The sequence below is a fragment of the Urtica dioica genome, chromosome 2 (genome assembly GCF_054948205.1).
Source record: "Urtica dioica subsp. dioica isolate 48M chromosome 2, U.dioica_male_clone48M_v1_H2, whole genome shotgun sequence".
NCBI classification, from domain to species: domain Eukaryota; kingdom Viridiplantae; phylum Streptophyta; class Magnoliopsida; order Rosales; family Urticaceae; genus Urtica; species Urtica dioica.
This window is the reverse complement of record NC_142757.1, coordinates 44,860,968-44,932,129: the sequence shown is the minus strand read 5'-3', so window position 1 is coordinate 44,932,129 and position 71,162 is coordinate 44,860,968. Positions and strand designations below refer to the sequence as shown.

The following is a 71,162-nucleotide window of genomic DNA, read 5'->3' as shown; positions in this document are numbered from 1 at the left end:
AGTTGATTGATTAGACATTTAATATAATTCAAAACTTTCACTCTTTCAATAATGAAAAGAATTCTTTCTGAGTTTTCCCCAAATTCTTTCTTCTTCTCCGATCAACTTCTCAGTTACAATACAGACCGTCAAACTCGTTCATCGACAAATAGAATAAGAGGATTACAAATGGAAGCTCTTCTAAATCAGATTTGAATGTTTTGCTTGATGTATATTCATTTCTTTTCTTTTTTTTTCTTTTCTTTTCTTTTTGCGTCTCTTCACTATAAGTAAGAGGAGTAAATATTTTTAAGTTGTCATTAAGGTCTTGAGAATGTAAGAAGAGAATTTTGAGAAAGAATAATGACAAATAAAATAGAAGAGGAAGAAGAACAAAAGAAAAAAAAAAAGAGTTTTTACAACTTTGTCCTCGTATATTTGTTTTACTTAAACCCGAAGAGAATGATCACTTGTGATACATTCTATGAGTTTGGTAGACGTTTGTGACACACATGTGCAAAAAGTTCAGAAGGAATATATTAATTTATTATTTACTTATTGTAGAGTGTAGACCAATCGCAAGAAGAAAAAAAATAGTGTAAGTGTTTATGAGTGTGCGAAATTCCCAAAATTAAGTATAATAGTAATTAATTGGTTGATAAATCCGTATTAATTTAACAATAAAAAATGTTTTAAGTCATGCATAAATCAAATTACCCGATTGAAAATTTGCGTAAAGAAATTAAATTGCGGTTGATCTGCATTCAAAAACACAAAACAACATAAAAAAAAGAGTAACTAATAAATTTAGGTAACTAGTCAGTTTAGACATTTGAGATTGTTATACAGCCAACGTTTTGTAAATATTTGGTAACCACAAACATGACGTGACATTCATGATTTGTCTTTTCATTGAAATAAAATAATGAGATATTCACGTCAAATTAAATGTGTAAATACGTGAATGTGATTATTTATCAAACGTTGGCTAAAGAGTAATTTCAAAGTGTAAATATGACTCTCTCTCTCTCTATATATATATAATGTATTTGTTTTTTTTTAAACAAAGTAACAAAACTTGAAGCACAAAAAATTTCAAAAAAGTATCCTAAGATCAAATGGTAGTCACATAGAGCTTGGAAACAACGTGAATAAACCCCCTCACATTTAATAAAATCTCTCTGTTGTCACCACTTTCGTGCTATATGTGCTTCACCACTTTTCTAAAGTCCGCCGTGTAAGCAACAATTATTTGTAGTAGCAGTTAACTTACAATTGATCACTACCCACAACCTTATTTGATGTATCACTAGCCTTGATGTTGCCCATCGTATTTAGGGCCGGCCCTAGCCTTAGACCACTCAGCAATGGTCTAACGCCTCAATTTTTTACTGAAAAAAGCTCACATATTTTTCTTCATTATATAAAAAAAGCCTCAATTTTTTTTTTTAAAAGCCTCAAAATTTTTAGAAAGGAAGTTACTATAGCCAAACCCAATTTCTTTATAAATAAAGTCTTAATTTTTTTCATTCTTCCCTAAAGTCACATAATAACTTCTGCCAACTCTGATCATACCCATCGAATATGATAACATCTATCACACCACTAGCCTTGACATTGCCCATACGCCATCGTCTTTGACGATTCCAACAACACCACCACAGATAACCACGCCCTCTGGACCACCATCTTCTCTGCTCCACGCTCTGGATTCCCACCATGCCTCGTACTCCAAACTATCGCTCCCCTTGTGTCGATGGCGTCTTGGAAAGTAAAAAAAGCGTGTCGTTCAACCCCGCGCCCTATGGAGGAGTGAGAATTACTTCTGGTGGCCGGGTTGTCAACACGGAGAGTGTACTAGTAGAGAGAGTCTCGCTTGAGCTTTCTTCTACGACGTTCATTTTAAAGAAAGTTAAAATATGTTTTTTTTCCCACGACATTGTCTCGTATTCATGTTAGTCGTGTCACTCTTTTTACATTTGTTTTTATTTATTATGATAATGCTCTCTCTATATATAAGGTTGTACAATACAACTAAGCACAATAATGCAAAGCTTCTCGCAACCTTATTATGTAATAGGGAAATGATTTGTGGCACAACTCACGATCCACAACGATCCACTCAGAGGTTGACACGTGTCCACCAACTTCCACGTGTCAACCTCTGAGTGGATCGTTTGTGGATCGTGAGTTGTGCCAAATAGCATTACTCTATGTAATAATGTACTTAAGTAACTGTTATGTAATAATGTACTTAAGTAACTGTTATTAGCGTATATATATAATATATTAGTCATTATTATTATTGTATTTAGGATTATTTCCCTTTTTGTTTATTTCCCTTTTTTGGTTGTATTAGGGTTATATATACTCAGACTATTCTATTCTGTAATTCATCAATTCAGACTTCCTCTTTTTCTCTGAATCCCTAAATCTTCATGGTATCAGAGCCATCTTCTCCATTCATGGCTTTTGTTAATTGATTGAAGAAAGTTAATATACCAAGGACGGTGTTCGCGGATCGAACTATGGTGCTCAAACATGTACGGGTCTACATGTTTGATTTGGTATTTTCGTCCGTATCGTTGGTATTTTCGCCTCATTTTCTTGATTTGTGGATGTCGTAATTGGTTGAGTGATTGTCCTGTTCATCGGTTCGGTGCTGTTTAGATGCGTTGTTGATTTCGTTTTCGGATTTCAATTTGGGGGTTTTTATCTGTTTGTTTGGATTTCGTTGTTTTTTGGAGTGTTTGGATTTGTGCTTTTTCGATATGACGGGTCGTAGAGATGATTCCCTTCAGGCAATTGGTGTTCAACTGGATGGCAAAAATTACTCATATTGGAGTTATGTTATGAGGAATTTTTTGCGTGGAAAATCGATGTGGAGTTATGTGACGGGTGTGCGTCGTAAGCCTACCGATGAGAAGGCTGAAGATTTTGCAACTTCGATTGATGTTTGGGAGTCTGACAACGCGAAAATTATCACGTGGATTAACAATTCTGTTACCCACTCGATCGGTGCTCAGTTGGCGAAGTACGAGACTGCGAAAGAGGTCTGGGGACATCTAGAGAGACTCTATACTCAGTCTAATTTTGCCAAACAGTATCTATTGGAGATGGATATTCGTGCACTTCGGCAAAACGGTTTGAGTATTCAAGAGTTCTATTCTGCCATGTCCTTATTGTGGGATCAGTTGGCATTGATTGAGTCGGCTGAATTGAGGGCAGTGGCGGCTTACATCTCTCGGCGTGAAGAGCAGCGATTGGTTCAGTTCCTGATGGCCTTTCGTGACGACTTTGAGGGATTGCATGGTGCGATTCTTCACCACAGTCCTCTTCCTTCTGTTGATTATGTGGTCAACGAGCTGCTGGCCGAAGAGGTTCGTCTCAAGTCCAAGATCGACAAGGAGAGTCCATCACCCGCGGTGCATGCTGTCTTTGCTGCCCCGTACCGTTCTCCTGCTGGTAGTACGTCCAGGTCATCACTCCCTCTGGATAAATACCTTCTGTAAAGAGAAGAGACATTGGAAGGCTCAGTGTCCGAAGTTAGGCAGGGACAGAGCACAGCCGCAGCAGCAGCAACAACAACGCCCAACCCAGCCTCAGTCTCGCCCGACGGCTCCGTGGGCACCCCGTCCAACGGCTCCGTGGGCACCTCGTGCACCAGCTCCGTGGGTACCTCGTCCGACACCTCCATGGACACCTCCGCCCACCAACGACGTTGCTGCCCCATCTGTGGACTCGTACATGTTTGAGCAGTTCCAGCAGTTCCGTGCCTCTCAGCCTCATGCCATGTCAGCCTCTTCCTCTAAAGGTTTGTCTTCATCGTCAGTCCCAGGTATACCATCCTCCATTTGGATACTTGATTCGGGTGCTTCTAACCATATGTCCCCTCATTTTTCATCTTTTGTGTCTTTGTCCCCTCACTCGTCCATACCCATTATGACCGCCGATGGCACCCCTATGCCATCAGAGGGTTTTGGTTCTGTTGTTACATCTCATATTTCCATTCCTGATGTCTACTATATTCCTAGTCTTGCTTTAAATCTTGTGTCTGTTAGTCAATTGACCGATTCTGGTTTCGTAGTCACTTTTTCTTCTTTATCTTGTTGTGTTCAGGATCCGCGATCTCAGATGGTGATTGGGACAGGCCATAAGCAGGGGGGACTCTATGTCTTGGATGAACTTAAAGTAACGGATGTGGCTGCCTCTAGTGTGGATTTATCTTCTTTTCGTTTTAGTCATTTGTTATCTGACTTTTATTTGTGGCATTCTCGTTTGGGTCATGTTTCAGCGTCTCGTTTGTGTTTTTTGGTTTCTACGGGAGTTTTAGGAAATTTGAGCTCCCAGGATATTTCTGATTGTAGTGGTTGTAAACTTGCAAAATTTTCAGCTTTACCTTTTCATAAAAGTGTTTCGTCTTCTCTTGCTCCGTTTGATCTTGTGCATTCTGATGTGTGGAGACCTGCTCCCGTGTCTACTAAGGGTGGTTCTAGATACTACGTTTCATTTGTTGATGATTTCACTCGTTACACTTGGGTTTATTTAATGAAGCGTAGATCTGATTTCTTGAGCATTTACCGTGATTTTAGAGCCCTCGTAAAAACACAACATTCTGATGTCATTAAATGTTTTCGTTGTGATTTAGGGGTGAATATACTTCTAACGATTTTTTCCAGTTACTTGCTTCCGATGGGACTATCCGTCAAACCTCATGTACTGACACGCCTCAACAAAACGGTGTAGCTGAAAGGAAACATCGTCACCTTGTTGAGACTACTCGCTCATTTCTCTTGTCTGCTGAGGTTCCTAGTATTTTTGGGGGGGGAAGCTATCCATACCGCTGCCTATGTCATAAACAGAATCCCAACCTCTCATAATTCAGGTTTGTCCCCTTTCGAAAAGTTGTTTGGAAAAGTCCATGATTATGCATGTTTGCGTGTTTTTGGTTCCACTTGTTTCGTTCTCCGACCACACATCGAGCGCGATAAATTGTCTCCTAAGTCTGCCTTGTGTGTCTTTTTGGGATATGGTGTTGGTCAAAAGGGATATCGTTGTTTTGATCCGGTCAGTCAGAAATTGTATGTCTCTCGTCATGTTGTGTTTTTAGAGCATATTCCTTTCTTCTCTGTTCCCGCTAGTTCTCATAACATGACTCAGAATGATCTTATTCGCATTGATCCTTTTGATATTGACACCGATGAGGTTGTACACACTGATACTTTGGTTCCTGAGACACACGCGCCTCTGACTCCTCCTGCTACGACTGCTCAGCCATCACTTGAGATTGTGGATCATCCTCATTTGCGTCAGTCCACCCGTCCTCGTAAGTCCACTAAACTTCCCGATTTTGCCTATTCTTCATACTCTACATCTTTTGTTTCCTTTCTCGTGTCTCTTCACTCTTTGTCTGAGCCTTTGTCCTATAGAGAGGCTGTTGTTGACCCCCTTTGGCAGACTGCTATGGCTGAGGAACTTACTGCTCTACATCAAACCCACACTTGGGACTTCGTACCTTTGCCGTCAGGGAAGCGGGCCATCGGTTCTCGTTGGGTCTATAAGATCAAGACCAAATCAGATGGGTCCGTGGAGCAGTACAAGGCCCGTCTTGTTGCTAAAGGCTATTCTCAGGAGTATGGTATGGATTACGAAGAGACTTTTGCACCAGTCGCAAAGACGACGACGATCCGCGCTCTGATCGCTGTGGCTTCCGTACATCGTTGGCAGATATCTCAGATGGATGTGAAGAATGCCTTCTTGTATGATGATCTTCACGAGGAGGTCTACATGACACCCCCTCCTGGTGTCGCGCATCAGCCCGGTCATGTGTGCAAGCTGCGCAAAGCCCTTTATGGTCTCAAACAAGCTCCCCGAGCTTGGTTTGAGAAGTTCTCCACTGTGATCACCTCCCTTGGTTTCATTTCTAGTCAGCACGACGCCGCTTTGTTCGTCAAGCATACAAGTACAGGTCGTATCCTCTTGTCCTTGTATGTTGATGACATGATTATTACCGGCGATGATTATGATGGGATTGAATCGTTGAAGTCTGACTTGGCTCGGTGCTTTGCTATGAAAGATCTGGGTTCGTTGCGTTACTTTCTGGGTATAGAGGTGGCTTTTTCTCCGAATGGCTACCTTTTATCTCAGTCAAAGTATATATCAGATCTCTTTGAGCGCGCTCGTCTCATTGACAACAGAATCGTTGATACTCCTCTTGAAACCAATGCACGCTACTCTCTATCTGATGGGTCTCATCTGCCCGATACCAGTCTATACCGCACGATGGTTGGAAGCTTGGTTTATCTCACGGTTACTCATCCTAATATTGCGCATGCTGTTCATATTGTCAGCCAGTTTGTCACTGCTCCTACCACAGTTCATTGGGCTGCTGTTCTGCGCATTCTCAGGTATCTTCGTGGTACTCAGTTTCAGAGTCTATTATTTCCCTCCTCGTCTTCATTGGAGTTGCGCGCTTACTCTGATGCTGATTGGCCTGGTGATCTTACGGATCACAAGTCCACCACTGGATTCTGTGTTTTCCTTGGAGATTCACTCATCTCTTGGAAGAGCAAGAAGCAGGATGTTATTTCTCGCTCTTCCACTGAAGCTGAGTATCGCGCTATGGCTACGACTACATGTGAGATTGTTTGGTTACGCTGGTTACTTGCTGATCTGGGTGCCACTCTTCGTCATCCTACGTCGTTATACTGTGATAATCAGAGTTCCATTCAGATTGCTCGTAACTCGGTCTTTCATGAGCGAACCAAACATATTGAGATTGATTGTCATTACACCCGCCATCATCTACAGCTTGGTACAATCACATTGCCATATGTTCCCTCTTCACTTCAGATTGCCGATTTATTCACGAATGCTCATTCCACTTCGCGCTTCCGCTTCTTAGTTGACAAACTCTCAATGCTTATTGTTGTAGCATCGTGAGTTTGAGGGGGGATATTAGCGTATATATATAATATATTAGTCATTATTATTATTATTGTATTTAGGATTATTTCCCTTTTTGTTTATTTTCCTTTTTTGGTTGTATTAGGGTTATATATACCTAGACTATTCTATTATGTAATTCATCAATTCAGACTTTCTCTTTTTCTCAAAATCCCTAAATCTTCAACTGTTACATGTGATTATCATAATTATAATTGATTTAAACCACTCAGGATTTGTGCTCACATAAATCCAGTTTAAAAAAAAAAAAGTAAAAAGAAAGCACATCAAATAACTAACATAAAAACAAGTTTCTTTTCTATATAGACGCGCGATCAAACCTGTTCAACTAATGGCTAAGTTTTTGTTTGTGAGATGCATAGAATCCGTTATTAATTTTTCAGAATTAGAGGTAAAATAAATGAGAAGCTAATGCTTACAAATCAGTTTTTGAAAACATGTAAATGCGAATGAAAATCGCAAAAAGAATGTCCCACAATAATTGCGGGGGCTAATGGAGGTCGAGGTGGCAGCATGGAGTCAGGGGGTCATGGACTCATCGTGTCGGCGAAGGTTTTGAGTGCTGACATTGAGCCAGTGTTAAATTCGCATACCATTTAAGTGACTAATAATCACGCTCCGTTCTTTAGGCGAAGGTTTCCAATGCCGACATTGGGTAAGTGTAAACGTGGCCTAATGGTAGCGGGACGGGACGGGATCCCCGCTACCGTTGGAGTCCCGTTACTGCTATTGGGGCGGGACGAAAGTCCCGTTAATGAGACTAACGGGACCGGGACTCCCGTTAGTCCCGGTATTTTTTTTTTTAATTTAACTAGCCGTTTTTTTTTTGCCCGTTGAAATAGAGCCGTTGGTGCCTATTCCGGGTATTTTTTTTTTTACCCATTCATTTCTAAAATCTATAAACCCCCCCCCCCCCCCCCCCCCCCCCCCCCCCCCCCCCCTAATTCATTCATTTTCTTCACACATTTCTATCAAACTCTCTCAAATTCTCTCAATCTCAATCTCAAATACTCTCAAAACACTCTCGATTTTAATCTCTAATACTCTTTACCACTTTCAATTTTTTATGGCATCCTCATCTCACAACCGAGGAGGTTGAAGGGGAAGAGCTTCCCGAGGTGAACGAATGCACCGTTTTGAAGAAAATTGGTTGCACTTGTCTCAAAAAGCCCCCAACCTAACCACCCAATACTATTTCGATCCAAATTATGTTGCTCCCACTTTCGACCATTCGGAATTCACCGAAATTCCAAACACCCAAGTGCCATACTACCCTCACAAAGTAAGTTTCTCTCAACTTGTCAAAACTCTACAAAAATCACACCACCACTTTCTCTCTCTTGAAAATAGAAACAAGTACAAATCGTTTACCAAAAACACAATATAACACGACTAATGTTGAGTGTCGAAGAACGCGCCGAGGGAAAACTCTCCGCGTCCCTCTAGATTCGCGTTTTCCTGTGGTTAGGTGAAAGTTCAAGGATTCGAAGACCCAACGAAGAACGTGAAGAACGTGAAAGATTCAAAGGCCCGGAGACTCGAAGATCCGAAGACCCGAACACTAGAAGATCCGAAGAACACGATGAACACGAAGAACGCGAACACATGAGAAGCACGAAGAACACGAAAGATCCCAAGATCCGGAAACTCAAGGACTCGAAAACCCGAAGATCCAAATAACACAAACACGACGAGAAGAGAAGAACTTCACCAAACCCAACCTACGTGCGGTCATAGGGTCCGGCCCTAGATTGAACCACAGACGGTTCTTAGTGCTAATCCAAAAACGCGATTAACATTTTGGCGCTAGAAGGACGGGTTTCCGAGAACAACCACGGGCTCTCCACCAGCAAACTCTTTTCCTCCGCGGAAAACTTTCAATACGACGAAGATTGATCCCAAAGCTTTCTCCATGGAAGCTTTCCACCACGACCTCCGGTCTTACCTCAAAGGTCTTTGCCTTGGTGACAGAGACTTTTTCCTAAACAAACTTCAAAGGCCCCGGAATGGATACGGCCGAGACGATTTAGCCGGGAACAAAGACAAAATACTCCATGTCGGGGGCGATCGAGACTCCCCGATAAGATACAAAAAAACATCCCGGAACGGATACGACCGAGACGATCCGATCGGACACAAAGAAAAAATACTCCAAGTCGGCGACGATTGAGACGTCCCGGTGAGATATGAAATCAAGACCCCGGAATGGATACGATCGAGACGATCTGCTCGGATACAAACAAAGAAACCATTGACAAAGTCCTCGGCTTGACTCCTTAATCAAGACCTGGAAACGAGGTTCACGACAGCGACCATTATATCTCAATGCCTCATTGGCTTCGCGACCATTGTCGCTCAAAGCCACCTTGGCTCCGACCCTTGTCGCTCAAATGTCTCTCTGGCTCGCGACCCTAGTCGCTCAATGCTTCCTTGGCAATTCGAAGATACGACCTCGGGTAGCTAAGGTGAGATCGGCCCCGAGTGGCATAATGACTCCGACCCGATATGGCTCGGGATAGTCCCATGAAGGGCGAAGCCCCGACCTCAAGGGGTACGAGCGAGCCTAGTCCAAAGAGGCACCGACCTTGACCGTAAGTGGTTGAGTCGTCATGCTACTCGGAGTTCGTTTCGCTTAAACTCATGGCGGTAAAGAGTCAATCCTAAGAGACCCTCACAAAATCTACATTGATGAGTGCAATGCCCCATACCACTAGTGACTCGAATCGGTCCCGAGCAAAGCCCGCCTTACGAGGCATGGTCTTCCAAGACCCTAATCTTTCGAGATCGAGCACAGCTACGAAAGGGACTTACTCAGCCACAAGAAGTTTGGGTCGTTGCACAACTCAACATAGGTTTTGCTTGGGTCCCTCAGTCTTCCAAAGCACAATCTTAGCCCCCGTGGCTCTGAAAATCCTGACCCCCGTGGTTTAGGGTCGCTCGATCCCCGTGATCGTGTCGCTTAAGGCTCTCGTGGCTCAGAAAATCCCGACCCCCGCGGTTTAGGGTCGCTCGATCCCCGTGATCATGTCGCTAACGCCCCTGGGGCTCCCAAAATCCCGACCACCGCGGTTTAGGATCGCTCGATCCCCGTGATCGTATCGCTTAATGCCCCCGTGGCTTCCAAAATCCCGACCCCCGCGGTTTAGGGTCGCTTGATCCCCATGATCATGTTGCTTAAGGCCCCGTGGCTCCCAAAATCCCGACCCCCGTGGTTTAGGGTCGCTCGATCCCCATGATTGTTTTGCTTAAGCCCACATGACTCCAAAACCCGCAGTTTAGGGTCGCTCGATCCCCGTGATCGTGTCGCGTAAGGCCCCCGTGGCTCCGAAAATCCCGACCCCCGCGGTTTAGGGTCGCTCGATCTCTGTAATCAAGTCTCTTAGCCCTCGAGGCATAATTTTCCGAGATCCATATCGCGCCGCCCCACGACATCACAAATGGAGAACCAAATAGTCCTACATCGACTACAAAGCCCTCGGGAAAATCAAAACAAATTTTTTGCACGACAAGTCGCACAAGAAACTGGGAGGTTAATGTTGCGTCAGATTTTCGCAAGGTAGAAACGACACCCCGAGAGCAAAAAATGACACATCAAGCCAGTGCATAAGGCCCAAGCCCACAAGCAAACTCACGTGCCGAGCTCCGAGTCAACACTCATAAAATTTCTTTCAAAAGAGACTCTCAAAGAATGTTTTCAATCTAGACTTCTTGAAAAATCTTCAAGACAAAGCCACAAAACTGACCACCCGGTCAGCCAAAAAAATGATCACCCGGTCGGCCAAAGAATATGACCACTCGGATGGCCAAAGAAAATGACCACCCAACAATATTCACTTGGACAAAACCCTTTGAATCTTTCATGTTCTTCGTGTTCGCGTTCTTCGTGTTCATCGTGTTCTTCGGATCTTCTAGTGCCCGGGTCTTCGGATCTTCGAGTCTCCGGGACTTTGAATCTTCCACGTTCTTCACGTTCTTCGTCGGGTCTTCGAATCCTTGCACTTTCACCTAACCACAAGAAAATGTGAATCTAGAGGGACGCGGAGGGTTCTCTCTTAGCGCATTCTCCGACGCTTAACATTAGTCGTGTTGTATTGTGTTTTTGGTAAACGATTTGTACTTGTCTGTATTTTCAAGAGAGAGAAAGTGGTGGTGTGATTTTTGTAGAGTTTTGACAAGTTGAGAGAAACTTACTTTGTGTTGTGAATGGGTGGGGCCACAAAAATGACCACCCAGTCGGCCAAAAAATATGACCACCCGGATGGCCAAAGAAAATGACCACTCGGCTATCTTCACTTGGTCAAAACCACCCGGTCGTCCTCACTCGGCCAAGACCACCCGGTCGGCCAAAGAATATGACCACCCGGATGGCCAAAGAAAATGACCACCCGGCCATCTTCATTTGATCAAAACCACCCGGTCGTCTTCACTCGGCCAAGACCACCCGGTCGTCTTCGCTCGATCAAGATCACCTGGTCATCTTCACTCGATCAAGTCCACCCAGTCGTCTACACTCGGCAAGGACCACCCGGTCGTCTTCACTCAGTCAAGACCACCCGGCCATCTCCACCAAACCAAGTACTTCTCACCAAACCCCTTGGCTCCTATAAATACCCCACTCATTCACAACACAAAGTAAGTTTCTCTCAACTTGTCAAAACTCCACAAAAATCACACCACCACTTTCTCTCTCTTTAAAATAGAAATAAGTACAAATCGTTTACCAAAAACACAATACAACACGACTAATGTTGAGCGTCGGAAAACGCGCCGAGGGAAAACCCTCCGCGTCCCTCTAGATTCACGTTTTCTTGTGGTTAAGTGAAAGTGCAAGGATTCGTAGACCCGATGAAGAACGCGAAGAATGTGGAAGATTCGAAGACCCGGAGACTCGAAGATCCGAAGACCCGGATACTAGAAGATCCGAAGAACACGATGAACACGAAGAATGCGAACACGTGAGAAACACGAAGAACATGGAAGATTCAAATGGTTGAAGACTCAAAGAAGCAAAGACTCAAGAACTCAACGAAGAACACTAAAGATCCCAAGATCCGGAAACTCAAGGACTCGAAAACTCGAAGATCTAAATAACACAAACACGACGAGAAGAGAAGAACTTCACCAAACCCAACCTACGTGCGGTCATAGGGTCCGGCCCTGGATCAAACCACGGACGGTTCTTAGTGCTAATCCAAAAACGCGATTAACAAAACCCATGACTCCGATAATCGTCTCTCAAAATCTTTTCTTCACTATGATTCGCCCAATAATAATGATGAAACACCTTCTTTATCGCCCTTTTCTCCGCGACCGTTTCTGATTCTTTTATCCTTCGCCACCGCCACCACATCCGCTTAATAAACCCACTCACTTTTATAAGCTTTCTCCACCGCCATCGCCGCCACCGCCGCTCAAGCTTCTAGAACCGCCGCCACCGCCACTATGGCTTCCAGAACCTTCGTCACCACCGCCACCCGAGCTTCTAAAACTTCCGCCGCCACCACCGCCAGAGTGACCACATTCGTATGTGATTATTTATATGTGTGACCATGTTTCAGTTGGGAGCTAGATTTGGTTGGAGGGGAAGTAATTTATTTGAGGGGGGCCATAAGATAATTTATTATGGTTTTACGGCAAAATTAAACTTTTTTGTTATTGTAATGTGTGCTTAGGATTTCTTTATTTCTTTGTAAATATATATTTTGTTTTTCCATTTCGTGTGGTTTTAACTTATTGGCAAGCAATGAGACACTAAGAGTGTCCACTGTCTAATATATATTATTACTCCATCATAATAAGAATAAAAAAATACATTCCAACAAGCCAACAGCAAGCAAACATAGTCTATTTCAGTTCTAAAAAAACTCTACTACGTGTGTTTGTTATCGCATACACTATTTTAGAGTGAAATATAACACATAATCACATTATCTCATATTTTCATATGTATTATTACTAGAAAAATTATATGAAGTAGCGGTTAGAAATATTACGTAAATAATATTTATTTTTGAGGATAAAAAGACAAATTTAATAGTAGAAGAAATAAAATAAATAAAAGACGACGACAACAACAACAACAACAATATTATAAATGGAAAAGATGAAGAGAAGACAAGATAGGAAGAACAAAAGCCGATGACCGTTCGACGGTTTCCTTAAAGCAATATTGCCCTCCCACGGGTGCCGAAATCGAGGAGTAATTTACCTCCCAGGATACAACAGCGGAATGAGAAGAGTTGTGCACCAACAAAACTTCTCTGGCGAACTAAACCTGTAACAGAACCAACCACCGGACTGCAATAGAAAACAAACAATTTCGGAGAGAAAGGAAGAAGAAGAGAGAATATATGTTTCTCAGTTTTGTTTCGAATGAGAGCAAATGCCTCCTTTTATAGCACTAGGGTCTGAGCAGTTACACCTAAGAACCATTCAAAACCGACAAGGTATTATGACCTTTGAATGCATTAACACACACTAATGCACCTGTTACAAACAGCAAATCAAAATGTAAACCATTTCAGGTTTTATTACGTTTTCATTGATATGCCACAACTAATGCACAATAAGAGATTAATTCTCATGATAACACAAAAGTTATTTGAGGAATTAAGAACTTCAAGATGTGAAATTTGCAATAAAAAGATAAGGATCGACCCAAGGCCCGAGACCGAAACCCGAGCCCGAGCCGGCGGCGACGCGCGTGTGTCGTGGGCTAGAATTCTTGGTCCAATTACTATATTGAACACTCATAAACTCTAATGGTATATAAACCATACCAATATGTTCATTCCCAAGCAATGCGGGACTCTAGATTTTCACTTCATTTATACACACTAAATGTAATTTTTGCATACTTTGAGCATCAATTTCTCATTCATTATAGCTCCGATTTTGGCAAAATTATAATCGATATTATAACCCATTCCGCAAGAAATAATAATATGAAGGAATTCTCTGTTGTCAATGGTGCCCACAAGAAGAGTAGTAGTGTCTATTTATGTACATTTGATGTCATATAGTCTTACGAAGACTCTTGCTTGTAATTGCTTATTCATTAATAAAAAGTTGAAACGTTCATTCAATCTTCTTTGTTTGAAGTTTTATGATAAAACCTTAGTCTTTTAGTCCATAAACAAACTTAACAACTTACGAAGAGACAAATGTAGATTTGCATGAACAAACTCTTCGTAGTTTGCTTAAAACGATATATTCGCAATCTTAGGGTCAAAGGACTATTGACCTCAGTATGATTGTTAGAAGAATCTATGATGTCTGGTTATGAGGCATTGAGAGTTGGGGACTCTATAGTTCTTCTAGGTATCTTCCGAAGGTACTGAATTGACCAGTGCACTTCTAGAGACAATATAAGAACAAACCATTTAACCTCTTATGTCTCGAAGTCACTATGTATGAATTGCATCATGCTTACCTTAATCCTGAAATGAGACATGCCATTTCACACCTTAGTATTCTCATTTGAGAAAGTCAGAGTTCGGACTCACTATGTCATTCCGAACAGGGCCTATTGGTGAAATACTAAGTTGTGAGTATGTCATGAGTAACTTTGTGAAGTTCTCATAGATATGGAATTCATGTACAAGATTGCTGAAATGCAATGTATGTCACCTCATGCTTTGTTCCTTGGAGTGTGAATAAATGAACTGGCCAGTGTCCAAATTGAGTCCTGACTCTTTTGGATGAAACAATGTGACTTGTTAGCTCCTCGTCAATACATTGTTTCTAACTTATTCACAAGCGACAAAGGAGTTGAGGAAATAACAGCTAGAAGGGTAAAATGGTAATTTAGTAAATCCCGACTAGCTGATGACATTCATGAAGGGTAGCATAGATAATATTCAGTGGATCCGCTCATTATAATTAGGTCGAATTCTTGAGTAGAAAACAAATTCATTTGAACCGAGAGATTTTCAGTGTCAGCTCTTTAGTGGAGTCAGCTGGCATTAAGCTAAACTTGGAAAAGGTTTGTGAACTTTTGAGTCCAAGTGTTTAGCTCAAGCTTTGTTCATTTGGGTCCATGAGGTCACTGTCACGAATCACATCGATAGGAATAGTTAAACTGGAAGCTAAGTCAAAACAAGAACGAAAATTGTCGAAAGGGTATTTTTGTCTTTTGAGACATATGGATGAAATGGATGTCAATAAATTTTGACAAGTTCATTTGATGACTTAATGTCACTCGGCCATAATATGATTAATTGGGCCTTGTGAATTAATTTCATTTCATAAGAATTTTATTGAAAATTCTAAATGGGCTTTTTCTTATGTTGTCATGAACAAGTGAAGAAAATTCTAGAAGCCTTTTCTAGAAGCCATAGGCGCCCAACACTACCCAAAGAGAAAGGGAAATTATTTTGTGCATAAATGTATTTAGATACTTGCCAAAAGAAAAAGAGGAAACAAATTTGCATATTAGATGCACAAGGGAATCGGCCAAGAGAGTAATAGGCAAGCCAAGGAACAAAAAAGGAAACAAATCCTAGCCTTCTAGAAGGCTGCCTTGGGCGCCCAAAAGGAATGAGAAATAAGGGTTATTTTGCTCATGAATATGTGATATTCTATAGAAGAGGAAACTACATTATTGAAGGTGAGACCTCTCCTATAAATAGGAGCCTCATTCCTCACTTTTCATTCATGCAAAGTTTTAGAGATTGAGAGCTTCTCTCTCTAGACTTGGCCGCCCCTTCCTCTCTCTCTCTCTAGTTTATATTTTCGATTATTTCTTGTCTTGGCACCTAGGTCCTCACTCGACCTAGTGTTTAGCTCTGCGACTTCGAGACTCGTTCTCAAGTCGTAGTGTTTAAAAGTGCCCACTCACTGATTCCTTCTTTTCGAGTGATTTAGTGATAGAAACTTTCGTGGTTGCTCGAGGTGCCGAGGAAAGAAAAGAGAGACGTGCTGCGAGGGGAGACGAGCGTTGCAACTTTCCAAAAGCTTCTACAAGGTTCAAGCTTCAAGAAAGGTTAGTAACTTTAATAGCTCATATTAGTTTTTTTTTTTTTTCATGTACATGCTCTTGTCTAGGTTAGTAAAAACTAGTTTTACTTAAAAAGAAAATTTTTAAAATTCCGCCGCTTAACGAAGCGTTAAACTTTTTCTTAAAATTATGAGCTTGAAAATCGTTTTCGAAAGTTTACTAATTTTGTGACAAGTTAGAATTGTAATCTTAGATTTTTTTTTTTTAATTTAATGCTCTTGTCTTTAAATTAAAAAGCATGTTGATTTTCTATGAGTTTGGGATGTTTTTAAAACACATTAGAATCAGTTCTAAAAGTTTTTAATTTTTTATATTGAAAAACGTGTTTTAAAGGTTTTGAGAAATTTCGAGTAAAATTTTGTGACTAGTTTTGATATCTTACTAGTTTCTTATTTTTACTTGAATCGTTTTATGCATGTTGTTATTTCTTTTATTCTATGTTATTACCTTGCTAATAAAACACATATAAAAGCTTTAAACAACATCTTAAAACGTTCCGCTACACTTGATTCTTTTTCGCACCTAAAAGGACCAAAGTTTTAATTTATTTCTTTTTCTTTGAGCTGGAGTAAACCCGCATTAAAAGTGGCATAACTCTCTGCTCAGAAATCGAAATTTAATGATTCTTGAATCAAATTAAAGCTCTGTCTGTCCTCTGTCCAATGCCAGCGGTTTCGGCTGAAAAGGACATCGGAGCCGCCAGATATGGCGATTTTACTCCGAGGTGCGCGGCTGTCTGAAACTCCAGTTTTTTAGAAATCCGGATTTTCAAACCCCACTACCATGAGTTATAGAACTCTAATGAGAAAACTTTCTTGAGCAAAAATATTTTTCATATGATTATAAACATGATGTGTAAGATTAAAATGTTTTGATTTTTGAAAGTTTAATTGAAATTGAATTTTACAAAACTAGTTTGAATTTTGAAAAACCGTTTTCACTTTCAAACTTGAAAATATTTTGTCATCCAAATCAAATAAGTTTTCAAAATGTTTTCAAAACTATATATCTATATGACATATGTTCAAAATCTTTATGCTCTTGAAAATTTGAGTGGGAGGTCTCTTTGTAGACAAAGCCGAAAAATAAAAAGATGTGTAATCTCAAACTTTCAAGTGTTCGAGTGAGTTGAAGTTCACACTTCCCTCACGCACTTTCCCAAAATAGAAAATAGGAAAAGATCGAGTATGTACCTTGTGCCTTTATGCACTAATACTGCTCTGAACATGTCGATCTAGGATTCTCTTCTAGTTGTCCGCTCTGTCGCTCTCTAACTAGGAAATCTGTTTCCGAACTTAAAAGAGTCGATGAACCAACTCCAAAAACTAAGTGGGAGGGTTATACTCGTTGTTTGTAACCCGCGATCCCCAACACTAATGAAAGATGCAATAACGTGGGACTAAGAGCCGCTCTTGCGACCCTCACTTAAATGTGAGTACTCCAAGGCGTTATTGCTTCGATCATTGCTCAATGAGCTACGTCCGAGAGTGATGCAATGATGGCAAGGCCTCCCCTTGGGGGATTGTTTTTCAAAGCTGATCTTTTGGACTAAGTGGTTGGTTGCACACTTAGGCTCAATCCCTAGTATCCTTCCTTAAGGCTCTGCGAAAGGATATGAGTGATCAAACCAATTTACAAGGTGGCTAGTCAAATAGATGTATTGACATCTTGGCTTAGCATTAATGATGTGTCATTTACTTATAAATGGAGATTTTTTGCGGCCTTCTCTTGAGGGAGTAAATTATCGTTTGGTTTATAACACCTTTGGATTTTACAAAAGTCTTAATGAAACTTAAATCCTAAACCAAAGACTAATCATAAACTTGTTTCAACTTTTATAGGCAATATGTCTCTCAACCCTCTCTCTACAATTCTTTCCTCGAATAAACTCGAAAACGAAAACTACGTAACCTCGACATAATACCTACCGTTAACAAGCACAAATGGGTACTCACCACCCCGTGTCCTCCTCTCAAGAATGATGATTCAACTCAAGAGGACAATGACGCCTTAGCGGCCTGGCTTCGATCCGATGAGATTGTGAGGTGCTATATCTTGGCATCTATGAACAATGTGCTGAAAGAGCAACATCATGACATCGAGACTGCCGCTGACATGCTCTACAATCTCCTTAAGATGTTTGGAGGGCAAAGGCGTCAAACAAGGCTACAAGCAGTCCGACAGTTTATGAACTGTCATATGCAGGCTAGGACTCCTGTTGGAGACTTCATGATACTGATCATTAGTTTTCTGAATAAAATGGAAATCCTAGGATCTGAGATTGATGGGAAGAATATCATAGATATGATATTAGAAACTCTCCCCGCATCTCTTGATACCTCCAAGATGAACTACTCCATAAACAAGCTAGAGTACACTGTTACCAAGCTTGTGAAGGAACTTCACACTGCTGTAGGTCTCACTAAGAGAAAAAGGAATCAAGGAGAGGCACATGCTACTGAGCAAAAAGCCTCCGCCTCTGGAACTAAGAAGAGACCTCACAAAGCCGATAAAAAGAACTGTCCTGCCTATCTCAAAGCAAAGGAACATAGTATTGTACTAGTTACCGAAGCATGCTTAGTAGCTGATAATGTATCAACGTGGATTCTTGACTCCGCTGCTACTAACCATATTTGTTGTTCCTTGAATGGTTTCAAGAAAACCAAAAGCTTAGAGGAAGGCGAGTTCTGTTTCAAATGGGGTGATGAGAGCCTGGTGTCCGCGAAGGCTGTGGGATCCGTGACGCTGTCTTTTGAAGACCGTACTTTAAACTTGAATAATGTTTATTTTGTTCCTACCTTTGGGAAGAACTTAATATCCGTTGCTCGTCTTCGTGAGCAAGATTATTGTTTAAAGTTCATTAAGAATGGAATTCGTATTTCGTTTCCTGATAATTCTTTTGTCACTGATGCATGTATGAAGAATGCTCTTTTCTATCCCACTCAACCTTCTCTTTTAGACACCGAAATAGATAATGATCTAATTAGGGAGCCAAAGAGGATCAAACTTTCTGAATCCTCCGATCTAACAAAATCAACATACCTATGGCACTTAAGACTTGGTCATATCAGTCTAGATAGGATTAAGAGACTTGTGAGGGATGGTCCACTCCAAGCCTCTGCAATAGGTTCACTACCTACTTGTGAATCCTGCATAGAAGGAAAAATGACTAAGCGACCTTTCTCCGATAAGGGTCGAAGAGCCACTGAGTTGCTGGAACTAATACATTCTGATGTATGTGGTCCGCTCAACCAACAGGCACGTGGAGGATACGAATACTTCGTTACCTTCACTGATGATTACTCAAGATATGGGTTCGTCTATTTGCTTAAACACAAATCCGAGACCTTTAACGTATTTAAGGTCTTTAGGGCTTTAGTGGAAAAGCAAACTGGCAAAGTGATCAAAACCCTTCGATCTGATCGAGGTGGTGAGTATATGTCTGGAGAGTTCGATGACTTTCTTAAAGAGGAAGGTATCGCTTCTCAGCTTACCGCACCTGGCACACCTCAACAAAACGGAGTGTCAGAGAGAAGAAACCGAACTCTTATGGAGATGGTTAGATCAATGATGAGTTACTCATCACTCCCGCTTTCCTTTTAGGGATATGCCCTCGAAACAGCCGCTTACATTCTGAACCAAGTTCCGTCTAAAACGGTTCCTGGTACTCCTTATGAACGATGGACTGGCCGTAAAGTGAATCTTGGCCGCATCCGAATTTGGGGTTGCCCTGCACACGTGCTGAGGCAAAAGACTAGCAAGTTGGCTAGTAGGTCAGAATTGTGCCTGTTTGTAGGATATCCGAAGGAAACCAAAGGTTTTACTTTCTATAGTCCCGAGGACGATAAGACTTTCGTTAGCACGAATGCTCGTTTCCTTGAGGAGGACTTTATGAAGGATGCGAAACCTAGAAGCAAAATTGTGCTTGAAGAAAAGTTGGGTGAGGAAGCTTCTACCTCGTCTGTAAGAACTGTTCTTACCCCAACTGAAACACAACCTAACTCATCAGAATCTCGTCAAGTAGTACTTCGACGTAGTGGGAGGGCTACTCAAAAGCCTGACAGGTACATGTCTTATGGAGACTCTCTTGTAGCCGTCTCCGACATGGATGATCCTGTTTCCTATAGCCAAGCAATGGCTTGTTCTGAATCAAACCTTTGGCTTGACGCCATGAAAGTTGAGATGCACTCGATGTATGTCAACAAAGTCTGGAAACTTGTAGACCTTCCTGAAGGGATTAAACCCGTAGGGTGTAAGTGGATATACAAGAAGAAAAGGGGTCCTGATGGGAACGTTGAGACGTTCAAAGCACGACTTGTGGCGAAGGGTTATACCCAACAAGAAGGGATTGACTATGAAGAAACCTTCTCGCCAGTCGCGATGCTTAAATCCATCCGCATACTCCTATCCATAGCTGCAGCTCTCGATTATGAGATCTGGCAAATGGATGTCAAGACAGCCTTTCTGAATGGCAATCTTGACGAGCGCATTTACATGGCTCAACCAGACGGTTTCGTGGATAAAGGTCAAGAGACCAAGGTTTGTGAGTTGCTTAAATCCATTTATGGACTAAAGCAAGCATCTAGGTCATGGAATATTAGATTCGATGAAACTGTAAAGAGCTTCGGCTTTGAACAGTCAATAGATGAGCCTTGTGTTTACAAGTTAATACACGAAGGCAAAGTTGTGTTTCTGGTACTATATGTCGATGATATACTGCTCATTGGTAATGACGTGGGTAAGTTATCTGAGGTTAAGGTCTGGCTGGCAAAGCAATTCGATATGAAGGATCTAGGAGAAGCTGCATACATTCTGGGAATCCAAATCTTTCGAGATAGGAAAAACCGGACCCTGTCGCTCTCTCAAGCATCTTATATTGATAAGGTGATGGATCGCTTCTCGATGCAAGACTGCAAGAGGGGTCAAACACCCTTTAGGCATGGAGTTTCACTCTCTAAGGACCAGTCTCCCAAGACTGCACAAGAGATTGAAGACATGAGGAAAATTCCTTACGCCTCTGCCGTAGGAAGCCTCATGTATGCTATGCTTTGCACCCGACCTGATATATGTTTCGCCGTTGGCGTAGTTAGTCGTTTCCAATCCAACCCTGGACCCGAGCACTGGATTGCTGCTAAGCATGTTCTTAAGTATCTTCGAAGAACTAGGAACTTGATGCTTACATACTCAGGTACTGACCTGACTATGACGGGATATACCGATTCCGATTTTCAAGCGGATAAGGATTCCAGGAAATCCACTTCGGGATCTGTGTTCATCCTTAATGGTGGAGCTGTTGTGTGGAGAAGTATTAAGCAATCTTGTATTGCTGACTCCACAATGGAAGCAGAATATGTGGCTGCTTGTGAAGCATCCAAAGAGGCTATATGGCTTAGAAAATTCCTTAAGTATTTGGAAATTGTTCCAAACGTCGACGAGCCCATGACCCTTTATTGTGATAATAGTAGGGCTGTCGCTAACTCAAAGGAACCTAGAAGCCATAAGCGCTCTAAACATATTGAGAGGAAATACCATTTGATTCGAGAGATCGCGCAACGCGGAGACGTGGAGGTGAAGTAGATCTCTGGAAGATCCATTCACCAAGGCCCTAGCGAACATGGTCTTCGACCAACTTCGAGAGGGATTAGGCATGTAGGACTACTCACATCTTCTTTGAGTCAAGTGGGAGTTTGTTGTCAATGGTGCCCACAAGAAGAGTAGTAGTGTCTATTTATATACATTTGATGTCATATAGTCTTACGAAGACTCTTGCTTGTAATTGCTTATTCATTAATAAAAAGTTGAAACGTTCATTCAATCTTCTTTGTTTGAAGTTTTATGATAAAACCTTAGTCTTTTAGTCCATAAACAAACTTAACAACTTACGAAGAGACAAATGTAGATTTGCATGAACAAACTCTTCGTAGTTTGCTTAAAACGATATATTCGCAATCTTAGGGTCAAAGGACTATTGACCTCAGTATGATTGTTAGAAGAATCTATGATGTCTGGTTATGAGGCATTGAGAGTTGGGGACTCTATAGTTCTTCTAGGTATCTTCCGAAGGTACTGAATTGACCAGTGCACTTCTAGAGACAATATAAGAACAAACCATTTAACCTCTTATGTCTCGAAGTCACTATGTATGAATTGCATCATGCTTACCTTAATCCTGAAATGAGACATGCCATTTCACACCTTAGTATTCTCATTTGAGAAAGTCAGAGTTCGGACTCACTATGTCATTCCGAACAGGGCCTATTGGTGAAATACTAAGTTGTGAGTATGTCATGAGTAACTTTGTGAAGTTCTCATAGATATGGAATTCATGTACAAGATTGCTGAAATGCAATGTATGTCACCTCATGCTTTGTTCCTTGGAGTGTGAATAAATGAACTGGCCAGTGTCCAAATTGAGTCCTGACTCTTTTGGATGAAACAATGTGACTTGTTAGCTCCTCGTCAATACATTGTTTCTAACTTATTCACAAGCGACAAAGGAGTTGAGGAAATAACAGCTAGAAGGGTAAAATGGTAATTTAGTAAATCCCGACTAGCTGATGACATTCATGAAGGGTAGCATAGATAATATTCAGTGGATCCGCTCATTATAATTAGGTCGAATTCTTGAGTAGAAAACAAATTCATTTGAACCGAGAGATTTTCAGTGTCAGCTCTTTAGTGGAGTCAGCTGGCATTAAGCTAAACTTGGAAAAGGTTTGTGAACTTTTGAGTCCAAGTGTTTAGCTCAAGCTTTGTTCATTTGGGTCCATGAGGTCACTGTCACGAATCACATCGATAGGAATAGTTAAACTGGAAGCTAAGTCAAAACAAGAACGAAAATTGTCGAAAGGGTATTTTTGTCTTTTGAGACATATGGATGAAATGGATGTCAATAAATTTTGACAAGTTCATTTGATGACTTAATGTCACTCGGCCATAATATGATTAATTGGGCCTTGTGAATTAATTTCATTTCATAAGAATTTTATTGAAAATTCTAAATGGGCTTTTTCTTATGTTGTCATGAACAAGTGAAGAAAATTCTAGAAGCCTTTTCTAGAAGCCATAGGCGCCCAACACTACCCAAAGAGAAAGGGAAATTATTTTGTGCATAAATGTATTTAGATACTTGCCAAAAGAAAAAGAGGAAACAAATTTGCATATTAGATGCACAAGGGAATCGGCCAAGAGAGTAATAGGCAAGCCAAGGAACAAAAAAGGAAACAAATCCTAGCCTTCTAGAAGGCTGCCTTGGGCGCCCAAAAGGAATGAGAAATAAGGGTTATTTTGCTCATGAATATGTGATATTCTATAGAAGAGGAAACTACCTTATTGAAGGTGAGACCTCTCCTATAAATAGGAGCCTCATTCCTCACTTTTCATTCATGCAAAGTTTTAGAGATTGAGAGCTTCTCTCTCTAGACTTGGCCGCCCCTTCCTCTCTCTCTCTCTAGTTTATATTTTCGATTATTTCTTGTCTTGGCACCTAGGTCCTCACTCGACCTAGTGTTTAGCTCTGCGACTTCGAGACTCGTTCTCAAGTCGTAGTGTTTAAAAGTGCCCACTCACTGATTCCTTCTTTTCGAGTGATTTAGTGATAGAAACTTTCGTGGTTGCTCGAGGTGCCGAGGAAAGAAAAGAGAGACGTGCTGCGAGGGGAGACGAGCGTTGCAACTTTCCAAAAGCTTCTACAAGGTTCAAGCTTCAAGAAAGGTTAGTAACTTTAATAGCTCATATTAGTTTTTTTTTTCATGTACATGCTCTTGTCTAGGTTAGTAAAAACTAGTTTTACTTAAAAAGAAAATTTTTAAAATTCCGCCGCTTAACGAAGCGTTAAACTTTTTCTTAAACCCTAGATCGATTCCAACATTCTCAAATTTCGTCAAGTGGACCCCACTTAAATATTTGCCTAAAATCACCAGTCCATTTAATAATAAATACTCTTTATTATCCAATTCCTCTATAATATTCCAACAGTAGCCAATGTAAAACATTGGAATTGTATAATTGTCAACGTTTCAAAATTTGAATTTTTTTTTTTTTTTTTGTGTTCTCTCTCCCTACGCGATTCTTCAAATGGCTATAGACAAAGCAATCACTAGACCCGCGACCGATTTCCCGTCGCCAAACAACCCCTTTTGCCAAGTGGAGCCTCGAGTTCTGGTTCTCCGCCGCAGAGAGTCGCCAAAGACGCACGACAAGATTCTGGTTCTCCGCCGCAAAGAGTTACCGGGCCGCCATGGATCCCGATGGACAAACTCCGACCCACGAAGACGACGCACCTGGGCTAAGATTTGGGCAACGCGCGCGAAGGAGGCAACCGGTCTGATGCCGGGCCTGTGGTGTGAAGAAGCTCGTCGGATCTTGACATTCTTGCGTGGGGAAGATGATGGACAACTCCTCGGCGTGGATTTGATTCAAGCGATGAAGACGCACAGAGAGGACAGTCTATCACCGGATTTGAAGGAAGCGTCGTCGGAGACGGGTCGCGAGGAAAAATGGCATCGGCGTCGGCAATCCCATTAGGCGAGTGTCGACCCATGGAGACGTCAGGCCCAGATCTGCATGATGATGCGAACAGACCTCCGCCTCGATCTGGAATTAACAAGGTTGTCTCGGCTCTCAACATTGTTAATCTATCTTAATTCGTGTTATTTCTGTTTATTTCGTAATTAATTCATGTTAATTTGAAATTAATTCATATTGATTCGGAATTTATTCATGTTAATTCGGTTTATTTTTGTTTATTCGTATTAATTTCGATTTATTTGTAGGAAAATTGGCGACTCTGTGTATCCGGTCGGAGAATTGGCGGTTCGAGACGGATCAGTAGGTGAAAATCGGTGGAAAATTACGGAAGTTGACTTGGCGTTGAAGACCGGTGGTGAAGATCGACGGTGAAGATCTCGTAATATCTTTAGAAAATGTTTTAATCTATTAATGAAAGAGTTATTTATTGTAATATTTTTCATTTATTTATTTATTTATGTTAACTAATTTATATTTGGTAACCCTTTATTTTAAATGAAAGTTATTATTGTCTCTTCAAGAGGTTTATGTAGTTTATTGACTATTATACAAAATAAACTTAACGTGGGCTATTTTAACAATTTTATGTTTCAAATGGACTACTATATTCAAGCTCCCTTATTACTATTATATGGACAAACCAAATAATTTTTTAAATACAACATTATAAGTTTATTGGAAATATCTATTGGGTTTTAGTCAAATAATATATCTATACATTGCGTTTTCAAATGGATCAGAGTGATATAACGAGACTATATTGTTAGATTAACTATTGCATTTTCACATAATATGTGTTTTTTTCTTTATGCTAATTTTGATAAATTAGCATGAAAAAAATCGCTCAAAATATAGATTAATAAGAGACAAAATTGAATATTATAAAAGATGGTTAGCTACTGATCATCATTCATTTTGATTAGCTATTGCCTCGCCAATTAGCTAGTTAGACTGGAGTCCCTCTCCGAGGGGATTCCTCCTTTTGTTGTTAAAAATAGGCAGATTTGCTATATGCTATGACTCTGATCGATTTGGAAAAAAAAAAAAATTATAAGGTGTGGATACAAAATTCAACTAAAATTTGAGAGATATGAATGAACTTCATAGCGTCACTTTAGCGACGTCACGCACAGTGATTTAGTATTAAGTTTTCGCTTTAACAAGCAAGAAAATGATTCATATACATTACTAGATCTCTTAGCGACTTGAATTTCTTGCCGCGTATTGCATAGATCGTTAATTTGTTATCATGTTTCGAACCATATATGACGCGAGTTTATTTTTTTCATTTGAACACGATAGTTTCCAATAGAAAAATATATGTGCCTCAAGTTTATTTTTACATTTTTACATGATAGTTTATTCTAAGATTTTGATTTTCCTTTCTAGTTATTATTATACAAGGAGTATTTTAATATTAAAATATAGAGAAAAAGAAATAAAAAAGAGTATAGGGGAATAAATTTGTAACTAGAGATCATTATAATATTTGGTTAGAAATAAAATAATATTTGTGATTTACTTAAAATAAAGAGTATGATTTGAATTATGTTAATAAAAGAGAGTATGGTTGTGGAATTTTGTTAAAACATGATATCATTGATAAATTTCCTTCAAATAATTCATCAAATTAAATTTCTAAGTACCTAAGTTACTAAAAGTTTGTGAATTCATAAATAATCAACTTTTGGTTAATTATTGATAGATAGGCATTCAAAAAATGTGTAATCATGTTGACATTAATTCGAGTATTCGATATAGATATCTGTTTGTATATTATGTAAATTTGGTTATTTACGTAAATTTTGTCAGGTTACTAAAAAGATATAACTATTCACTTATAATTAACTGAAAATTGGTTACATATAAATTTTATTATGTATATAAGAGTATATATATAGCATGAATATTGTCCCTTTGTGTATGTAATTTGGGTATTTATGTAAATTTTGTTATGTTACTAAAAAGACATGATTACTTACTTATAATTAATGAAAAATTAGCTATATAACAAGTCTATTATGTTTATAAAACTGTATATCTAGTCAACCATAATTCATTCATGAATGTTGTCCTACCTAGCATTATTTTTTAAACAAAAAATTAGGTAATTAGCCAACTAAAACGTTTGGGATTGCTATATAGTCAACGTTTTATAAATCTTAGATAAAATAGTCATTGAAATAAAATGGTGGAGTATTTATGTTAACATACACGTGTAAATGCATGAACGTGGCTATTTTTTTAAGATTTACGAAACGTTTGCTATTTAGCAATGTGAAACGGTAAATATAATTATATATCTAATGGACCATTTTATAAATTTGTTTTTTCTGCTGGAAGAGCATACAGCATGTGATGTGATAAATACCCACATAGCAACAAATTGTAATTAATGCATGATATTGGTGATATTTTCCAGCAGGTTTGCTGCAAAAATAAACACAGAGAAATTTGAAAAAGAAGACAAACGAAACACTATTGCTAAACCGCAAAAACCAATCAGAAAATCCAACTGAAAGAAAGAAAGAAGAGGAAAACAAAATCCATACATATTAGGAAAAGAAAGAAGAATGAGCTTAACTCTCTTCCCCATGATTTTGTTGCTACCATTCGCCTTATCTACAACTTTATCCCAACAAACATTCTCACACACTGACAATAATCTTCACTCATCAAAACCCTTTCTTTATAAATCACCCGATGTTAACGACAAAACACGTTCTTTATCGCCCTTTCTTCGCGACCGCCGATGGGCAGCTTCACCGCCGCCGCCGCCTAAAATGAATCCAGCTCGAGGTTGGTTCTTCTTTCCGGAACTGCCGCCACCGCCACCGCCAATCCTGCTTCCAGAACCGCCGTCATCGCCACCGCCACCACATTAGGTCTCAATTTTAAATATTTTAATATTTTACATGCAAGTATTATTGTAAAATTTTGTAGTTTTATATTTCTTTTAATCCAGAACCACCACCACTAGTGGCTTCAACTCTTTAATTTTTATTTTTTATTATTTTAATATATTTGCTATTTAGTTCATATTCGCATGATTTTTTCATGTCCCCCTCAAAAATTTATATCATTTATGTTACCTTAATATTTCATATTTTATTTTATGCCTTTCATAAATTATTCTAGCTTTGTTTCTGAGTCCGTGACTGTTCTTTGTTTTTTTATTGGGACACGTGTGGGTATAGAGTTCAGCCATTCCAAAAATAAATGTTATTGGCCCAAAAGGCTGGACAACTCCAACGCAACGACATATCAAAAATACCAAACAACATTATTGTCATTCATCATTCATTAGCTTAGCAACTTTGATATTTGGACTAAAATAGTAACAATTATGTTTTTTGTCACGTTTACTAGTAAATGTAGACTTACAAGTCTATAATTGTTGTAAGTCTATAGTTTATGACAATTGTATATTTTCATGTCTACAATTACTAAAAGTGTCCAAAAACATAATTACTACTATTTTAGTCCAAATTATCAAAATTGCTATTAGTTGATATCATTTCCCTACTACTACTTCAACATATATGCATATATCTCATTCGTGTATTCCCCGCGGTTAAGGATGCAAGATGTCGAAGTCGGAAACCGAGCCCTCAACAATCACAAAGAAAACTATGCAATAAAGTGTTTATTCGATTTATATTTAAGTCGATCTCAAAAGACTTCGTAAATGAAATTGGCTAAACGTAAGTAACAGAAAACGAACTGTTATATTGACAGAACTTTGACTACAAATAAGATCACTGAACAAGCATATACTCGGTGAGCTCCAGATTACAGACTTGATCGCAAATTCAAACTAAAAGTAAAGGTTGTGCGTACATAAAGAATCAGCGTGAATTCTCTCTGAAGGAGAGAATTTATTGACTAGGCGAGGTGCGAAATCCTCAGAGACACGTGGTGAAGACTTCGTTTGCTACTTAGTGGAAGTCATCCTAGATCCGGAATCCGTAACGGGCTTTAAGGAACACTTCGTTGGAAAGACAAAGGATAGTCATCTTATCCGAACCAGGGCCCGAGCTGGACCTCAAGGCATAGTGGGCTAGATACTGATTGGGCTTTAGTCAAGCATTGGGCTACGTAAAAGCCCAATAAAAGCCTAATAAAAGTTTTAGAAAAGGGTCATTTTTAACCCCCACAGAGGATAGTTTTTATTTTTTTTTCTTCCCATTTATAAATAGGAATGAGGGTACAAGTATAAACAGTACACTTATATTGGTATTTGTACCCGTTAGAAAAAAATACACATTAATCCATACCTATTAGCCCGTTTACTCAAACGGGTCGGATAACGGGGAAATACCCGTCGGATAACGGGAAATAGCTGTCGGGTAGCGGGTATGAAATTTCAACACCTGTTACCTATTAATACGGTTCACAAATATAAATGTAAAATAAAAAATAAACACTCAATAAATTTAAATATAAATTATAAATTACTATTTAGTGTGAAAATATAATTTAGAGTGAGAACGTTAAAACAAATTAAAATTTATAATTACAAAATCTAATTTAAAAAAAAACATGGAAAAAAATTATAATAGATCGAGTAAAGATTTCTTTTAGTATCCATTTTTGAGCGAATATTATCTGACTCTACTTTAGACCGACTAAGAGCATCTCCAATAATGGGTGGCAACTTAAGTTGCATATGAGTGACATGGATGGCACTCAAAGTTGTCTACCCATTAGAGTCAATATAAAAAAAGAGTTATTTTGGCAATTCTTTGGCAGAGGCTCACAATTTGACACTGGTGTCAAATGAATATTTTATTATTATTTTATTTTTTATTATTTTATAACTCCACCGACTCCCATCCACCAACTTCCATCTACCAACTCTATATTACTTCATTTGCAATCTCACGTTAGTTGTTGCATGCAAGAAAAATGTTACACAACAACAGTAATTGAAAACAAATGTTAGTCCCTAAAAAAAACAAATGTTACACGTTAAAAAAATAGTTGCAAATTTGGACTATGCATTCACTACTTTTATTTGACTTCACCCTGGTTTGTTTTTATTTTTTTATATTTCCAATATTTTCATATTTCCCAAAGAGAAGGTGTAAAGAGAACAAAAATTTCAGAAGCATGAGCTTATTTCATCGTCCAATCCAGAAAAGAGTAATTACATGAAGTTCGCCCGACCGGCGAAAAGGCGGCCAAGAGAAAGGAAAAAAGAAAAGACAAGCGTGATATTAATGTTGCATTCTTAGAAGCTCAAACACGGAAAGCAGCAGCATTGGAGAAATTGGTGGAGATAAGAGGGAAAGAGGAAGAAAATAGTAAGATGAAGCATCATATGGATTATCTCATTGTTGACACATCGTACATGACTCCAGAGCAAAAGAAAGATCATGAAAGCATGTGTACTTATATTAAGACTAATATATTAAAGTTTTGAATGTTATGATTTTAATTTTAATAAAAAAATTATTGTTATATGAGTCATTATTTTTTTAATTTTTGTTGTTGTTGTTGTGCAATCTTCTATTTTAATTAATTATATTTAATTTTTAATTTATCATATGAATCTAAATTATAAAAAAATAATTTGTAAACAATAAAACAAAGGTAAATTAATTATGGTGGGCAACTTTTAAAGCAACTTGCATGGGAGTGATTTTATTAAAAGTTGTCAATTTAGTGATGTGGAAGAGAGATACAATTAAATAATATTATTTTGATGAGGTGTTAAAGGTGTGCAACTCTTTGCATTGGAGATGCTCTAATGGGCGGATAAACGGGTATGGAGTAATAATGTCATAAATAGGACTTTGTAATTAATTTGGAATTATGTAATTACCATTTTACCCCGTGAACATTAAAATTTAAATAAGAAGTCACAAAATTAGGCCAGTTTTAATTGTAACGGATCCACAAATCAAGCCCATTTTACACGTAAGCCCAGTATAACAAATCCTTTTACACCTACCTTTATACGCCACGTCATTCCTTCCTCTTCATTTCTTCAACATTCGCGTCAATTAACCAGAAGAGAGAGAAATGATGAGAGAGAGAGAGAAACCAATTCAAGAAACCGTCCAACTTCCCACTTTGTCCTAGCTTTGATTTCCTCTAAAACCACTACTTTCATTTGAAACCAAACTCAAAAACCGTCCATATTGTTTGAAAGTATCCATTCTCTCACTCATTTCGTCACTCTCTTCTTTGCCCATTACAGATGAGGACAAAGTCTAGTCCACCGTCAAAACGCCCGCCAAAAATTCCTAATCCTAACTCTAACCCTAAAAAGAGGAGTCTTCCTCAAACATCCACCGAAACTCCGCCTCCGCCAATGACGCATGCATCCTCGCGTCGAAGTCCGCGTGTGGGTTCTGACGCGCCCTTGGTCCAGAATGTAGAGCGACCAAAGACGCTGATAAATGCCGGGGCGAAGAAGAAGAAGAAGGTTCTTGCGCCGCCGAAGAAGAAGATGAAGGTTCTTGAGGAGCCTGAGAAGTCTGAGTCGTCCTCTTTCGACGTGAATGAATTCGTCCTGGCGCCTTGCAAATCCGAAAGACCTCACAAGGTGATATTTTTACTCTTTTGATTGCTTAATTTTTTATTTCGTGACAAAAATGAAAAGTTTTGGGTTTGCATGTTTATTTTGTGTTTGATGAAACTGTTAGTTTAATGTTATAAAGGATTCTGTGTGAATTTTATGTGGATTTTGTGTGGATTTCGTGTGGATACTGTGTGGATTTTGTAAAAATTAGATTTGTTCAGTCTTGCTCATATTAGATGTGGTTTCGTGACAATTGTGTCACGAACTTCATGGGTTTCGTGATTTGACAGTCACAAAACCATAAATTTCGTGACACTCGTGTCACGAAACCCTGAAGTTCGTGACAATTGTGTCACGAAACTTCGTGGTTTCGTGAATATTTTGTGACAGTCAAGTCACGAAACCCATGAAGTTCATGACATAACTGTCATGAAACTACGAAGTTTCGTGACATAATTGTCACAAAATTCATGGGTTTCGTGACTGTGTTATCACGAAACTGAGTGTATATATTTTGTTTAATGTTCTAACTTTTATATTTTGTAATTTTTAGGGTTTCATACACAAGATAAAAGAAGAGGACATAGAAGAAGGGTATTCATTCAACTTCCATGGAAACTTGGACACATTCGAGAGGGAGACAGGCCTGACCTCGAACCAAAAAGAGCTATTCAAGAAAACGTGTTTTGGGCATTTCCTGGACATGCCATGTATCACAAAATCATCCAAAATAATCAGTCACTTAGTGTTGAGATCGGGATTTTATGACGGGGCCGGTCCATCGAATGAATCTCTGGTCATGGAGATTGGTGGGAAACCCCGGGAGTTCACCAAATAGCACTTTTCTTTAATCACATGATTAAGATTCAACGACGACTACAGAGAGCTGCCACGATACGCCAATGTGGTTGAAGGAGGGCTATACCAAGACACCTTCTGCAATGGTGCGCTTGGTCGAAAAAGGGTCAACATTGCTACAGTCCTTGAGACCAGCAAGAAGTGGTTAGATGAGAGGAGAGCTAGCCTACTTCTCCTCCACTTTCTTTACAACGTACTCCTGGCGGCCGAAAAGACCGTCAACCTCCCCCCTGCGTGCATAAAAATGGTGGACGACCCGGTGGTTTTCAACAACTACCCATGGGGAAACGTCACGTGAGATTCTTTCTAGATTCTGTCAAGGGCTTTGTGAGCAAGGCCAAGACCATCAAGGATGGTAAGAACCCAAAACTCTACTTATCGGGTTTTTGCTCCCACTCCAAATTTTGAGCTACGAGTGCATACCACGATTCGAGGCCCTGGACTTTGCCACGATACTCGATGCCCATGCAAGGCCGTTGATGAGGCGTTGAGCTACTAAATCAGGGAAGGTCTTGCAGTCTCAACTCCAAAAAATTCGATTTCAAGAGGTATGAATATGATTGATAAGAACATGCACATTTAACTAACTTCTATTTTTTTTACTTATTCACATTAATCTAGTTTTCGGATCAAATTCAAGCCGACTGGTGGTGAGATCGAGTCTGCGATGACTGTTGTGAGCCCCTCTGAGAAGAAAAAGAAGAAGAAAAAAGTGTATGGAGGCCCCACATCAGAAACCGAGGTAATGTTTTCGTGACATTTAAGTCATGAAATAAAATAGTTTCGTGACAGTAAAGTCACGAAATTAAGTATACTCGTCAGACTAAAGTCACGAAATCAAATATTTTTGTGACATTGATGTCACGAAATCAAGTATAGTCGTGACATGAAAGTTAGGAATTCAAGTATTTGATTTCGTTACTTTAATCTCACGAATATACTTGATTTCGTGACATTAATCTCATGAACATACTTGATTTCGTGACATCAATGTCACGAAAATATTTGATTTCGTGACTTTATTCTCACGAATATACTTGATTTCATTACTTTACTATCACGAAACTATTTTATTTCGTGACTTAAATGTCACGAATATACGTGATGTTGTGACATTAATGTCACAAAATTACTTGATTTCGTGACTTTACTGTTACGAAAAAACTTTATGTCGTGATTGTATTCTTCTGAAAAGACATCATTTCGTGAATCTATTCTCACTAATACAAAATTATTTGTGTACATCGTAGCTTCGCTTATCTGCCTTGGAAAAAGATCTGAAACATTTCAAATTTGAGTTTGTGGAGTGGAAGAAATAGTTGTCCACGAAAATGCGTGCCATTTCAGCAACCTTGAAAGAGGTTGTGGACAAGCTACAAGTCTCTCAAGAAGATGATTTTGTCAACCTCCAGAAATATGAAGAGGAGGTGAAGGAGAAGGAAGAAGAGAATACGGAAGATATGAACAAAGAAGAAGGGCACGGGAGAGGAGAAGGGTAATGAAGAAGTAGTTGTGGACAAATCAAATGAATTGGATTTGAACAACGACGAAGAAACCGAGAAAAATGATGAAGTCAGCCATCTGATGGAGGCAAATGTAAAGAAGATGATCTTCATAAGAAAAAAGATGATGGTGAAGACGACGAAGACGGTGGGAGAGGTCTTGAAGATGAAGGGCAAAAAGAAGTAGACGGGAACCAGACGCAGGCTGATGGCGGCGAGGATCAGACCCGAGCCGAAAAGACCCAAGAGTCTAAAACGTGTATGCCACGTCCAGAGGCGGTTGATGAGGTCTGTTCCTCGTTGTTGAAGATTCCTGGGAAGCTCATAACGATTTCATCATCAGATGAAAAGCCTACTCGCCATAGGAGGGCGCTAGCGGTCTTCACACAGACACTCGCGCCGGCTGTGTTTACGAGGTTCACACGACCACTTTGGCCACCGTCAGTCTATCCATTCTCATATCCTAAAGACGAGATTTCTGAGGGAGATCTTGCAACAATGGCTAAATGGATTAAATTTGGTCTTAAATCGAATCACAAAAATACGTAATTATCTTTCTCCTTCTTACATATATTGTCTGTTAATTTTAAATAAAAATGAGATCTCATACTTGTGATTTTTCAGCAGTCTGAAGTACAAGTCACCAGAAGAAGATTTATCTCCCTCGTTCCAGTTTACAGTGGTTGAGATTACATCGAAGACTTGGTTTTACTCTTTGTGGACCCCGGTTGAGTGGCTTACGGGAGAGGTACGTCCACTCAACCAGGTTTTTTAGAGCCAAGGATGACAAACACCACTTCACTTCGGATTGTTTTTTGTTTGTGTGAATGTAAAAAAATAAAACCATGGTTTTTCTAGCTTTGTTGTGATGTGTTTTTTATTTGGTTTTTTAAACTTCATGTAATAAATTCTATATTTCGTGACAATGAATTTCTGAACCTGGATTTCTGAATGAATTCACTTGGATTTCGCTTGTTATTCTACATACTTAATAATCAACTACATTTTTTTGTTAATATTTACTACGTGACAACATTGTCACCAGAAATTGTGTTCTTGTCACGACATGAAGATAAGAATCTGGTGACAATATTGTCACGAAGTGAACAGAATTATTTTGCGAGCAGATGTCACTAAATTCTGTGAATTTTTTATTTTGCAGCATCTGGACATCATTTTCTACTACTTGAGAAATAAGGGGAAGTATGGAAATGTCCGAAAGCCGTTTACGACAACCAACTCGTACTTTCTACCAATGCTCACCCGATGCCATGATGCTTGGTCCAAAGCGAAGAACACGGACGCGTTTGATTGGACGGACCATTTAGTTGTGCTTGACTATATAACTGCCGAAAAAAAAAACATATTTTGCAAACACTCCATGGGCAGATGTTAACACTATCTATGTCCCTGTCCATGTGTCGGACCACTGGCTCCTTGTCGTAATTTCCCTAAGTCGTAGATCGCTAACAATATACGACTCTATGGACTCCAAGTATGCACGCAATGTTCGTGATAACATTCAGATGATGGCGGATTTTATCCCGATAGTGTTGGGCGTCGTCGGTCTTACAGATGGAAACCCGGAGCCGTTTGAAATAGTAATTGCGCCTATGCCACAACAAAGCAATGGGTAAGATCTCTTCTCATATTTGTTTCTCATGTTCTATTTTGATGCATATTTAATACTAGTAAGCAACCATGAACATGGGAGATTGTGGAATATTTTTGCGTAAAGGCCGCCGAATTTATGATCCATGGGATTCCGGTCACTAGTTTGCATCAAGACAATATGTCCATGTATAGAAAGAAGATGGCAACCGAATTGCACAAGCACGGGGCATTAAAGATCGCAAACAATGTTGAGTCGGACGAAGAAAATTGAAAGTAGGAGAAGTGGTTAGTGATTCCCATCTTATAAATAGGGGGGTGTAATTTTTGGAATGTCTTTATGAAGGCGGTGTGACTCTTAATTCTCCTTTTTGGAATTTGTGTGACAAGGTCGTCACGAAGACATGTTCTATGTGCTATACGTACGTGTAGGGGCCAGTAAATTATTAAATATGTAACTCAGTATTCTTTTGGATGTGATTATATTAAATATAATTCACATGATTTCATAACAACGCCAAACTGATTATTGACGTCACTTAATTGGTACAAACCTCGTGACTTCTCTGTCACGCCAAACTTTTTTATTTTTAAATTAATTTCATCAAGAAAATTATAAAGTAGACACATTTTTATTATTTTTAAAAAATAATTTTTAATTTAATTTCCAAGTAGACATATTTTATTATATTTATTATTTTAATAAAAACAAGTTTGAAATTAATATAATGTCACGAAAATGATATTTTGTGACGTTCCTGTCACGAAAGAAATGATTTTTGTGACTTTCCTGTCATGAAACAAATGTATTTCTTGACTTTCCTGTCACGAAACAAATGTATTTCTTGACTTTCCTGTCACGAAACAAATGTATTTCATGACTGTCATGTCACGAAAATGGATATTTCGTGATGTTACTCTCACGAAAAAAAAAGGGATTTCGTGACATACCAGTCACGAAATGAGATACTTTGATGGAATTTAATCGATACAATACAACCACCAACAACTACCCATAAAATACCCCAACTACCTATAAACTTAAATACAACCACCAACCACTAACCCCCAACTACCCATAAACTTAAATGACTTGCACTTGGTTTCTCCTATATATACGAGGGAAGGACATATAAAAAGTTCACTAAGTAGAAGAATGAAGAAATGCAAAATAACTACTTAAACTTTTCATTTAATTGCTCAATCATTCTCTATAAGATTAGTATATCTTGGGGGGAACAGGGGTCGTTAACTCATATAGTGTGTTTGGCAGTTATCGACCCCTTTTTCACCCCCAGTAAATACATATCTAATCGACAGATTGGCCAATTGGTAGAAAAGTCTAAGTAAAAGTTACTTGGGAAACGTCTTCTCCTTAATGTGGGAATTTATGATAACCCATGTATTAGCATTGTTAGTACTCCCAAAACCACTCATTTAACAGTCTAGAAGGGAATTTATGATGACCAAACGAGATCAAAGGACCGAAATATAGCATGTTTCACGTAATTTACACGTATTTCGTGACGTTCCTGTCACGAAACATGAGGATTTTGTGACGTTCATGTCACAAAAATGAGGATTTCGTGACGTTCCTGTCACGAAAAATGAGGATTTCGTGAAGTTCCTATCACGAAGCATGAGGATCCGTGATGTTCATATCACGAAACCAAACACTTCAAGTCACGAAACGGTACTTTTTCGTGACATACCAGTCACGAAATTGGAACCTTTGATGGAATTTAATGAGAAATCTCGTTTATTTCATTAAATACGTCGTAGGGGACTAATGGTTGTAACGAATATAAAAATAATAAAATTTGAAAAAACAAAAGATAAGTGAAGTTCTACTTACCTGGAATATCTTGACGAACTATTGTGTTTTGTATTGTGAAGTGTTGTTGACATACATTCATTTGTCACATTTCATCATTTCAAATGGGACATAATTTAAAGTAGTCTAAACATATGAACATAGGTGAATGAGGTCGAACGTTATGCCGTCTGGCTTGTCGTTTTCCACTCTAATTTCTCCTTAATATGGGAATTTATTAATAGCCGACGTATTAGCGTTGTTAGTCCTCCCAAAACCACTCATTTAATAGTCTACAAGGGAATTTATAAGGACCAAACGAGATCAAAAGATCGAAATAGAGCATGTTTCACGTAATTTACACGTATTTCGTGACGTTCCTGTCACGAAAAATAATGAAATTGGAACGATACTTTTCGTGACATACCAGTCACGAAATTGGAACCTTTGATGGAATTTAATGTGAAACATAACAAAAGTCACGAATAGTAAAAAAAAAATCCATAACAAACATAACTACATCAATAAAAAGAAACATATGAACATAAAGAATTATACAAATAGTTTTAAAACATGTGATATCGTCTAAACATTAAAACATTGCAATATAGCCATTTGAAAGCGTTATAAATATTGAGTACCTCATCTCGAACTACATTTTATTTATTTCCGTCCAACCCCATTTGGCCAGCCGGCAAATCTTTATGGTCTTCGAGAATAGCTCCATTTGCTTTCAAATACTCCTCCAAATTCTCGCCGAATATTTCGAGAAGAATGGAGTTATCCATCAAAAACGGAGTATTGGGATCTTCACCTGCATGCATCTCTACATACTCGTTGAATTCAGCGTCGCTCAGGTCATGTCGCTTGTTAAATTTCCTGGGAGGGCGCGAAAATGGAATCAAGTAGTATCTCGCGGTCGAGTTTGCACTTCCTGAAGGCATCTCCGACGTCTCATTCACTGTCGCCACCTTTTTACTCGAATCGCGTCCCTTCGTCGTTGGATCTTTAGCTTCCATTGCCGCATTAGACTCTTTCGAACAATATTATGAGTTTGATATGAGGTAAATATCAAAGGTCGGATAAATATGTCTTGGACTTCCTTACCTAACTTTTGTAGTAAGTAAATGCTCCAATAAATATCCTTACCTAACTTCCTAAGTTGGTTGTTCATAAATTTAATTGCTATTAATGGCATTCATTGCTATTGTTCGCAGTAGATTCTATTAAATATCCATATCCCAATTACCAACTCGGTCAAACCAGCGAAAGATATCATGTTTCACGTAAATGGCTCGGACTTCGTGACTTCTATGTCACGAAATTTCTGGAATTCGTGATGTCTCTGTCACGAAAAAATGGGATGTCGTGACTTCTATGTCACGAAAACTTGAGATTTCGTGACTTCTCTGTCACTAAAAAAAGAGATGTCGTGACTTCTACGTCACGAAAAGTTGTGATTTCGTGACTTTCCTATTACGAAAAGTGTGGATTTCGTGACTAAAACGTTACGAATGAGAAATATAAAAATCCATAACAAATTAACTAAATAAGAAATAAAGTAAAGTACAACTCCAAATTGGGACATCAAATAAAAAGTCTAAAAAAAAGGAACATCAAAATCATGTTCAGGGTCGGCTATGGTGGGTCGGGATCCCGTTGCGACATGTGGCTCAATTATGTCCTACTCCACCACACCGACTACCCTTATTCCTTCTATCCTCATCCCCTTCCCATTGAGAGGGTATTCTTTTCTTTTTCGGTTTTCTGTCGGCACGAGCCGCAACATGAGGTGGATTTCCTATTCTTGTGTGACTTCCCTGGAAAATTCCACGACTCCCCGCTGCCAATTGGATGAATTACACCTGCATAAAAACTTCTCTAATATTCGGTGGTGTAGTAATTTGATATGTACTTCTCAACAGCGAAGTTTTGAAAACCGCAACCCGCAATGCCGTTGGGACAGATAAAGTTGTCAGTTTGAAAGACACAACAACTACATGTCTTCTCTCTCAAATTTACAGCCCACTTTTGCCCCTCTCTATCAACGACTTCAAACTCGTACACTGATGATGGATGCACCTGTTCCATACCCAATACCATTTTGTTTACATGTTATAATAATTTATGGGAAATACTTTGATAACAAGTTTTCGCATGAGTCATCTCGACAAACAACATGAGTATACCGTTTGTTAGAAGTCTCCGTCATGAACGTAAAATATTTGGTGATTGCTAACATGCATAAATGTTTCTTCAAAGTTTCTTTGTTGGCATACAATCCTCCTTTGACTGGTCTCAGCGCAAAATGAATATCCGACACATCAAAGTCAGGATGCATATTTTGGTTATTCGTGGAAGGCGTAGCGCATTGACTCGTCCGCCTCGTTCCAGAGCAAGGCGTACTAAACCATTTTGGAGTGCCTGAGCGCGGAGGGGTCTGCCATGGTGTGCCTGAATGACTCTGATTCGGGTCGGAGATCTCAGGAGAACTAGCCTCCGAATTAGGAGACGGCATGTCCGGTTGTGCTGGTTGATCGGTGTTCGGAGTTGAACCAACGCATGAGTCCGAAACCAACGGCTCTTGCTTCAATGGCTCCATCTCTACTACCAAACTAAGTTTGGATTTGTCCGGTTTCTCCTTCCGAAGATGCAAGTAACATTTCAAACTTAGGTCGGAGTCAATACTTACTAGGGGTACCGACCCTTCTGTCTCATAAGAAACACGGAGGACTTGATTTTTAGGTGAGCGATTGAGCGTGGCATACAACAATTGCATAAACTCCTCGTACGTTGCTTTTGCCGGTATTAAGATTCCCACTACACACCCAGGACCAGCGTCATATCGTTCATGTTTCACCCATCTACCGCTATGCTTGACGAATGTATGAATGTCTTTCATAACTGCAAATAGTGGAGAAGAGTTATAAATGTAGTAATAATAATAATAATAATAATAATAATAATAATAATAATAATAATAATAATAATAATAATAATAATAATAATAATAATGGCTTGAATACATATTATATAAGAAAAATTGACAAAGAGTTATAAATGTAATAATAATAATAATGTCACTACATAATTTAGATTCGTGACTATGTTGTCACTGCAGACATTAGTTTCGTGACTATGGTATCACGAAATAATTTAGTTTCGTGACTATGTTGTCACTGCAGACTTTAGTTTCGTGACTATGTTGTCACTGTAGACTTTAGTTTCGTGACTATATTGTCACGAAATATGGAGTCATGCTGAAGCTTTCGTGACAACGTTGGTCACAAATACTGTAACGAAATGACTGTGTATGAGGGAGCTTACCGGAATAAAGAACGAAAATAGTGTCAATGTGAGAACTTGCTGCGTCATAACAGACAGAGAGAGATAGTGGCGAAAGTGGGTGGTGGAAGACGACGGACGACGCGAACTAAGAGAGAGACGAAGGATGGCCACCAAGTTAGAGAGAGACGAGGGACGTCGGCGGAGATCCAAACACCCGGACGGCAATGAGACACGACGTCAATGGAGAAGATACGACGGAGGCAATGCAGGAGATGAAACAGAGGCAATAGAGAAGATGAGATCGAGAATAAATGAAAGAAAAGAAAGAATGAGAGATTGTAATAGGGTTTAATTTTTCTTTACAAAAAAATAAATAGAAAATAAATAAAAGTATAATAATAATTGTATAAATAGAAATAAATTTAAAGGTCTAAGCAACCTTTAAAAAAAATCCAAAAAAATCATTTACATTTTTTTTAGGATAAATTACATAAATGCCCCAAAACTTTTGACCATTTAACAACGTGGTCCCTACTTTTATTTTTCTTACAGCGTCGCCCTTGAACTTTGACAATCTTACAAACTTAGTCCTTCCGTCAAATTTTGGGAGTATATTCTGTCTATTTTAACTTGTGTAATAACTTGAATATTTAAATTACCTATATATCCTTTATTTAATTATTTTATATTTAAAATTAATAAATTAAAATTAAAAAATTTCATTTTTCATTTTGTTTGTTGTCTTTTTTTAATACTTTTTTTTATACATTTCCATTATACTTTTTTTCACGATAATAGAAAATTAATAATAAATAATAATTCATTTTTACAATTCATTTTTATTAAAAATTCATATTTTACATAATTATTTTATTTTTATTTATTTTTTTATATAATAAATAATAATTTTTAATAATATTAAATCATTATAAAATCGATATTTTTTGTTATTTTACAATTTTGTCCCTGTTTAAATAGTCACATGTCAATCACATGGGAAAAAATGGATGGATTGTTGAGAAAAATAGACGGAATGATTAAGTTTGTAAGACTGTCAAAGTTCAAGGGCGACGCTGTAAGAAAAATAAAAGTAGGGATCACGTTGTTAAATGGTCAAAAGTTCAGGGGACATTTATGTAATTTATCCTTTTTTTTACTACTAGTTTCGGAAAACTCCAAAAAATTTAGGATAATTTACAAGAATACACCCTGAACTCTTGGCTCCTTTCTACCATTTATAAATCTTTATCCTGAATTGCAGTATCCGATTCTTTTCTAGGAATATTATTCTCCTTAATAATACAACTTGAAGGCTTAAACCTCGATTAACAATGTGCACCCTAAACTTCGATTTTCAACAAAAATTACTCTGAACTATCATTTTTCTTGACTTTTGCCCATTTCCGTCAAAATTTAGCAGTTACCATCCATAAGATACGCACGTTTTAGTCACATGTTACCTCAATTGAGGGTAGAATAGTATTTTTTTAGTATAATTAATTTTTATTTTTTTTATATAAATTAACTCTCTCTCTCTCTCTCTCTCTCTCTCTCTCTCTCTATATCTCTCTCTCTCTCCTGACTGACACATACACTAACAAATCAATACACACATAAACCCATTTATATATACAACTTTAAAAAAAAAAAAAAAAAGCGGTGCACTTCACTCATAAACTCTGGAAATTAAAAAAGAAAAGGAAAAAAAAAGGCTCTCTATCTCTCTCTGCTTGAGCTTTTGCTTTTTATCCTCCAATGGCGGGTCATCACCACCACAACCATCACTCAAACCATCCAACGAACTGTTGTAGCTCATCTCTTGGCCATGGCTGTTCCTTCAACTGTGACTCACTTTACTAACAAACCGTTCTTCACTGTCACCCACCGTCATTGCCAATCGTAGATCCGCTTCTCGAATCCCTCGCCGCTCACAAGCTCTACACCCAAACTCGCCAATTTCAGACCCTTCAAAACCCCAACGATCGATTCCACATCCAACAACAGCGAAAAGAGGATCAACGGTCGACCGATCTTCTGATCTCGTCCTCGTCTCGCGAATCGAAACCCAAGAGGCCACGGTCGGCCATTCTTCTCGTCGGAGCCAGCCTCGCAAAGCATATAGTCGCCGGCGGAGATCTCTCTGGGAAGTCGCGGCTCGGACGATTCAGACGCATTTCAGAGCATTTCTGGTTCGGAGGTCTCGAACCCTAGGTCAGCTGAGAGAACTTGCGGTCGTCAAGTCCAGTTTGATCGAACTGTTTTTCATGCATTTTTGGTTCAATCTCTGTGACCGCCATTAACGCACAATAAAAAAAGGTAAAAGGGATGAATCGCTCACTGACAATATGTCGGAGCTCGTACTTTCCGGCGCCGACATTCCCATCTCCGACAACGACTCTGTTCCCACCAGCTTCGGTCCCAAACCAGAGACCCATTTCCACGGTGGAGACTCAAGCTCTCTCTCTCCGGAAGCGACAGCTCAGCCTCTCCTCTCTCGCCATACTGATTCTGGACGGGTTTATCTCCAACTCTCCCATGGCCATTTCAATGGTCGTCTCTGCTTTAGAGCTCGAGCTCGAGAGGTACACCGATTCCGAGCAGGGCTTTACTCTTCTAAAGCCCTCTTCTTGGGTTAAGGTCTCTCTCTCGCTGTTATACTCTGCTTGTTATTTTTCTCAGTTACCGAATTAGACAAAAGAAGACACAAAAATCTGGGTTTATATTTGATTGTTGATATCTATCATTGTACTGTAAATAATAAGAAATTCTACCAAGACTCTCGACGAACAAACCAAATGGAGGTTATGAATGTGTGTGTTGTGTATGTATTGATTTTTTTTTTTTAAAAAGTTGTTATATAAATGGGTTTATGTGTGTATTGATTTGAGGTAACATGTGACTAAAACGTGCGTATCTTATGGATGGTAACTGCTAAATTTTGACGGAATGAGCAAAAGTCAAGAAAAATGATAGTTCAGAATAATTTTTGTTGAAAATCGAAGTTGAGAGTGCACGTTGTTAATCGACCAAGAGTTTATTCTTGTAAATTATCCAAAAATTTATTACAGCTCCTAAAAATAAGACGCAACACCGAACCAAACATAACCCTTTTGAAAACCTCGTCTCGTGAGTCGAAAGCGGCAATGGGAATTCTATCCTGGTGGAGAGGCGATTCCATGAAGACCCAGTCACAGCCCCAGAAAACGCCGCCGCCTCCGGCGAAGAAGGCAGACCCTCTGCCGGCGATGGAGGTTCCCGGCATGAACGGCGCCGTGGAAGTCCCCCGCCCGCCGCCGCCGACGAACATCACCGTATTCGAGTTCGGGTCCGTGGCCGCCACCGCAGACAAGGTGACCCTCGCCGGATACTGCCCCGTCTCCGACGACCTCGAGCCCTGCCGCTGGGAGATCCTCCCCGCCGCCGCCGCCGACGCTCCTCAGTTCCGCGTCGCATTCTGAGAGACTTGTGTCGATTGGGAGTAGAGAACTAAACAATTAAAAGATGTGTGTGTGGGTGTTTTTTATTTTTGGGTTTGGAATGAATTGAGTTTGGGTGTTGTGAGAGTTTAGATTTTCTCTCTCTTTTTATGTGATTATTGTTTTGAAATGGATTTCTAATTTTGGTTTGGTGACTCTTTTGAATGAGAAATAAGATTGCTAGTAGAGATTTTTAATCAGTAGTTCTTATAGCACAGAGTTTGGTTTTGTGTTAATGATACAAAGTTCATGAGATACAAATTTTTGTTTATGTGCTGAAAAGAGTGCTGATCTTGGAATGACGTTCAAGTTTATAGCAAAGCAACATCATTTCAGTTCTCTTTTGGATAGTGCACTAATGTGGTTTTTTTTTTAGTTATGGTACTAGTATAGTCTTTACTCAATGGCATAAGATCAACCAGTGGTAGTTTTAAATTTCAAGTTTTTTATGTGTGCCTAACAAGGGGATTCTGGGTTTATCCCAAAGCTGGAGGTTTGGCAGGTGTAATAAGCACTTCAAAAAAACCAAAAACAAAAGAACGAACTTTTATACTCTTTTTTTCAAATTGATTCGAAACTACCAAATGAGGTGTTCCTAATCACGAATTTCTCCCTCTTTATTGTAGGAAAAGTTTCTTCTAGCTAAAACAACATCAATACTTGTCTTGTTGGTTTAATGCAAACCTCGTTTTATTCCATGTAATCTGAGTAACCTGTCATTAGAGAAGAAGAAAACTCTTAACAAAGGAGTTTCTCGCAATGTGTACAAAATCCAACCTAACCCTCTCGAAGTCGGGCTATGAAAGAAAATCGATGCCTCTTTTACGATTCTATCAAAACTGCGAATTGGCCATGGAATACTTTTTCCTCATTCATGGCTATCGGGTCTGCTGTGCTTTCTCTCTCCAATCTCGTCCCCTGAGTCCGAGATCTCACTATCCCATTTCTCTTCTTCAGACAAACTAGAGTCCAAACTTCCATCCTCTCTCTTCGGTACCCCCAAAACAAAGCAAGAATAAAATTTCAGTATCGATTGCTATCACGAATGATCCAACTAATCTTTACAGATCGTCGGGACTTGTAAGCCAAATTTTACTGTACCTGAGAAATGTTTAGCTCAATCTCTGGTGCGTTCGGCTCGGGCTTGTGACAGTCCTCATAGAAGGTCACTGACAGTTTATGACCACCATATTTATATCCATCGATGTTTTCCACAGCACGCTCGGCTTCCTTTGAGCACAAAAAAAAAAATCAAGTGAGGCCAAATATAAGACTACTTGGGTTTGGAACTTGGAACTTTCAATATCAATATAGAATTTTGATTTTCTATCACACTTTGCTAGAAATTTTTATTTGACACTGTAAAATCCTGGGCTCCAAACATAGCTTACAAGCTTCAAACTTCAATCTCACAGAAGTGAAACCTACAAAATCTAAAACTATCCAAAATTGGTTAGTGTGAAAAAAGAAAACTTTAGAGTGACACAAATCCCTGTATTGTAACACAATCGCATTCTCTGTTATTTCAAACACACACAAGAACAGCAACGAGCACAAATACAGTACAAGTAGCGACCAAGACATACATAATTAAATAATAGTCCATTCCATTTTAGCGGAGAAAGAATCCGAGATTACCAGACGAGTGGTGAATTCAACGAAGCAATAGCCAAGGGTTTCTAGGGTTCGAGGATTGACAGGCATGGAAAATCCATCTCTCTTGACGACTCCGACGCCGCCGAAAATCTCCCGAAGGTCGCTCTCGAGCTTCCGAGCACCGTCTCGGCCGGCGACCGGAAGCTTGTCGACCACAATCACGCTCTCGAAAAGACCGAGATTTTCCAGAGCTAGACCGTCGTCGTCGTAGAACACGTCTCTCTCTTCTCTGGTTTTTTTTTTTAACAATGATTGGAAGTTCTGGTTTGATAGAAGTTTTTTGCCGCGAAATTGAGAGAGAGAGAGAGGTACCTGATTGTGGTGAGGTTTTGCTCGATCGGAAGGGCTTCGGAGTTCAAATCCACGGTGGAGAGTCTGAGCCGGAGATTCTCGGTTACGGTGTCTTCTTCCATTGATGAGATTTTTAGAGGGAAACAGTCACTACTCACTACCACCGCTGATACTGTGGAGACTATTTAAATGGATTTTCACTTGATACATTAGTTTGGAGATAGTACAAAACACGGGCTTTGTTATGTGCATGGAACTTTGTCAAAAAAAAAAAAAAAAATTTAACAAAAATACCCAAACAATTTTCAACTTCTTGATCTCTACTCACTAAACTCTTTCGGTACTCGCTCTTTTCCACTTCTTTATCTCTAGTCTCCAACAATCACGCATTGAAATTAATTCTTTACTCCATTACTATAAAAAAAAATTAAATTTCATAGAAAATAATTACAAACAATCACAAATATTGAATTTCAACGAAAATAAACGCAATAAATGTTCCTAAATAAAAATTTACAAATCATATTTTTCAATTTCCAATCACATTTCTATACCATATCATTCCGTTCAAAAACATTTACAATCAATGAAAACAAACCAAAAGATGACATTATTATTATTATTATACAATAATGAAACAAGCACAATGATAAAAAGAGCAAGAGTGGGGTGTCCTCAAAAAGCCGAGTAATAATCATCGTCGCCGTTCATACGGACGTAACAAAAGATTGCGAGCAAGAAGACAAAGTAGGAGGAGAGCTCCATGGAGAGGGCGCCCCACCCAATGACGCCGGCATGTTTCAGGATCGCCGGAATCGCGACGCTCCCCACCGCCGACGCTCCCGTCAGAAACTTGGTCACGTTCACCCAACTGGAACATCGCACCATTCGATTTGTGTCAACGATTAATCACAATACGTCTAATCCTCTCATTGTCAATTGGTATTCAGATCAAAGCTTGAGAGATTTGGAAATGAGTAATTGAGTTTGGTGAGATATTAGAAATGACATTATAGCTTTCGAGCGGATGAAAGCTTAAGCTTTTGCAAATAGTCGAAGCTTAATCCCTGAATTTTAACTTGATGCAATTATATCATGACTAATTTACTATAAAATGCAAAACATAGACAATTTTGCTAAAATATTTATCTGAAATTCCTTTATGTGTATATATAATGACAGAACGTGCATTATGGGACCAACCTATTATTGGATTCGGAAAAGAGAATGGAGCCATCGGATCCCGAAAAGAAAAGCAACGGCATTGGTAGAAGCACATACATTATGACTGAAAGAGAAAATGAGGATTTTCTTTCAGAAATTAAAATAAAATGAAACATATTGATATTGAGAGAGAGAGAGAGAGGTTGTTAAGGAGTCCCCTTTCCTTGATATACTCTCACCATTGACATTATGGGATGTGGTTTATAATTGACATAACACAACAAGAGGAAACATGAAAGTCTCGAAACCATCAACATCTTTTTACTTGAAATTTTTGCTTTCGATTTAATATTCATATAATTCTTCACTCCCAAACTATAGATTACTATTTTGAATTAAGTCCTGATCAGCTAAGTTACCAACCAACCAAAACTCTCTCCTAATGAATAAGCAAAACAAAAGCACGAGATTGATAGACAAGCGTTTTCCCTATCATAAGAGCCAATTTTCAAGTCGAAAAATCCAGCTACATCTTAAGCTACTCGATATCAACTCACATCTTCCACTCCGAGTTCTAAACTCTCACAGTGCTCCTTAAAAACAATTTTTTTTTCCTTCAAAATTTCAACCACCAACTCCCAGATGTGAAAAAATAACAATTTACCAAGAGCACAAAACACATCGGAAAGGGATTTCAACTTACCGGTTAGCATTGGCCACCAGTTATTGTACAAAGCACACGCCTGCAAAAACAAACCTTAGGAATAAGAAACCCAATAACCTTATGAACGGAAAAAGAAAATGACTTTGTTCTTAATCCTTACGCCTTGAAAAACAATAAGACAGTTAACAACTATCATAAGGTGTTATGAGTTACTTCTGTTTCAATGTCAATTGATTTTGAGATTGACTGTCATTATACCTACTTATACGCACAATGGTTAAAAAAATAGAATCTGGCACAAGATGAGTAGACCCAAAGAAAGAACTACCCTCTTAAGAGATGGCATGTAACAAAGTTTATAAGATCACGAATTAAATTTCTCATTGCTTGACATCAGAGCCAAACAAGCCTGACATTCGGCACAATTCTTTCATATTCGGCTCAAGATGACGAGTCGCTCTTCAAAGTGATTTATAAGGTCATGATTTACTTCTGTAATTCTCAATTGATTTTTTTTTTTTTTTTAAAAACACATAATAATTCACATGGTATCAGAGCCTTACAAGCCTAAAAGGGCATCTATTTAAGAGTCGTTAGAGAGTGAGAACTAACAAGGTTTATACGATAATGAGTTACTCTTGTCATTGCCAACTAGCATAGATGTTCATCATCTGATTATATCCGATTGATTTTGAGATAAAACCCAGTGATACACAACAAAACAAAGTACAGAACTACTAACCAAGATTTGTAATACAATCCCACTTGACACCAAAATCGCCAAAGCAGCGATCTTTCCGGTCTGCAAGCAGGCTCTGACGTGGCCTGGTAAATCACCCATCACAAAACTTGCCTCACTTCATACAGATCAGGGCCTGAAAATAACAAATCAAAACTGTGTGTAAACAGACACTATAATAAATAAATAAAAATTCACCAGCTTAATAAACGGACAAGAGTTGAACAAAATCAATCTGGGCTCGAACAAGATTGGGCATAATATGTATGTATATACTTTTTTTTGAAGTCCCTGAGAAAGAAGGCACTTTAAATCAGCTATGAGATTGGTGATAAGCACGGACAAGAAAATCACACCTTTCACGTTTCAACATTTTATTAGACGGGAAGTGTCGATGCTTATGAATATATGATTATGCCCACGAACTCGATATTAAAAAGGAAAGGAGAAAAAAAAAATTACCTGTAAGTCGGAATATTTTATGAAAATTAGTTAAATGATTTGTGAAAAATTTGCATTACCCCTTAACTTCTGAGCAAAAGAGAACGCATAGTAATAATAAGTATATGAGAAAAGAAAAGAACTTGTACCAAATTTGATCGAGAAATTGGGAGATCTAACAGTCTCTCTCTCTCTCTTAAGAGTGTGGAATTGAGAGGTGAGATTCTTGTGGAATGTGTTGGGCGAAGACGCTTAGGTGCGTTGCCAAGACAGCACGGTTCGGTATTATTATTAATACAAAAGGGTTAATAACTAATGTGTCCCTCTTAACTTTTCTAATAGCAAAAGGATACCCTAAGACTTGTAATTGGGAGTCCCTTTTTATTATTTATTATTATAGGGGATCGCCCTTAAATATTCAAATTTCAAATATTATTGTTTTCAGATAAATAAATCCTTACAACGTTAGTAGTATATCGTAATTATTTTTTTAGCGAAATTCAACACATAAACAACTTAACAAAAAATCATAAACAAACTAATTAAACTTGTTTATAATTTTAAAGTGACATTAATATCAAACAATGCTCTAATAGACTAAATCTGTTTAACTTTTATTTAGTATTTTTAGATTCAAAATATAATTTAGTTAGTTCATTAAAGAGAGATTTGTAACTAATTAGGCCACTTTAAACATGTGATTTTGGATCTATATGTTTGACAATTTTTAGGCATATAGTCAAATTGCTTATGTGGCAATAATTAAGGTCTGATTTACCTTTATTCATTAACAAATTCGTCACTTTCTCTCTCCTACTTTTTTTCAAATAATTTTTTTTGCATCAAAACTTTAAAAATTCGTATCTTTCTCATACGAACTCGAAATTGAGTGATTTCAGATCCTACAAATTTGTGGCGTCGAGATCTTCAAAAATATACTCATTGTGTTTGATGAAAAATTATGTTTATTACATCATATTTACGTTTCCATTTATTTTTTTGATAATTTCCAAAAATTTCAGTTATTTCTATATTTAAGGTAGTAACGTGATTTTTCTACATCTATGGTATTAAACATAATTTTTAATCAAACACAATGGTTCTATTTTTTAATATCTCGGCGTCACGAATCCGTGGGATTTGTAATCACTCAATTTCGAGTTCATATGAGATAAATATGGTTTTTTTAAGTTTTTATGTAAAAATAGTATAGGAAAAAAATAGGAGAGCGAAAATGACGAATTTGTTAATAAATAAGGACAAATCAGACCTTAATTATTGCCAAATAAATCTGTTGGTTATTTCCCTAAAAGTTGTGAAACATAGGCTAAAAACAAATTTTATAGTTTTATTTTGGCAGGTTATTTTGCTACACTGCCCTTCATTAAATCAAATTAAAATAATATTTTAGTTTGTAAATATGTTTCAAGTTGTTTATGTGTTGAATTAAAAAAAAATTGAAAATGAACAAATATGCTACGAAAACAATAGCTTAGGGATAAAATATATTCTTAAAATACTTATGAACTAAAATAACATAATAATGATAGTTCAAGAATAGTTTCTACCAAAAATCATGAATTGAATAGTATAATAATTTTCGAACAGGTAAACATTCTCAATAAATGAAAAAAAAAAATTAATATTGTCGACGTGAGATTACTCTTATTAAACGAAGGAACTTTTGGATTAAACGGCAAGGAAATTTTATTTAACATGGTCTTGTTCAGAAGAGATTTCAATCTACATGTTAATTTATTGATGTAGTATGCAAAATAAATTATGCTTTAATGTATTATTTGGTGCAAAAATAGATTACATAAAATATGCTACAAAATTGATGATTAAGAGATGACTCATATAAAGGAAAGTAAGATACATTTTTAGAATTGTGAGGAGTTATTTATTCTAAAAAAAATGAGCGTTTGAGCTCTCAAGTGGCTTGCGAGATTATCTTCTTATTAGTTTAAATTGGGCTGTAATCTTGTTTGGCATGTGTAACTTTGGAATTTTATTATTATTTTTTTACGAAAATTAACCTCCAAATTTTTAATTTATATAAAAGACGAAATCTTACACCAACAAATATTTTTAATTTCTATTAAAAAAATATATTTTTAGTAAATGTAAATAATTTAAGAAGTGAAATTCATAAATGTATAATAATTTAAATAAATTTAAATACCTTTATTTAAGAATATAATTTTTTTACAAATAAATATGTATTCTTTAACTAAAAAAATTAAATAGAAACTCTTCTATAAATAGAAAGGAAATAAAGGATATTATTAGAATTAAATTACTTAAGCTAATATTTATGAGATTAAAGTGTTAAAAATTGGATACAAGTCATACAACAATACTAAACACAGAAAATATAAACAAAATTGCCGATTTTTCTTCTAAGTCCAAAAAAAAAAAAAAGAGTAAATAGCGGCAAAAATACTTATTATTTTCGTCCGGATACACTTAAATACTTAATCTTTTTTTTCATCGGCGAAAATACCTAATTTTACTTATTGATTCCTCCGTTACTACCAGGTTTGAATGGACGGTCTAGATTGAATTTCAAATTAAATTCACCATTCAAACAAATTTGTTATTCATTTTCATTCATTATAAAATGAATTTTAATTAATTATAAAATGAATTTTAACAATTTGTTTAAGAATTAAAAAAGCCATCGTCTTTAACAATAGTATCGCACAAAACAAATAGAAAACAAAGATATTCGAACCCTATATCCCCAAAATCAGAAATTCTCTAAAGAAAACTTAGAATCGATCGATGATGGCTGATGAACAAGATACTATGGTAAAGAGGAATTCGTACTCGGTGAGGAAGATTATGACGATGTTGGAGAGCATGAGGTCGAACTTCAGAACACTACTCATCTCAACAATGGTGGTCGACAGTGAGTGAGATTTGTAACGTCGGCGATGATGCCCGCGAAGAGAGACTGTTCATGGCATTAGAGATGTTTTAATGTTACACTCTGTTTTTTTTTTTTTTGCTAATGGTAAATGTTTTTAGCAACAACTCTTTTTAAGAGCTCTTTTTGTAAATGTGACAGTGAACACATAATTTCAGACTTTTCTTCATGTATTTCAGAATTCAGGTGTCTTTCAATATCATTCATTTTTTTCATGCATATCAGATTCATTCATTAGACCATCTCCAGTGGAGCGCTATGCGCTGCCTATTTTGGCGCAAGTGCTCCACTGGAGCTTCATTCCCCACGCTATAATAGCGTGGGATGTATTTTGACAACAGTGCAGCGCTATTTGTAGCGCTGCACTGTTAAGCCGCTTTATTTTTATTTTTTTTGTAAGTTTTAAAATTTGCCTAAATGCCCAAATTTCATATAATTATTTAATATTTATCCCTAAAATTATTTAATTTATATAAAATTTATTATTTTGTATAATTTGAAAGACAACAATATTTTAAAATACAACAATGATATTTGCACATTGCAAGAAAATTATAATATTAAAACGGTCATAATAAACTAATATCAAACACAATTACATTAGCAATTTGGAAGACAATCAACAAGAAAACTCAAAAGACATAAAAAAAACACAATACAACAAAATAAAATTACAATAGATAAACTAATATTCTAGAAGATTGGTGTCGGATCCCCCGCGACCGGTAAAATATTGAGAATATGAATCAGAAGTCGGAGGTGGTGTATGGGATTGTTGTTGTTCAAGCCTCTTTTGCATAATTTTCGCTTGTTCGGCTTGAACATATGCCCGAACCTGTGGATCTGGTATTGAACTTAAATCCCGGAACAATATTTTATTTTCTTCCTTGATTTCTTTCAATTCCAAGTGGCGTTGCCTGATAACACTTGTCTTCTTCAATTGCTCAAGAAGTTCTTTATTTCCTTCCTCAATACCACTAATTCTAGACATTATTCCATCATCCACTTTTTTTTTTTTAATTTGGCTTTCTTCACCCCAATCGGCCGCTCAGGAGGAGATGGATGTCTTGCAGATTCAGGAGTCGGATTTTCTGACTCATGTGGGCAAGATGAACCTCGAGATGTTTGTCTTGCACTTGAGGCTCCATCTTGGAATTTTTCAAAATTCTTAATAATGTTCCACACATGATCAAACTTCCAACCTTTCTTGAATTTTTCATCTTGTGAAAGCAATACTTTAGCTTGATCCATCTGAAAGTTGATAAAACAATGGTTAAGTAAAAATCTAATCGTGAGAAAATAATAAACTATAATACTCACAATATCTTCAGTTGAAGCACCACTTGGGTGTCTATTCTCAATTTGTCGAATGCATGCATGCATCTTCCTTGTAGCTTTCTCAATCACTTGAATACGGCACTGAATTGATCGCGTCGAACGCATCTCTGAATCCGGACTTTTGCCGTTGTTGTAAGCTTCCGCAACACGAGTCCAAAACCGATGATTGGGTCTTGCGAAATCTCCATGTAAACCCTACAAAGGAGTTTGTCTTCATGTCGAGAGTAATTAGAAGCTCTAGACATTTTTTTTAGTAAGGCGAGTGATGTGGTGAAATTACAACTTATGAAGGCAATATTTATAGCAAGATTCTCACGTTTCTCAACTCATTCTGACGCGATTTGACTACTCACTTACAAGATTCTCACGTTTCTCAACTCCTTCTGACACGATTTGACTACTCACTTACAAGATTCTCACGTTTCTCAACTCGTTCTGACGCGATTTTGACTACTCACTTACAAGATTCTCACGTTTCTCAACTCCTTCTGACGCGATTTGACTACTTACTTACAAGATTCCCTCTATCATTAATTTTTTCTCTATAAAATACCAATTCTATCATGAGTTTTAATACACACGCTCATTCTATTCTGAATATAATACACATTCTCTCATTTTATCTCCCAAAATGAATACTAATTGGTCCTCGTCGTCTTCAAGCTCGGATGACGATTTCATTACTAGTTTGGATGAAGAGGAGGAGGCCATAACTCGTGCTATCATCAACAACAATATATTGATTACAGAGCTTATCCGTCAACATTCCAGCCAAGTAGACATGGGAGCGGGAGGCTCAGTGCTAGGACGTGCTTTCATCAAACGTGATCGAGTGAGTGCAGACCGTCGACTATTCAGTGATTACTTTTCAGAAACCCCGATGTATGATGAAGCCATGTTCCGTCGGAGATATCGGATGTCTCGCTCATTATTCCTCCGCATAAAGGATGTTGTTCAAGGTCATGACAACTACTTCGAGAAACGGGTGGATCGCGCCGGCAAACTTGGTTTGTCACCCCTTCAAAAGATAACAGCTGCATTTCGGATGCTGGCATACGGTGTTCCGGCAGATGCCACAGACGAGTACGTCAAAATAGGAGAGTCAACGGCGATTGAAAGCATGAAGAAGTTTTGTCGGGCAATCGTTGAGGTATTTTCTGAGCAATATTTAAGATCACCAACAACCAATGATATTGCTAGACTTCTGCATGCCGGTCAACAACGTGGTTCTCCAGGAATGTTAGGAAGTTTAGATTGTATGCACTGGAAATGGAGAAATTGTCCCATTGGATGGGCCGGCCAATACACGGGTCGCGGTGGAAAGCCTATTATTATACTTGAAGCTGTAGCAGATTATGATCTTTGGATATGGCATGCTTATTTTGGTATGCCATGGAGCAATAATGATATCAATGTGCTAGATTCTTCCCATTTATTTTCCAATATCACTCAAGGTATCGCTCCTCCTGCCCATTATGTCATACAAGGAATAGAGTATAATATGGGTTACTATTTGGCTGATAGTATATATCCAAAATGGTCAACCATCGTGCAAACTATCCGAGAGCCACGTGGCAAAAAAAAGTATTTTGCAATGAAGCAAGAAGCATGCAGAAAAGACGTAGAACGTGCATTCGGGGTTCTCCAACAACGATTTGAAATTGTTGCGGGACCGACACGATTTTGGAGAAAAGACGTCTTACAAGATATAATGACTGCATGCATAATTATGCGTAACATGATAATTGAAGATGAACGAGATCTTAGTGCTCCAATAGGAGTTGCGAGAGAAACACCACCAGCGAATGTTGAAATGGTGGGGGATGATGGCACAAGATTTGAGCAATTCGTTAATCGTTATAGACAAATAAGAGATAAAGATGCACACATCGCACTTCGGAATGCATTGATTGAGCACTTGTGGGAAGAGTATTCTAATTCCGAGTCATAATTGTTTGTGTTAAAGTTACTTTTATTTGTTGTGTTGTAGTTTGTTTTACTTTATTTTAATTGAGTTGTGTTGTAATTTTTTTATTTATTTTAATTGTATTGTGTTGTATTTTATTTTTTGTGTTGTGATTTTTATTAAATAAATTTTTTTTTTGTGTTGTGATTTTTATTAAATAAAATTTTATTTTATTTAATGTGTATTTATATTTATAATTATAATTAATTTATAGAGTAATATTTTACTCATTATCATAATTCTTCTAAGTTATCTAATTAGTAATAATAATAAAAAATATAGGGGTATAAGTATAAATAGGAAATAAAGGGAGAAAAAATAGAGTAGAAAATAAAGTTCGGTTGGAGAGAAATCACTGTTTACTGAAAAATAGAGTGAGAAATAGAGTTATCGGTTGGAGATGGCCTTAGAGGGCACAGACTTCATATTAAACGTAGACAACATAATTCATTCATCTTCATATATATCAAACTTCAAATTAAAACTAAGAATTCATTTCAGATTCATGACAAAACTATTACACTTTCACCATTGCAAACAACGCCACACTCAGTCGAAAAACAAAAATGAAGACCAATTGTAGCTTGAAAAATCTGGTTCGAAGCAATTTAATCTCACACTCCAACTTGAAGACTGCTCAGCCAACGGGAAGCCACAGTCGCACATATACCTCCATTTTTCCTCTTCCATGCTGATTTCGAGATTTGAAGATGAAGAAAGATAGAGAGATCATGACTCACTAGTTCGAAATCGCAATACGAATCCTAACTCCTGAGACGAATACGCTTCTGATCTTGGATTTTCACGACGAAGAATGAAATCACAATTTGGGCAATTTGGAGATATATTAGGTTTTTAGTTTGGGGCTTTTAATATTGGTCAGATTTGGTAGGTGTGAAATGAATTAGAGTAAATGCCTATATAATTCTTTTGTAAACAATTAATCCGATTTTTTTAGAAACAAATATTTAGTATAAAACCTTTGTTTTCATAGGATATTAACACGTGTATTTCCGTTTGTACTTAAACAGAATTGATAGTAACGGAGGAATCAATTACTAACATTAGGTATTTTCGCCGATGGAAAAAAAGTTTAGGTATTTAAGTGTATTATGACGAAAACAATGAGTATTTTTGCCGCGCAGATCAAAATCAAATACGTATAAGACCGAGGAACGAACAAAGACGGACACTGAGATGATCGACAATGTCTTCTTCAAAGAAACGACCGAAGCTGAAACCACCACTCCCTTCTCCTTCAGCTCGATCGTCTCTGAAATCTGTGTTTCTTTCTGAACCATCTGATGGATTTTTTCCCTCTAAGGACGAGCTTTTCAGTCTCGTCACTGCCGTGGCAATTGCGGTCTCTGTCTTCTTCGCCTGTAATTTCTTCACCAACTTCCTCGCTACTAGTTCTCGCCCTAAGCCCTTCTGCGACAATGTTCTAGATTCTTCGGATTTTCTCTCTGGTGGGTTTTTTTTTTTTCCTTCTTTCCTCTCTCTCTCTCTCTCTCTCAACTTGAATCTTTTTTTTTTTTTTTTTTTTTTTTTTGCCTTATTTCAAAGGTGGTTCAAATAAATGTTCGGAATTGTGAAATGAGTTCCTGCTGTTTTTTTTTTTTGGGTTCCATTTTATCATGGCTTTCGAGCGATATATTGCAGTTTTGGTTTGAAAAGGTGGAATTTTTTTTTTTTTTTTCGCTTGTGTTCCATCGAATGTGATTACTCATTTCTATTTGCCCAATATTTGTTTGAAGAAATGCTATTTTGGAGTACGTCGGTTTCAAAGATGTTCGCTTAAGCAGTTTAATATACATATATATTCAACCTTATAGTGCTTCTCCTAAATTGGCTTCTCAGTCTCAACATAATTGCGTAATTGAATTTGTGAAACTCGGCTGTGTTGTTGCAGATAATTATTGTCGACCTTGTCCGAGTAATGCACAGTGCTATGAAGGCAAGTCGGAGTGTGTCCGTGGCTACCGTCAACATGGAAACTTGTGCATCGAAGATGGAGATATCAACCAAACAGCTAAGAAACTTGTGGGTTTCAAGAACCTTACTCATTCTGGTATATGTAGTGCTATTTAATCTTTCGAAATTTCTTAACATATAATCTCGATCCAAATTTTGGTTTAAATTTCATTTCAGTCGGAGTGGGCAGAGTTTCGTCTCTGCGAGCGTCATGCTCAGCATTTGTGTGGTGGGAGTGGAATGATTTGGGTAATTTGTCAATTTGGTCTTATTTGGATGAAAAAAATAATAGAAAAGTTTTGAGTTAAATTAATTGGACGTGAAATTGCATACTCGTCTTAGGTTCGGGAGGATGACATATGGAATGGCTTGAACGAGGACGAATTGATGGGATACATAAGCTCAGACAGTGCGATGAATAACTATACGAAGCAGAAAGCGATGGAGATCGTTGATAAAGTGTTAGAGAGCAAGACAAATTCTCAGGGGTACGCTGTCTGAATTTTGGATACTTTTATAGAACATTTATATATGAGTCTTTGATTGATCATGTATTTTCCAGGATCAAAGAGTTGATGTGTCCATATGCTCTAGCGGAAAGTTACAAACCCTTTCGTTGTCGTGTTCGTCAATGGATATCCAACAATTTGCTTGTGATGCTCCCGATTTTCGTGCTGGTATTGTGTCTTGAAGTCCTGTCTGAGTTCTAGACCTTCGTGCTCGCATTTATTGAAAGCTTTGACCTCTTCAGGCTGTAGGACTTGTGTTGCTGGTCAGGAAGGTCCGTCGGAGATTATATTTGTCAGAAAGAGTTGATGAGCTCTATCAACAGGTATTAAGGAGACTTGGAATCTTATTTCTTTTAGCTTCAAAGCTATAGTTATCAATAGGTTCTTTTCTTCAGACCAAAAGCTGTTTCCCCTATGGGACATTCTGTTTGATTTTTTTTTTTTTAAAAAGAAAAGAAACCTTTTTTTTAATAAAAAAAATATCGCCAAAACAGGAAATATTTTGCAATTTAAATGCTCACTTTCAATTGTGTTGGATAATAATAAAATGGACTTGGCTGGAAGTTTTGACTCTGACGGATTTTGTAAAATCTAGGGCTCCTAATTAACTATTAGGATCATTATATAGTCAATGATCATGGTCGAGGAAGGTGAACGTTTGTATCTCTAAAGATCAACCTTGTCGGATTTGGTGGGTTTGATTGTTAGTCCGTGGTTTAGTCAATCTGGGTCAAAGGTCGTGTCCTGGTAGACATATCGATGATCGGCTGTCTATAAGTCGGCTCAACTATAGGCTAGAAAGGCCAAGGTAAGCATTTATCATGGCTTCTAGATGAGACTTCCGATCTCGACCCTGGGGGATCAGAAGTCAAACATCCAGTTGACTTTTTTACGTGCATAACATCCTGGCCAAGAACGCCCTGAAACTGCATTGCTCTCTTCGTGCTGGGCTATCTGGGGACAAAGAATAAATGTATTTTTGAGGACCAGGCGAAGATTTGAGGGATTGTGCCTTGGTTGTTTACTATAACCAAGGATTTTCAAGATTTTTTTACTTTTCCGATCTGATCAGAGATTGGTCCCTGGCTATCTAGTTCCAAGGCTCTCTTTGTCTTCATTTATTTGCGATCTTCTAAAAAAAAAAACTCAACTTTTCAAAACTCTGTCTCACGTCATTCTGAAAAGTTCTCGTCTGACCTATCAACATTGTGTGTCGAACAACGAGTACCTTGCAATATATTTTACACATTAACGTGGATACGAGTTCAATGCACCAAATTTCAATTTGGGTCAGAAACAGTTTCCACCACATATTGATGGTTTAGTCAGTTGGAATCTGCATCTTGGCACCAAATTTCTGTTCCAATCTCCTTCAGCGGATTTGTTGCTTGCTTAGCTTGATCATGTGTGTTCTTACGTGTATTACCTTCAAACTGATTAGTTTTGTTGCAACAATTTTGTAGGTTTGTGAAATACTTGAAGAGAGCGCTGTAACGTTAAAGGGAGTTAGTACCGAAAATGGACCTTGGGTTGTTGCCTCTTTATTGCGGGATCATCTTCTTTCCCCAAAAGAAAGGAAAAACCCTAATATATGGAAGAAGGTATTTAATCTTATCATATGATTATTTGTTTTGGGTCACTGCTTATCAATACTTTAAACAATAATGCTTAGCAGAGCTCAAATTCCGTTGTAACTGTTATCGACAATTAGTGAGTTTGTTTATACTACCATGTTGACGTATGTCTCCAATTTGAGCAGCAAAAACGGGAAGAACTTTTTTATGCTTGTAAGAAAGACTAGTTGCTCTTGTTCATACTTAAATTCGAATCGTGTTATTCCAATACTTTCCAATTACTCCGTAGTATTATAAATCCAATGGAAGAATTTCTTCAATGATTCCGATCGTGTACCCAGGTAGGGGAATTGGTGCAGGAAGATTCTCGTGTAGATCGCTATCCGAAGCTGGTAAAGGGCGAATCGAAAGTGGTGTGGGAATGGCAAGGTTCGCAAATCTATTATTGTTCTATTCAGATACGAACTAGTTTATAAACACGTTTATATGTTCCTATCGTGCAGTAGATGGATCTCTGAGCTCCGCGAGGATGAAAAGCAAGTCGAACTTAAAGCCAACGGATGTCAAGAGCTTGAATTCGAACCAGACTCACCAGAGGTTCAAGGCCGGTGAGTTTTGATATTAGTATTGTGACGTTCGTCTCGTTTTTAATTCTCCGAATATGTTTGTTTGGCTTGACATTAATCGAAGTTTGCACATTTGTTATGCAGTTGCCAATGCACTATTTTCTTGAAGTGGGAACATAATCTCTTAAAAAGCCTTTCGTTCTTCATCGTGGCGGAAGAAGGAGGCGAGAAAAGAAACAGATTGTTTTTCTCCGTTCAAGTGATTGAGATAATTCTTCACTCCTTTTCTCTCAAATCGTAAATTGGTGGAAGGTTGTGAACTTTATGGAGTGTGTAAATTTGCATGTGTATTAGTCATAGAGCGGAAAGTTTTTAAACCCTTTTGGGACTTGTATATTCTGATTTTTGTAGCTACATAGAAAATGAGATAATTGGTAGATATATTATATTCTAACAATTTTTTTCCTCTTTTCATTGTGTAAATTATTTATTTATTTATTATATTCTATCTAATCTCCGCTGAAAGAAACAGTGATGATGGCAACAAAAATATGAAACTAAATATAGGTATTAGAATTTCACTTCATATGACAGAATTTCGGTCAACAATGAAAAGAAGACTTTCGACCATCAACGACTGGAATTCCGGATAATTAGAAGTGAAACTTTTTTCCAGTCATTTTTGACACTATTTACATGATCCGATAATTTTTGTCACTATTCATAATTAGAATAAAAAATAGACAATTAGATCAGTAGTTCAATAGTTTACCATAATTTTTATAAAGTAATTAACTAATTAGGTTAATTTAATTTATTTCAAAAAATAGCTTATCAAATTGAAGTAAATTAAATTAGCTCTATCAATTAATTAATTTATTTCGGTCTGCTGAACTATTTTCTTAATAAAATAAAATTTTGGTTAGAATCTTAAACGAAACTAGAAAATATGCTAGTTGCAACAAATTTTTCATAAAAAAAAATCGGGTGAACGATACCGAAAGGATTAGAAATTTCAGTTCCGTGAATTAAAAAATTAATCACAAAAATATATTAAATGAAATTAGAGTTATAATGAGAATAATTTTTCGTTTTTCAATAAAAGAAAAATATGTTTTCCTAAAAAGAAAGAAATTAAAAATCTTCTCAGAGCAGCTCCAATGTTGGAGTGCTCTAACTCACGTAGAAAGAAATTTTGGCATTTGAGATTGCTGTCAGCGTTGTTGACAACGTGAGAAGCCAATATAATTTGGCATCGGTGCCCTTGCCTGACACCGATGCCCACATCTTAAAAAAAAAAAAAAAAAAAAAACTAAATAAATTATATAATTTAATAGTAAGGTTTTACCTATTTCCAATTTTAGAAAATTTTTATTTATTAGTTAACATATAACCAAGGTTTAAAATATCGATACCGATACCCATACCGAGGTTCTGATTTTACGGATATATCGAGTATCGACGGATATATCGACGGATATTCTATAACAATTTCAATACCGACTACCGATGATATCGGTGATATATCGATGATAAATCGATTACCGACGGATATATCGACATAAATCCTATAACAAGTAGATATTTTTAAATAACCAAATATATATATATATATATATATATATATATATATATATATATATATCATGGAATCCAAATTATGAAAATACAAAATCAAATACTACAAAGTTCATGACAATTCCAATTTATCTATCCTAATTTCAATATCACATATTCCCGTCCACAATCATAAATTCCAATTCACACGTTGGAATATCATAATTTCTACACTAACCTTTATAAAGATTCTGAAAATTTTCAACTCGCCGGAAAATTCTCCGGCCGCCGTCAAAATGGGTGGCGGGTCGTCGGAAAATTGAAAAACTCGTCGGAAATTTAAAAAAAGTTGGGGATCTAAAAAATAATCAAGTACTAATCTCAAATATGCAAAAAATTTCAACAAAACTAGAGTTAAATCGATGTAAAAATGAAAAAAAAAATTCAACAATATCCGAACTTTATACTCATACCAGAGATATATCGGCTGATATCGGCGATATGGCATAACAATCCTTCATCGTCCGGTGATTTTTCACGGATATATAGGGATATACCGATATATCACCGATATTTTATGGATATTTTATAAAACGATAACGATTATTGATGATTTTTTACCGAGACTTCAAAAAAACCTATATATCGGCGATATATCCCTATATATCGCCGATATTTAAAACCTTGCATATAACAAACAACTACATTTAATTATTCCATATTTTCAACAATTTTACCATATTTCTAATTTTTTCATATTCTCAATTTTATAATAATTCAATTTTTTTCCTTTATATCTTGTTAATTTAACAATTATTTATTATATATATATAAATAAATAAAAGATTGTTGAAAATAAATAAAAATATATGGTGGGCAATTTTTATGAATTTTTTGCATTGGAATGATATTTTTTAGAAGTCAATTTAATGATGTGATAGAGAGAGAAATATTTCGGTGATGTGTTAAAATGAGACTACTCTGTCATTGGAGTTGCTCTTACAAAAGTGCCCATCAAGCCCTAATCTTTTCTTCAATTTTTTTTATACACAAGTAATGCAACCTCTCTTTAACTCTCACTATCACTCTCGCAAACGCTCTTAAAAAACACAGAAACTCCGCGAGCTTCTCCGCGTCCTTTATTCCGCCTCCGAGCAGCGCCGCCGAGAATTCCCACGATCAGCGACCCAATCCCCTTCGTCGAATTTCAAAGCTAAAATTCTAGGGTTTGAACTATTTTTCTCGGCGGGATTGTAGGAAAAGAAAGAGGAAGCAAGCCGTTCCAAGGTAAAGGAAAATTTCAAACTTTATTTCTCGTCCGAAAATCTAGAAAAAAGAATTGATGATTCGGAAGTCATAATACGTGTTTGTTTGTTAGATTGGAGTGCTTTTTCCCCTTTCGATTTCTAGTTTTTAGCTCGGATTTTTTGAGACGTGATAGTTATGCCAATTTAGGGTTTTAGGATTTTGAATCCGATTTTATGGAATTGAAGGTTGATTCTGGTTCACTAATGTCAGTTTAGCTTGATTTGGTGATTTTCTGAAACTGCTCATTAAAATCTGTTTAGAATCCGAAAATTGGATCTTCATTCGGTGATTTCGGATTTTTGATAGTTGTGATGTTCTTGGGTTGTTATGCTCTGTTTGAATCTCAGAATAGTTTTGATACCGTGGAATCCTGATGTTGTTTATGAAATTGCCGAGTCTCGGGATGTTTTGAATCGTATATGTTGGTGTTTATATTTTGAGCTGAATTTAACTTCATCTGAGTACAGGAAAGGCCTGAATATTTTTTTTCTTCTTTTTACAGCAGTAAAACAGAATGAGCGGAGCGGGAGAGAAAGGGTCTGCGACAACAAAGACACCTGCGGATTTCCTCAAATCCATTCGCGGTCGACCAGTCGTCGTTAAACTGAATTCTGGAGTTGATTACAGAGGTCAGTTAGTCTTTACATCGACATTAATTTTTTTTCTTTTTTCAGTTTTTTGTATGATTAGTTTATAACATGAATTGATTCATTGTTCGTTCCGCAATTACTCTTTTTTACACTCAAAGCTGAGAATGAAGAACAAACATTTGACATTTGGCCGTGGATAGGGTTTTTTTTTTTTTTTTTTTTTTTTTTTCCCCTGGAAGAAGCGATGGAATCACAAAGCATATCAGGGCTGCCTTTTTTTTTCCCCTTGAACTCGCAACCCCTCTGTTAGAATATTCTTTTAATGGAATATCATGATGCATTGTGGGATTTTGTTGGGATTTGAAATCTCTAGGAATTGCCTTTTGATATATTTTTTTTTTATGTGCAGGTATTCTAGCATGTTTGGATGGGTACATGAACATTGCGATGGAACAAACCGAGGAGTATGTGAACGGACAGTTGAAGAACAAATACGGCGATGCCTTTATCCGTGGAAACAATGGTAAATCATTTGAGGAATCTCTTGCACGGTGTTCGATTTCGGGACTAATTTTGGTGTTCAGACAGTTTTAAATGTGTTTTTGTTTTATTTTATGCAGTGCTTTATATTAGTACATCGAAGAGGACGTTGGCGGATGGGGCTTAATCCAGCGATGATTCTCGGGACATTCTGTTTGAATTTTTATTTTGTATTGTTTTGAGAAAAAAAAAAGGAAACAGCTTGAAATTTTAGAAAAATCTGGCCAAAACAGTAAACACTTTGCAATTTAAATGCTGACTTATCATCATGATAACTGTTATTGAAATGGATTTGGCTGGAAGTTCTTGGCTGATAGAATTAGCGCAAGAACTATAATGTCTCTAGTTTCTAATGGTTGCAAAACGTAGGTTCCTAATTACCTATTAGGATCTTTAATATAGTCATTGATCTGAAGATCGGGTATAATGTCTCATCTTTCTTGAGAGGATTTCGTCAATTGAGATATCCTTGTCGGATTTGGTGAATTTGACCGACTTATTAGTTTACTCTAGAGTGAATTACAGAATGTCTCTTGACTTTGGGGGATCGGGGCAACCCCTATCGGAAGTGAAACATCCCGGTCAAGAATGCCCCGAAACTGCATTGCTCTCTTCGTGCTGGGCTATCCAGGCCCAAAGGAAAAAAATGCATTTTTTGAGGACCAGGCGAAGATTTGAAGGGTTGTGCTTTGGTTGCTTACTGCCAAGGGTTTTTTTTTTTTTACTTCGATCTTATTAGATATCAGGTCCTTGGCTGTTTATTTATTAGCGTGTCTCTAAAAATGGTAAATTAAGAAATAAAACTTTAAATTTTTTTGACTCGCGTCATTCTAAAAACTTATAGTCTGACCTGTCAAATTGTATACACCTTGACGTGGGTACGAGCTCAATGCACCAAATTTCTGTATTAATCTCCTTGAGAAGGATTTCTTGCTTGTTTAGCTTGATCACGTGTGTTCTTATGTGTGTCACCTCAAAACTGATTAATTTTGTTGCTACGAATTTATAGTTTTGTGATATACTTGAAGAGAGTGCTTAATGTCAAAAAAGTAAAATAGAAATTGCCACAAGTAGGAGTAAATTATTGGATTTGGACACATTACTATCTTTTTTGAAAAATGGCACATCTAAGGGTAGGTATTTGAATTTGATGTATACAATTACAAATATGCCCTTGTCCCCAATTTTTTCCCTCTTTTCATATATAAACGTTTCTTATATAAAAAAACCGTTCCCGCGACTGTTCATTTTCTTCTCCACCTCTTCATTTCCTTCTCCACCACTTCAACGTAACCAACGAAACCGCCGCCGAGTCCTTCACGTTCATCTTCACCTCCCTCTCATTTTTCCCGTTTCTCCCACGATCTCTGGTTTTGTGGGTGCATTGATACCTAACCCTATATTTATCCCCAAATCGCAAACCCGAAATCCCAAATCACCCTCTCCAAATCCCAAATCGCGAACCTAAGTTCAACCAGTCACGAACCCGAAATCCCAAATCGTCCTCTCCAAATCCCAAATCGCGAACCTAAGTTCAACCAGTCGCGAACCCGAAATCCCAAATCGCCCTCTCCAAATCCCAAATCGCGAACCTAAGTTCAACCAGTCGCGAACCCGAAATCCCAAATCGCCCTCTCCAAATCCCAAATCGCGAACCTAAGTTCAACCAGTCGCGAACCCGAAATCCCAAATCGCCCTCTCCAAATCCCAAATCGCGAACCTAAGTTCAACCACTCGCGAACCCAAATCGCGAACCAAGTTCAACCACCATTGTCCTTGTCCGAACGACATACCATTTACAGAATACCCAAAATGACGAAAAGAGATTACCCAAAAATGAAGAAAAGAAAACTTGTAAAAGGCGATGGAAACTCCCAAAAAAACCAAAAATCCAAACTTCCCGATCAAACTCCACCGCGGCGGAGTGTTAGGGTTGGTTCGTCGCCGATGAAGAAAACGACGGAGAAACAAACTGAGGCCGAGTCATCTAGGTCAAAGAAAAAGTGTCCGGCAAATAGAACCCCAAATTCAAAGCGTCGGAGAGCGAGCGACGGTGAGGAGTCCGATTCCTACTGTGACGTTAATCAGAGGCAGGAAAACCTAATTCAGGTGAGTTAAGGTCATTTTTGCAAAACTTGTATGGGTGCATGTTTGGATCGGTTGTACCGATGTTGAAATTTGTTGGTATAGGATAATTTACTCCTAAGTTTTCATGACTAACGAATAACCTTATTCCGGTGAGTGAGTTTAGGTAGTTTTTTCAAAACTTGTTTGAGTGCATGTTTGGATCGGTTGTAATGATGTTGGAATTTGGTTGTGACTAGAAGTTTGATTTCGAAGACCCATGGTTGAAGACCATTGTTTGTGACGTTACTGTTTTTTTTTTGTTAAATGTAACTAATTTAGTAATGTTGCTGTTTTTTTTTTTATTATTATTTATAGGGTTGGACCAGATACGTGACAGATGATTCTGTGGGGCAGTTCAACTTCAACTTCCACGGGAACGTCATGTCTTTCATTGAAGAAGCTGCCATGTCGAAACAGGAATCATACCTGTTTAGAGAGTCCTGCTTTGGCCATTTTTTGGAGATGCCCTCGATAACCCGCTCGTCTAAGATCCTCAGTAACCTTATGATGAGGACGAGTTACTTTGACGGACTTCCCAAAGCAGAAGATAGATTACATATAGAGATTGGTGGCGTCCCTAGGGAGTTCACCAGGGAAGATTTCAGTCTTATCACAGGTCTGCGAGTAGATGACTCGTACAAGGCGACGGAATACGACGAGGTTGCACCAGGGGGTCTATATGTTGAAACCTTCAAGCAAGGGGCACTTGCCACACGGGGCAACATTGCAGCACTCATCAAGGACATCAAGGACTGGAATGACGTTGAGAAGCGAGTCTGGTTTCTTCTTCTCCACTTCCTCTACAATGTGCTTCTCTCGGGCCAACGAACAGTTGCCATGAAGAACAAATCATACATAAAGATGGTTGATGATCCGGCCACATTCAATGGATTCCCCTGGGGAAATGTTGTATGGGATCACTTCATGTTGACCGTGAGGATTTTTGTGAAGAAAGCTGCCAGCCCAAGTAGCCCATCCAAAACCAAAAAGGTTCATTTCGAAGCCTTCCTGCTACCTTTGCAGGTATGGGCGTACGAGTGTATACCCAAATTGGAGTCTTTGGGTTTATGCACAGTATTTAAAGACGATGCTAGACCGTTGATCCTGCGATGGTCTTCTTCCGCCAGAGTATCCGAATCTGCATTGCAGTCCATTCGGTTACAAAAGGTACCATAATTTACATTTCAAAGTAATTAGTTTGACACACAGATCCTAAGAAGTGTTTATAATGTTTCCCAGGTTGAGTTTAGAGCCATTGGGAGTGACATTGTACAACCCCCCTCTCAGCTCGACTCAACCATTAGTCGCAGTCGAAAGAAATTGAAAACATTTGTGGAGAATGAAAACTCTTGCGCTGATCATGAGGTAATTTACATAGATTTGAGTATGGAACTAATTTATAGATTTTAGTGACTTGTATGTATCTAATTTACATATTTTAGTGACGTGTATGTAACTAATTTATAGATTTTAGTGACTTGTATGTATCTAAGTTATAGATTTTAGTGACTTGTATGTAACTAATTTACAGATTTTAGAGACGTGTATGTATCTAATTTACAGATTTTAGAGACGTGTATGTAACTAATTTATAGATTTTAGTGAGTTGTATGTATCTAATTTACAGATTGTAGTGTCGTGTATGTAACCAATTTATAATTTTAGTGACTTGTATGTATCTAAGTTATAGATTTTAGTGACTTGTATGTAACTAATTTACAGATTTTAGAGACGTGTATGTATCTAATTTACAGATTTTAGAGACGTGTATGTAACTAATTTATAGATTTTAGTGAGTTGTATGTATCTAATTTACATATTGTAGTGTCGTGTATGTAACTAATTTATAATTTTAGTGACTTGTATGTATCTAAGTTATAGATTTTAGTGACTTGTATGTATCTAATTTACAGATTTTAGTGACGTGTATGTAACTAATTTATAGAGTTTAGTGACTTGTATGTATCTAATTTACAGATTTTAGAGACGTGTATGTAACTAATTTATAGATTTTAGTGAGTTGTATGTATCTAATTTACAGATTATAGTGACGTGTATGTAACTAATTCACATAGTTAATGACGTTGTTTCAGGATAGATTAGCCAATCTGGAGAAAGAGTTCAGTAACATGCATACTGATTTCATTGATCTTCATCGAGAGATCAAAAGGATATCAGAGGACATGAAGTTTGTCCTGGATACGCTGACCACCTTCTCGGCACAAAAGTCTGCGAAGGAAAAGCTTATGGAGGACCAGGCAGAGAAGCTGTCACAGGAGAGAAGGAAACGTGACCATGAGGAAGAGAAAGAGAAAGAAGAGCAACAAGAACAACAACAAGAACAACAACAAGAACAACAACAACAACAAGCGAGAGAATAGAAAGAAGAGCAAGAAGAAAAGGAACAACAGAAAGAGAAAGATGGGAAAGAAGAGATAGCATTAGAGAAAGAGAAATGAGAAGAAGAAACAGAGGAAGAGAACAAAAATGGAAAGAGGGAAGAAGATGATAATGAGGAGGAGTTGGTTACGAAGTGCAAAGAAGATTCAGTACAAAAAAAAAGACGACGACGAAGAGGACAAAAAAGGAGGGAACCACCAAGACACCCGTAAGACACACAACGATGATGGATTGTGCAAGACAGAAAAAGATAAAACAACTGATAATGAGTGTCCTGGTGGTGGTGGGGAAGGTAAAGGTAAAGGTGGCATTGAAGCATCGGACTCAGACGACAACGACAGTGATGGCATATCGGCCACACTAGGACCTCTTCGTTCTCCTCGGCCATATTCTTATGGAGGGGTTGAGTCTTATGCCATGTCGGGATCTGAATGTAATTTCACTGTACCCAAAAGATCTCAAACAGTGGATGGAGAGGCATATGAGATGATCACTGACCAGGTGATTTCCCTTTGTGAATCACCGGAAAGACAATCACGTGTAAGGCGGGCGCCAATACATTTTACGCCAGCAGTAGAGCCGAAGATCTACTCAAAGTTCACAAGAGGGCGGCCCAAACCTTTAAAGCATCCACTGGCGGACCCATTCGCGCCCCTGAACGATGGCGATGTGCCAGTAATGCAGGACTGGGTGTTGAAGGGATTAAAGAAGTTAGTCCCTTTTTTTTAATTTGTTGTTTGAGGATGATTGAATGGTGGTTATTAATTTTTTTTAGCATTTATTATATTTGATGAACATGGTTATTGACGTTGACGATGAGCTTATGTACACCAAATTCGAAGAAGAACTATGGCCAAGGGTGTTTGATTTTCGTGTAGAGGTCATTTCACAGAAGACCTCGTTTTACAAGATTTGGACACCGGCAGCTTGGCTCAGTGGTTCTGTAAGTTTCATGTGGATAACTAATGTATGTAATTTAGTTACATGTTTATAACTAAGTACTCATAATTTAGTTACTATGGATAACTTATTAGTCTAATTTAGTTATGTCCGAATAACTAATTACTATAATTTAGTTACATGTTGATAACTAATAACTATAATTTAGTTACTATGGATAACTTATTAGTTATATGTTGATAACTAATAACTATAATTTAGTTACTATGGATAACTAATTACTCTAATTTAGTTACGTCCGAATAACTAATTACTATAATTTAGTTACATGTTGATAACTAATAACTATAATTTAGTTACTATGGATAACTAATTACTCTAATTTAGATACGTATGAATAACTAATTAAATTGTTTTTGTTACTTATGTTAATTTGCAGCACTTAAATGTGGCTTTCTACTACCTGAGGAAAAAAGAAAAACTGGTGACGCATAGGTACACAACTGCGGACAGTCACTTTTGTCAGCTAGTGGAAAAAACATACAAAGAGTGGGATGAATTGAAAGATAAAGATGATTACGATTGGACTGGACGACACGCCTTGGTTGAGCAAATTCTGGCTGAGAGACCCTGGAATAGAGCAGAAAGGCCGTGGGTGAAAGCCGGGACTATATATGTTCCCGTCCATGTCAAAGGCAACCATTGGGTCCTTGCGGTGATTTCCATCACTGAGAGGTCTATCACCGTTTACGACTCGTTGCTGACCGGAAGATATGCTGTTATTGATCACATGGCAGAGCTTATTCCAATCATACTCTGTAAACGAGTTTGAGATGTTCGCACAGATGAATATCATAGCTCACTCCATTTCGACGTAGTGTACGCGTCTTTCATGCCACAACAACGTAACAGGTAATGAAAGAAACATATTATACCATTTCAATTGATGTGATCATGAGTTACTTGAATCTAACAAAACTACTTTGGCGACTTTTTTGTAGTGGTGATTGCGGCATGTTCACCATCAAAGCTACAGAATTTCTTGTACATTACTCTCCATTGGTCAATCTGAAACAAGACGACATGATAATGTTTAGACAGAAGTTGTGTATCGAATTGTACAAGCACGAGACACTTAAAAACGCAAGTCCGAATGTTAATTCGGACTCGGAAAATTATATATAGGGTTCATATTTGGAGACAAGTATGTATGTGTTATTTAACATTAGACGTTGTATTTTGGGACAAGTATGTATGTGTTATTTAACATTAGACGTTGTATTTTGGGACAAGTATTTTGTAATTATGCAACTACGAAAAGTATGTGATAGTTCAGAATATTTCTATGATAATATACTAAGACGGAACTAAAATATATACAATAGTTACTCATATGTAACTAAAACATAACATTAGTTATATATACGCAACTACAATCTATTAATTAGTTACACACATGTAACTAAAATCTATACAGTAGTTACTCATTTGTAACTAAATCATAACATTAGTTATGTATACATAACTACAATCTATAAATTAGTGTTTAGTAGTTTCTTATATGTAACTAATTCATAAAATTAGTTACATATACGTAACTACAATCTATAAAGTAGTTATTAGTAGTTAGTTATATGTAACTAATTCTATGAATTAGTTACATATACGCAACTACAATCTATAAATTAGTTACATATACTTTCGTTACTAAGCAATTCATAATAGTAGTCATATGTAACTATGAAATAACATGGCCTCTCCCAGGCCCAAGACGTTTATATTATAAACGAGTCTCTCTTAGGCCCAAGAAGCCCCAAAAAAGCCTCCAAAAAACCTCCAGCCCCAAAAACGTTATATATACATATGTTATGATCATTATATACACAAAAAACCCTAGAAATAAGTAGTTTTAGAATTCAGAATGGAAGGAAAGCCTGACACGACCAAAGCGACTCCGAAGGTAATCATAATACTCGATGAAGCGTCTTCATCGGGTTCTACAAATAGAAGGCTCAAGTATGGGGCTGACCTAACAGAAGCTGAATACAATGAATATTTGGAGAATAAAGGGTGTGAGGATAATATACGTCCCATATTGGTTGCTCCGTCCGTGATGGAAGAACTGTTCGGCGAGAATTGGGAGGCTTTTTTGAAAGCCAATGGAGCTATGGCGGAAGTCCCAAACACTAGAGGCAAGGTTTCTGCGCCAACCTCGGAAGCGGAGAAGAAGCCCTGAAACGGATAATTCAAGTTCTTTTGCTATTCTAGTTCTTCGGATTTCTAATTGTAGTTCTTACTTTTTCTAATAATAGTTCCTTGTTTTTCAATCGCCTAATTAGGACACAATCAGCCAACTTGTTAGGAAAAGGTAACTACA

General features: G+C 37.7%; 6 protein-coding genes across 11 annotated transcripts; 4 read left to right on the top strand and 2 right to left on the bottom strand.

Moving 5' to 3' along the window:
• The first annotated feature begins 43,142 nt into the window (after nucleotides 1-43,142).
• On the top strand, nucleotides 43,143-43,746 carry LOC149404943 (allyl alcohol dehydrogenase-like protein). The gene has a single exon (XM_089605800.1). The coding sequence runs from the start codon at nucleotides 43,217-43,219 to the stop codon at nucleotides 43,529-43,531; it is 315 nt and encodes a 104-aa protein (XP_089461926.1). The 5' UTR covers nucleotides 43,143-43,216; the 3' UTR covers nucleotides 43,532-43,746.
• A 500-nt stretch (nucleotides 43,747-44,246) lies between these two features.
• LOC149404942 (eukaryotic translation initiation factor 3 subunit B-like) lies at nucleotides 44,247-45,697 on the bottom strand. Its single transcript, XM_089606738.1, has 4 exons — nucleotides 45,518-45,697; nucleotides 45,188-45,434; nucleotides 44,651-44,779; nucleotides 44,247-44,537 (listed from the first exon to the last, which is right to left on the bottom strand). The coding sequence occupies exons 1-4, from the start codon at nucleotides 45,616-45,618 to the stop codon at nucleotides 44,418-44,420; spliced, it is 597 nt and encodes a 198-aa protein (XP_089462864.1). The 5' UTR covers nucleotides 45,619-45,697; the 3' UTR covers nucleotides 44,247-44,417.
• A 246-nt stretch (nucleotides 45,698-45,943) lies between these two features.
• On the bottom strand, nucleotides 45,944-48,790 carry LOC149404941 (Vacuolar protein sorting 55 (VPS55) family protein). 3 transcript variants are annotated; one of them, XM_089601392.1, is made up of 5 exons: nucleotides 48,654-48,790; nucleotides 48,067-48,199; nucleotides 47,364-47,403; nucleotides 46,700-46,784; nucleotides 45,944-46,367 (listed from the first exon to the last, which is right to left on the bottom strand). In XM_089601392.1, exons 2-5 carry the CDS (start codon nucleotides 48,163-48,165, stop codon nucleotides 46,172-46,174), a joined length of 420 nt encoding a protein of 139 aa, XP_089457518.1. In that variant the 5' UTR covers nucleotides 48,166-48,199; nucleotides 48,654-48,790; the 3' UTR covers nucleotides 45,944-46,171. The 3 variants fall into 3 exon arrangements, with proteins under 3 accessions (XP_089457518.1, XP_089457523.1, XP_089457526.1); XM_089601397.1 differs by having other exon boundaries at nucleotides 48,526-48,657; XM_089601400.1 differs by lacking the exon at nucleotides 48,654-48,790 and adding an exon at nucleotides 48,420-48,519.
• Nucleotides 48,791-53,405: 4,615 nt separating this feature from the next.
• Nucleotides 53,406-54,725, top strand: LOC149404940 (uncharacterized). Its single transcript, XM_089607730.1, has one exon. The coding sequence runs from the start codon at nucleotides 53,406-53,408 to the stop codon at nucleotides 54,723-54,725; it is 1,320 nt and encodes a 439-aa protein (XP_089463856.1).
• A 1,161-nt stretch (nucleotides 54,726-55,886) lies between these two features.
• Nucleotides 55,887-59,869, top strand: LOC149404939 (Man1-Src1p-carboxy-terminal domain protein). 3 transcript variants are annotated; one of them, XM_089601372.1, is made up of 10 exons: nucleotides 55,887-56,209; nucleotides 56,653-56,783; nucleotides 56,892-56,963; nucleotides 57,057-57,202; nucleotides 57,277-57,391; nucleotides 57,466-57,546; nucleotides 58,687-58,824; nucleotides 59,139-59,226; nucleotides 59,304-59,405; nucleotides 59,508-59,869. In XM_089601372.1, the coding sequence occupies exons 1-10, from the start codon at nucleotides 55,948-55,950 to the stop codon at nucleotides 59,528-59,530; spliced, it is 1,158 nt and encodes a 385-aa protein (XP_089457498.1). In that variant the 5' UTR covers nucleotides 55,887-55,947; the 3' UTR covers nucleotides 59,531-59,869. The 3 variants fall into 3 exon arrangements, with proteins under 3 accessions (XP_089457498.1, XP_089457495.1, XP_089457502.1); XM_089601369.1 differs by having other exon boundaries at nucleotides 59,301-59,405; XM_089601376.1 differs by having other exon boundaries at nucleotides 55,935-56,209; nucleotides 56,653-56,811; nucleotides 59,301-59,405.
• A 2,057-nt stretch (nucleotides 59,870-61,926) lies between these two features.
• On the top strand, nucleotides 61,927-63,703 carry LOC149404938 (sm-like protein LSM36B). 2 transcript variants are annotated; one of them, XM_089604856.1, is made up of 4 exons: nucleotides 61,927-62,207; nucleotides 62,734-62,857; nucleotides 63,228-63,341; nucleotides 63,439-63,703. In XM_089604856.1, the coding sequence occupies exons 2-4, from the start codon at nucleotides 62,743-62,745 to the stop codon at nucleotides 63,483-63,485; spliced, it is 276 nt and encodes a 91-aa protein (XP_089460982.1). In that variant the 5' UTR covers nucleotides 61,927-62,207; nucleotides 62,734-62,742; the 3' UTR covers nucleotides 63,486-63,703. The 2 variants fall into 2 exon arrangements, with proteins under 2 accessions (XP_089460982.1, XP_089460978.1); XM_089604852.1 differs by having other exon boundaries at nucleotides 61,929-62,207; nucleotides 62,731-62,857.
• Nucleotides 63,704-71,162: the final 7,459 nt, after the last annotated feature.

Bases quoted from the DNA above. Each gene is read 5' to 3' on its own strand.
- LOC149404940 (XM_089607730.1), top strand. From the start codon at position 53,406: ATGAATACTAATTGGTCCTCGTCGTCTTCAAGCTCGGATGACGATTTC.
- LOC149404939 (XM_089601369.1), top strand. From the start codon at position 55,948: ATGTCTTCTTCAAAGAAACGACCGAAGCTGAAACCACCACTCCCTTCT. The intron at 56,964-57,056 runs GTAATTTGTCAA...TACTCGTCTTAG, and splicing joins GTGGGAGTGGAATGATTTGG to GTTCGGGAGGATGACATATG. The intron at 59,406-59,507 runs GTGAGTTTTGAT...TTTGTTATGCAG, and splicing joins TCACCAGAGGTTCAAGGCCG to TTGCCAATGCACTATTTTCT.
- LOC149404941 (XM_089601392.1), bottom strand. From the start codon at position 48,165: ATGGGTGATTTACCAGGCCACGTCAGAGCCTGCTTGCAGACCGGAAAG. The intron at 47,404-48,066 runs GTTAGTAGTTCT...TTGTTTTTGCAG, and splicing joins GGATTGTATTACAAATCTTG to GCGTGTGCTTTGTACAATAA. The intron at 46,785-47,363 runs GTAAGTTGAAAT...TTTCTCTTTCAG, and splicing joins CTGGTGGCCAATGCTAACCG to TCATAATGTATGTGCTTCTA.
- LOC149404943 (XM_089605800.1), top strand. From the start codon at position 43,217: ATGGGAATTCTATCCTGGTGGAGAGGCGATTCCATGAAGACCCAGTCA.
- LOC149404942 (XM_089606738.1), bottom strand. From the start codon at position 45,618: ATGGAAGAAGACACCGTAACCGAGAATCTCCGGCTCAGACTCTCCACC. The intron at 45,435-45,517 runs GTACCTCTCTCT...AAAAAAAACCAG, and splicing joins CAAAACCTCACCACAATCAG to AGAAGAGAGAGACGTGTTCT. The intron at 44,780-45,187 runs GTAATCTCGGAT...TTGTGCTCAAAG, and splicing joins TTGAATTCACCACTCGTCTG to GAAGCCGAGCGTGCTGTGGA.
- LOC149404938 (XM_089604856.1), top strand. From the start codon at position 62,743: ATGAGCGGAGCGGGAGAGAAAGGGTCTGCGACAACAAAGACACCTGCG. The intron at 62,858-63,227 runs GTCAGTTAGTCT...TTTTATGTGCAG, and splicing joins TTCTGGAGTTGATTACAGAG to GTATTCTAGCATGTTTGGAT. The intron at 63,342-63,438 runs GTAAATCATTTG...TATTTTATGCAG, and splicing joins CTTTATCCGTGGAAACAATG to TGCTTTATATTAGTACATCG.